Source organism: Macrosteles quadrilineatus, unplaced genomic scaffold (genome assembly GCF_028750875.1).
Source record: "Macrosteles quadrilineatus isolate MER2022 unplaced genomic scaffold, UCM_ALF_1.0 Scaffold_7__1_contigs__length_78375512, whole genome shotgun sequence".
Classification (NCBI taxonomy): Eukaryota; Metazoa; Arthropoda; class Insecta; order Hemiptera; family Cicadellidae; genus Macrosteles; species Macrosteles quadrilineatus.
The window spans coordinates 18,998,914-19,050,076 of NW_026542600.1; the positions used below are offsets into that span (position 1 = coordinate 18,998,914).

At 34.3% G+C, this 51,163-nt stretch overlaps 3 protein-coding genes across 4 annotated transcripts; 2 read left to right on the top strand and 1 right to left on the bottom strand.

Moving 5' to 3' along the window:
- The first annotated feature begins 1,588 nt into the window (after positions 1–1,588).
- Positions 1,589–10,366, top strand: LOC128998293 (SPRY domain-containing protein 3-like). The gene is made up of 6 exons (XM_054424369.1): positions 1,589–1,867; positions 2,930–3,114; positions 6,185–6,334; positions 7,384–7,550; positions 8,209–8,293; positions 9,120–10,366. Exons 2-6 carry the CDS (start codon positions 2,932–2,934, stop codon positions 9,252–9,254), a joined length of 720 nt encoding a protein of 239 aa, XP_054280344.1. The 5' UTR covers positions 1,589–1,867; positions 2,930–2,931; the 3' UTR covers positions 9,255–10,366.
- Positions 10,367–15,370: 5,004 nt separating this feature from the next.
- Positions 15,371–29,028, top strand: LOC128998686 (F-actin-capping protein subunit alpha-like). The gene is made up of 7 exons (XM_054424925.1): positions 15,371–15,494; positions 21,841–21,904; positions 22,466–22,517; positions 24,211–24,382; positions 25,015–25,193; positions 25,798–25,948; positions 27,291–29,028. Exons 1-7 carry the CDS (start codon positions 15,453–15,455, stop codon positions 27,492–27,494), a joined length of 864 nt encoding a protein of 287 aa, XP_054280900.1. The 5' UTR covers positions 15,371–15,452; the 3' UTR covers positions 27,495–29,028.
- A 1,512-nt stretch (positions 29,029–30,540) lies between these two features.
- Positions 30,541–48,146, bottom strand: LOC128998069 (glycine receptor subunit alpha-2-like). 2 transcript variants are annotated; one of them, XM_054424045.1, is made up of 10 exons: positions 48,068–48,146; positions 44,322–44,400; positions 43,348–43,424; positions 40,405–40,591; positions 39,116–39,342; positions 38,106–38,188; positions 36,396–36,530; positions 35,356–35,532; positions 34,206–34,411; positions 30,541–30,872 (listed from the first exon to the last, which is right to left on the bottom strand). In XM_054424045.1, exons 3-10 carry the CDS (start codon positions 43,416–43,418, stop codon positions 30,690–30,692), a joined length of 1,269 nt encoding a protein of 422 aa, XP_054280020.1. In that variant the 5' UTR covers positions 43,419–43,424; positions 44,322–44,400; positions 48,068–48,146; the 3' UTR covers positions 30,541–30,689. The 2 variants fall into 2 exon arrangements, with proteins under 2 accessions (XP_054280020.1, XP_054280021.1); XM_054424046.1 differs by lacking the exon at positions 30,541–30,872 and adding an exon at positions 31,346–31,558.
- Positions 48,147–51,163: the final 3,017 nt, after the last annotated feature.

Genomic DNA, 51,163 nt, shown 5'->3' on the forward strand with positions numbered 1-51,163 from the left:
AAAAAATATTTGTGATGTGGAAAGCGAATAGGGTCCTCTTTCGGGAATTTTCGATTTCGAGCTATGTATATTTCTTATTAAATTCCGAATCACTCTTTGGTGCAAGTCCCAGGCATCTACGTTTTTTTCTTTTTTTGTTATAGTTATAGGACTTTGAAATAAAATATGCATAAAAACAGTATTTTTCGTATTTAAGAAACGATTTTGGTATCAAAAGAAAGCTTTTAATGTCCTCTTTGGAGGTAATACCAATTTTTTTTCTTTCACGGTAGTTTTCATTTAAATAATAGTTTTATTGAAGCATGTCGTAAAAATCACATTCCAGAAAAGGGACTTCTCGTCGGCCCAATGCTATTTCTCCACACGGTAAGAAAAGGTACCTCTTGTCGGGACCGCAAAATTTGTGAGATATTTTGTCCTCCGTTAACTGAACTTTGTTGTAGTTCTCTAAATTACTACTAGAATGCGGGACAATTAATTTTTTGGACCAAAATCTGTTTATAAAGTGAATATTAGAAATAGGACCTCTCGTCGTTATGGCAAAATAACATTGAACGACAAGAGGTACCTTTTCTCAGACCGTGCAGAGGTTAACAAATGATTTATTTTGACCTTTTACATCTCCCACTCGACATTTTAAACGATACTGTCCTGTTCTATGCTAAATGAGGTATAACAATCGATAAAAAAACCGAATTTCGATATTTTTGACCTTAACTTATATCGGGTGAACTGAAAATTTTTCATCGCCGACAAGAGGTCCCTTTTCCAGACATTTTAAACGATACTGTCCTGTTCTATGCTAAATGAGGTATAACAATCGATAAAAACTGAATTTCGATATTTTTGACCTTAATTACTTATATCGGGTGTACTGACAATTTTTCATCGCCGACAAGAGGTCCCTTTTCGCTTTCCACATCACATTTACATAGAAAGTCAATTTTTGTACTTTTAAAGTGTAGTCAATATTTTCATAGCCCACCAACCAAGCATTCGTGTTTTTAAAAAATACACAAATAATCACCATTAGCTGCATCCAAACAAATCAGCTGTTACAACCCTACTTGCAAATATTGCAACTTCGAAGGCCGCGGCCTGGAGTTAAATCACATTAAAGGTGGCTCGGTGGCTGTGATAGTTGTGTGTGTGGATTGCCTTGGATTGAAAACTTGAGCAATTCAGTTTTGTTTGGGGTTGAGATTTAATAAATTGGGAACAAACCACTCAACTACTGCTGCTTTATGTTATTTGCTTCAATAAACGATTTTAATTCTAATTCCAAGGAAATTGAGCCAGACAGAGCTAAAGACGTGTCATCCGCAAAGAGACAGATCATTGATTGATAATTGACTTGTAGTATCTAAAGTCAATGGTGAAGTTTCTTAAAATTGGAAAAACCTTAATCTAAGGTCTATGGACTTTGATATTTTTTTATGACGTGTGAGTTGGCATTAGCCAAACATTGAATTCTTCTTCACGCATAAAGAATTTGTTGGCAGCACTGGTGATGATAATAAACATAAAGTACGAGAGTATTGTCATTATTGTCAATGTTTTTGTTTTATGACATTCTACTGAATACTGAATATAGTGGGTAGTTTTCTTTCTGCTAAGTGCCAACATTTGGAACATTTCACATTTCTGTTCTGTCGTTCTGTGTAGGTCTAGGTCCTATCTCTGGTTGTGATCGACGTTGCAAGTTTACAAAATTTACAATTCTTTGCTCTTATAAATTATTCCAGCTCACCAAGTTCTCTTGAATTGAAGAAAAGTGTGTAATTTTCGTTCAAGTGTAACAACTAACAAAATACATCCCTGTAGTATCCACATACAAGATGAAATTAACATTATAGACCCTTTAAAGGTAAGTGTAAGCTATTATCAATGTCTAAATCCTTTGACGATTCAGTTTATCAATTCAAATTTGTTGATGAAATTTTTGTTTTTAAGCACCGACCTTTAACTAGTATTGAAGACCTTATTTCACCCATGTTTTCGCCAATCAATTTGCATGATTTCTCATAAAATATTAAAATCAATTAAGTTATTAAGTTATAGCCTAATTGAGAAATGCAGTGATGCTAAATAGCTCCTGTAAGCCATATTATTTGTTCTGCCACAGGTAGCCTACCTATATCTCTACAAATCATAGTCTCAAAAGTCAAAAACATTCCCTTGTGCAGTCCTTTTCTGTTAGGCTAAACTAACTTAGCAGGTGTTTTCATTTCTCACAAAAAAATATCTACTCCATTCTGGTTGGATAGGGCCCTAGTAGGGATGAGCATCAATAGGTCTACTATCGATGTACCAATAACATCGTCGCAAAAACATTGATGTTTTCAAGGCTAAATAACATATCGATGACAATCGATGTTTTTTCAGTTTTATTGTCATCTGCAGTTAGAGGTTATACAGTTTAACCTCTTACTAATACAATTCAGTCATAGAAAACATCGATACCGGTATTTCAATACTTAAGGAAAAACATCGGCAATCTACCATCGATAACTTGATAAGTTTGTGTTTTCATTTGCAAATTGCAAACTTCGCTTTCGGTTTTTCAACACCTCATGCTGTTTCTGACAATATTGGCGTTTTTGGATTAAGTGTAGGCTATCTTATGAAATACGGTACTGTAAAAGGAGGAATTTCAATAAAAAACTATAAGGGGCAACCATTACTTAGGCTACTGCCCAAATAACTACCGGTACTTTTGTTCATTATGCTATAGGTACCGTTTTCATTTTAAGATTTGACTTTTATCACTTAGCCTACTACCTCATCGGAATGCTATGCAACAGTACGTGATTCTGTTTAGGCGTACTCATTGAAAAAATGTGTCATCTGTTTGTGTTAAAATAGGCTAATATTGAAACTTTATTTTTGTTGTTAATTTAATAATAAATTTTTAATTTATTATTTTCAGCTATGTTAGGTCAAAAGACCATATTTAGTGTTCCTCTGCTGGACATGAACAGAGAGGATGAACAAAACCAAGTCGAGGTTAGTGAAGACATTGAGTGGGTCACAAGATGGGATGAAACTTTGATGCTTGTGGATTATGGAGAAGATGATTGGTACTGTCTCCACGATATAACACTAAGTGGCCAGGTAAGCAGCTTATTGAGCTCTTTGCGCCTAAGGAATGATTTTTAGCAGAGCTAGCTTCTACAGAGCATTTTTCAATATACAGGTTTTATTTTTAAATGATAGATACAGTTTATGAGCATAGCATTTTCAAAAGTAGGCTATACAGACTGTTTTTACGATAAATAAAACATTTTAATCCATCGATGTTACAGCGTAAACTGTACCGTCAGATGTAATTCACTGCCAGACGTTTTGTCCTTGCTGTAAAATGGCGTCTCATGTAGGCCTACTGTCTATATGCTGTCTCAGCTTTTAAAACTGATTTGACCATTTTAAGAACGGATAGGGTCACGAAATCATCTTTAGTCTAAATTTTTCCCAATCCAGAAGGACTTGAACTACTGTGATATCAGAAGTCGAATGCTTCTGTTTGACATAATCATAAGTCAACAGGCCAGACATTTTTATTTCGAGTTCGGTCAGTTAAAACGACCTTCAGGTCTCTGGTTAAAATGGGGATTCTTTAAAAAATATTGGAATTTAAAATATTAATTTCTTCTACAATCAGTTTATAAAATCTCCTCTGATCGGGGCAATATTCTGAATGTATCGTATAGTGAAAAAAATCATTAATATCTCTCATGATCACAGTGGAATTGTGAACATCTTCTGTGGTTGCAGAGAAATCATCATTGTCTCTGTGATTTTGGCTCCCTGGGAGATACCATTATCATCTCCCGCTGTTTTTGTGACCGCAAGCGCAAGAGACAAACATTGTGTTTTTTTTTATCTTGGGAGGTGATCAAAGTGTTGCTGTGATTGTGAAAGCACCATTTTGGCAATTTATAGTCCTAAAGAAACATTTTTTTATTGACTGCATTCCTTGCTAATCTGAACAGGTTCCATCCCAGTTGGTTCAAATTATTAGGACTCTGGTATAGCTGTTGTCATCTAGACTAAAACGACCTTTTGATAGTAATTCTAAAGACCCACAGTAAAAACCCACTAATCCGGCATCCGATAGTCCTTCATTAAAAAAATCTAGCATCGGTTTAAAGGTCTGATAGTTTGTTGTATGCAGTTTAAAATCATTTTAGCGCGATCGGCAGACGTCGGGAGCGATCGTTCATATGTCAGGAGTGGTCATTTAGACATCAGGAGCGATCGCTCAGACGGATTAGCTAGTGTCTACTGCACCTTTATTTTTAGCTTGTTGGGGTTGTACATTCACATCAAACTTAGGTTTTGTCTTTAATGAGAATGTACTTAAATAAAATAAAAGTTTTCACTGTCTTGAGGTTCATAAAATAACAGCCCTTTTCAGCATTTGTTGTAAGCTGTTAATATATTCCCTATTATCCTCAATGTAAGCATAACTGCTGGAACAGTTGGTGGCAATAGTTCTGAAAAAGCTGTAAACCCTAACTTCTTTTATTGAGAATGGGTGTAAGATGACAACCTCCGCTGTTAATTTATCCAATGGCAGCTTCTTAGGGTTGGAATACTGGGTAGCGGTAAGCTTGTGCCTGCCTAACGCCTAGGATCTAAAGAAAATACTCACCACGAGTCCATTGCATGAGTCGTTTGTGACTGATGAGTCTACTGGGGCTGTCCTGGGACTTTGGTCCTCCTGCCTACTGTGAGCAGCAAAAGAGCTGCTATATGTCAGTGTATATGCGCCGTATAAAGCCGTGAGTGTGTGGGTGCATCGGAACGCCCAGGGGCCCAAACAGAGACAATGTAAACACTGAAAGAATAGAAGCCTACAATCACACTGTGGAGTTAATTATTGTTTACACTATTAGCTCAAATGGTGCTCAGTATTGAGAAAAAACTTATTTTGGAATATCTTCTTAAATAGGTAATTATCAAATAAAGCTGTTTGTTGGAAATATGTATTTATTTTTGAATGGTGAGTCGGTGGCTCAGTTGGCAGCCTAGCAGACTTCAAAGCCACGACAGCGATGTTAAGTGGTTGGATCTTAACAAGAGACTGAAACCCTCTGTTTTTTAAAAGGAAAAAACAAAAGATTTAGTTATTCATGTAGGATATGTATTTGTTTTGTAAATACATGTTTCATTTTACTCAACATTCCTGTACAGCAGTTTAAAAAGTACTTCATGGTAAAACCACTCATGCCTAATATTTGTCTTTGTCATCTTTTTTGCCTGTCGCCAATCACTCCAACCCAAGCGACAGCCCTGTTACCAAAGTTATAATTTAATACATTGTTAAAGCATTTATGTTTTAAAATACAGGGTGTTTTTAAAAAAATGCCGGGATTTTAAATGATAATTGCTTGGGGACAATTCAAGGTAACTAAAAGTTTTATACGTCAAATTGGAGCTTAAATAACTAATTTTTGTTTCCCGTGTACTGTTGTAAGGGAGGAAACTTTGACCTTGGCATGCGCAAAACGCGGTGGTAGGCCACTATTGTGACTCATACGCATGACGCCAGTCGCCAGTACGACGTTTACGGCACAACAGAAGGCACAGAGTGTAATCTGTGATTCGCAGAGTTTAACTCCATTGCTAAATTAAACTAAGTTTAAATCTACTTGATGATAAAGAAACTTGAAGCTGGTTTCATGAGTTTTGTGGCACCATAGTGTTTTGAAAAGACATTCACCTGGCCGGCTAAAAACGCGATGACATAGTCGAAGGAATCCGACAATTCTGCATCAGAAGCCCGAAAAAATCGGTTGCCCGACGAAGTCTTCAGTTGAACAAACCTAAATTGGTCAATTTATGATGTTATCTGTAAAAGATAGTGTCTTTGTGCATAAAAAGATTCAGTTAAGACATCAGATAAGCCCGCCAACCACCCTAAGCGTACAGACCTTGCCAGTTTTACACTCATATAAGATTGATGAAAATCTGAATTTTATTAAATCATTCCAAATTGTATCAAAGAATGAGGAAAAATCTTTGTTCCTTTCCCTTCAATTTGACGTTTAAATAGTTTAATTATCTTAAATAGTCCCCAAGCAACGACTGTTTAAAATCCTGGCATTCTTTTAATAACACCCTGTAGATTCCAATAACAAGTAATTTTGAAACCTAAACTAACGATTCACTATTGCCACAGATACTGGAGTATAGTGGACAAGGAGCAAGCATTCTGGATGTTGGTTTAGCCCAAGCACGACAGCCACTAAACACTACGTCACACTATTTTGAAATTGAAATACTTGATCCAGGGAAAAACTGTTTTATCGCTATTGGATTGACCGAAAAGGTAATTATGCAGTCAACTATTATTTAAAATTGTTTTAGTGAAACAAAATGTAGCCCTTGAGTCATAATCAGATTAATCTTTTGCTCTTGTTTATTTATGTTTACTGGCTTGAATATAATACGTTCAATACAATTAAAACCAACGTTGTGTCACGATCCATTTCAGACCATAATTAATTTTACCGTAATCTGTGTATGATTACTATGGCTCATTTAGCCTGATTTGATGGCTTTTAGCTTTTAAGGGCTTAAGCCACACCGAAACCCGCTGCTATCCTCAAGAGACGGTAGATAACAGACGTTTTACCCAAGCCAAAAGTACCTTGCCGTGCCCTAGTTTAGACGTGGTTACATAATGTCTTTATGCATCATCTCAGCAACCACAGCACTGCAACTTCAAAACTCGGCCACTGCTAGTAGTGAACAAGATGCCTGTTTTCCATGATGTCAAAACTTAAAACTAAACATGACTTTTAGTTTTTTTGTTCTCATTTTCATCTTCTAAAATGGGGGCAGTTTCTTGGGAAAAAAATAAAGGCATGTACCTCATTTAAAGTTTTCTCTAATTCTTACCGTTCTCGATATCCCAATGGTGGCCTCCTTGAGTTGGTAACCCTGTGCACAGTGGCTAGTTAATGTGAGTTACATTTACACTCTAAGTGCCCATTTGTTTCCTTGTTACATTGATCTAAAAATGTATGTATTCATATTTTTAAATTGGATTGCAATTTTATTTGTGTTCTCTTTGTTTAAACAAACATACATAGGCCTAGTATAAACTGAATATGAACTGACTGGGTGACTGGGGAAGGACTTGCTGGGAAAGCATGTCTTCGTCAGTGTGTTATGTGATTGGTTGAGCAGTGTGTTATGTGGTTGGTTGAGGTGGCGTGATGATCGGACCACAGCAACATTCATTACGGTAGGTCAAACTTGCCATCATGATATACACAAATTACATTGATTATGCTTATGAAATAAGTACTGTAATTAATTTAGTACTCAGAGTACTGTATGAAATAACAGCTACCTATGTAAAAATGATTGCAGGGCTACCCAAAGAACAGACTACCAGGCTGGGACAAAGGCTCAATTGCTTACCATGCAGACGACGGAAAAGTCTTTGTTGGTTGTGGAGTAGGTGAAAAATTCGGGCCAAAATGTCATAAAGGAGACACTATGGGATGTGGTATATCCTTCCCTGTACCTTTAAGCCAGTAAGTAGTGAAATTTCTCATTTCATCCATACTAATCCTGCAATTGATTTCATTTTGGAGTTGAGGCTTTAGCTCTTTTAAAGTATTTTTTCCTTTAGCTCGAGACAGTTTTTGGTGTGTTGAAATTAGTTTTGGAATTTCTTTTGTAACATTCCATTATGACTCTTGATATATTTACTGTGGAAATAAATCTGATTTGTATTACCCTATCTTTTTTATTTTGTTAAAGGTGGTGTCTTAAATAATTTCAAAAAGATTATTAAACATAATAATTTACGTGACATGAAATTAAATTCAAGCAATTTTATAATAATATTTTCTTTGTGAGCAATTTCATTATTTTGAAAAGACAATTTTAGATGAATCTGTTAAGGACTTAACAAACCATTTTGATAAAGAAAGATCATGAACAATGAGTTATAAAAATTGGCTTCAATGTATCAAGGAATCCTCTTCTCTGTGCTTTTAGATAGAAAATTTCAAGGTCAAACGAAGTTCAGGGTAGTTAACTTGCACACTTCATCAAAACGATAATTTGGTGCCTTGGGAATAGCCCTTGAAGTTTCCTTACAGTGAACAATGAATCATTATTGATCTAGATAGCTTATACCGGTAACAAATATGATGAAAATCGTTGCATATTTTGCCCTTGTTTCAGAAAGTCTAAATCCTGCAGATTTCCTGCTGATGATTTAAGAAGTAACGATGAAGAAGATGAAACTGGAGGTTCAGGTTTTGTTGAGGTAAAATAAAATATACTGTTTAAGCAATAATATTGTGGATATTGGTGAAGGTGTGTCTGCGATAATTTTACAGAACAGCGAAAACAAGCATTTAGATTAAACATATTACAAAATCATCAGCATAGTCCCTCAAACTCCACGTAATGTGGCCGAAAGGGTGTTGGTTTTTAAAAAGGGCTAACAATTAAAAATGAGACATAACATTATAGTAGGCCTATACCTTACTTCAATTTGTCATAATCTTTTACCTTTTACATTACCGTGACATTGAAATACATGAATTATTATGTTAATAAGATGTTAAATGTTTACAAAACTTGGTTTTTACCCCAAAAAATCAAGGGTATTGTGTTGACTGACTGGTTAAGCAACTTACAAGCACTTCGGCCTTTAAATGTGTGCTAGGCATCCTGGTCTATATGTCTAAAAGTAGTGCTTGGTCCCAATAAAAAAGCAAAGGTATTGTAAATATCAAAGCTTCTAATTTAGGTTATTTTCCACAAGGGTCGCAAATCACATCTGACATAGTTATCTAAAGAACTTACATATACAGTACATGGTTTCCGAGTTTGCTCAGAAAACTGGACTGCCAGTTTATCAGGTACCGAGTATGTGGGACTTTACTGTAATTAATTTAGTTTTGATTGTGGATTCAAGGAATTATGAGAAATGAGTGTCTACTTTCAAACAGTTAACTAATTGTTTTTTAGTGTAGACTTGTAAACAATTTTGTTAGATCCGAACTTCTAGTCTCATTTCCTCATAAAAATTACCCTCCTTTATCATCCTACAGCTTCAGTTATTACCTAAACACTTATTGTTCTAGGTCTTCTTCACTAAAAACGGGACAATGGTTGGAGTAAGAAGAGTCATGCTTCCGTTCGGTGGTTTTCTTCCTTCTGTTGGAATGTTAAGTTTCCACGAAAAAGTGAAAGTAAACTTAAAACCCCTTACAGGTTGATAAGTTACGGTGGTTTTAAAAACTAACTGGTTCTGTGATATTAATACTAGTGCACTACTACAGTATGTGCTTTTAACTATCAATACCTGTGATTTGTTATTGAACAGTCTTGCCAAATTCAAGCCATTCAAGATTGTGCCTTTATCCTTAAAAAATTGTTCAAAGAGTTGGACCAAGGCTGGCTCTTCCACTGGCTAGAACCCACCCTATTATATACTGTAAAGTTGGTTTATTAAAATCAAAATAACAAGCATTCAACTGAACACAAACACACCATACATGCTAGAACCCCCTTACTCAAGTTGCTATGTATGGAGGAGTTTTTACAGACAAGCAGATATGATTTGCACTACCCTTTTGCGCCGTGTGATAGTAAGGGTGTATCTCATGTATAAATTGAATCATTTAGAGAGGCAAGCGAGATGTGCATGGCCGTTAACACTCATCCTCACCACCATCACTTAACTTAAATTGTTATTCTGTATAGTCATCTCAAAAATTTCCGTTAAATCTCACTTAATATATGTATTCAGAGTAGATGAAAATTTATGGAAGAAGTTTTCAGTTTCTCCCACCACCCTGTCTCCATGTCGTCCTAAGTCACGATCAATAAGTATACATTTGTAAATTTATAGGTGAAAACATATTTATGTACATCCAAAGTATTCATACATGGGATCACAAAAATGTGTGTTATGTAGAACTGCATTTTAAAATAAAAAATGTTAGGTTTGCAAACCTTCAAAACATAGCACAGTAGTTTACGGTCACTAAAGTGTTCTGAATAAATGCATTATATTTTAATTAAGAAGTAGATTACAAAGCAACTATGAAAAAAAGTAATATGATCTACAAAGTGTGTTTTTAATTGCACATTACCAAACAACCAGCCAGTGGTCCAGCCTGTTGTAGAATCTGCCTTGGTTGAACAAAACTAAGCAGTCGTGCTCTCAAATGTTTGTGTCTAGTGACTAAGACAGGTATTATTGTAATAAGTTTTAACCATCCAACAGACACATTCAATTATTGACTTGTGATATGTGTAACCTAATACTCAAACACTGTTTACAATCAATGCAATAAACCCATGAAGAGTGTCATAATTTAAGAAATATCTCTTCTTATTTAACCTTTATCCCTCCTTGAGTAAATATAATATGTTACATGCTTTAGTATACACTTACACACAAATTATGCTGGTCTAGTTCCCTTGCACTACTTGGAAGAGTAATGGCTATTTACTTTGCTTAAAGTAAAATGAAACTTGATACTAACTTCCATTGGAAGCTCCACTGCGCCGTGATCGTCAACTTAAGTAACAGGACGCGTCAACTTAAGACTCATTTAATCATCTTTTTATGTAGAATATTTCAGGTAAAAGATAGCTTCATGCCCTGGGAATAACTGGGACTTTGCAGTTTCCTACACCAAACAATAAAAATAACTCCGTGAACAAAATTGATTCTACCAAAGGGTTTGCATTATAGCAACTTTTTTTCATATCTTTAACATTAAGTCCACTCTCTGCTTCAACCAGGCAACCAATCCACACTACAACCATCTGGTTAAAGTAATAACTTATTCTTTCAGTGCCACTGGGAACTGTTTTTTTAAGGATTTCATAGGATAAAGTAATGAATCCCACACACAACATACTGTTAATCTCTGACTATTGATACAACTAGACATCCCATACCCATGGAGCTGTCGCCAGTTTTTTTAAAATTTTAATCCAAATCGTTTTAGTTGATGTTAGCCTCCGACAGATTGTGCTGATCTACATTACTAAATTCTGTCAGATAGGTACACAAACTTTTTCACCAAGTCAAACTAATAGAACTACTTATATGGTATTGTGAGCTATAGCACCTGTTATCAACTGTAATCAACTTGGTCAGAAACAAAATATAATTTCAGATACTAGTCCATTCTGTTACTGGCTCATAGAACTATGTTCTTTTTTTACAATAAAAAAATTGGTACAGATGGTCAATATAGATTGTATGTATGCTTCAGTATACAATAGTCAATGTTGTTAATACAGATTCATTCAGTGGAACAATATTTACCTTAATGGTTGCCTTTTGTTCTTGAGTAACTGTAGGTAACCTGTAGCACAGAAAACATACTACTATAACCCAGAATGCCAACCGCATGGTAAAAAGCATTAAGCGTTTTGAGAGAGCTTTGCCTGTCAATCCGTAGGCAGCGCCACCAGTGTTGCCATGCAATAGCATAGCAACGCTGGTGGCGCTGCCTACCGATTGACAGGCAAAGCTCTCTCAAAACGCTTAATGCTTTTTACCATGCGGTTGGCATTCTGGGTTATAGTAGTACGTTTTCTGTGCCTGTAGGTGGTAACCAATGCACGTTTCAACATGTGGGAATCATAATTTTAAGTGAATGAAGACCGTGAAGATGCTGTACCAAGTGGCAAAGTGTGCACAGGTTTTGACTTACATTGACTCAAGAAAAAAGGAATGTAAATCGAGGTATATATTGATTAATAGGTTTTTTTTAAAAACTGGGAACACAAATATTTTATCAATGACCCACGCCCTTGGAAAGTCTTGGGGATATCCCAGTGGGATATGGGGGATATCCTCTGTAAATCCCTCAAAGTCCTCAGAGTTTCCTGGGATATCCCTATTCCTTATGTCCACCAAAATCCTGATCCCTGGGAAATCCCATCAGGAATCATAAATAAAAAAAATAATACATAAAAACACAAAATAATAAAGAATTAGTCTGAAAAGCACATTTATCAGTTGAGTATTTTGATTAAATAGTGTATAAAAACATATTTAAAAAAAAAAATAGGTCAAAAATTTTTCCCTAGACAGGTCTCGAACCTGATACCCTCAGGTTATGATCCTCTTACCTTACCTCTGAGCTATCTGTGGTTGTTGATATTATAAGTTTTCAAGCTGTTAAAGAGGAGCCAACAGCTGCAATGGTCCCAATACTTTAATATTTTTTATACTATGATTCTGTTTAGGCATAAAGTTGTTGAATTTTTTTCTGGGAGTTGAAGAGTATACTGGTATTTAAACATTGATTAATTAATTACCATTAGTAATGTTATTATAATTGTTATATGATTAATTAATATTTCCCATTAAATTGTTCAACAAATAAAATTTTCTCAAATAAGTTAAAGAATTTTAGTTAAAAAAATATATTTATGCATTATTATTATTATTATAAGCAGGTGTATTATTATTATAAAAAGGTTAATAATTTGAATTGTATAATTATTCTGCGAAGCTCTGCCCCACGGAGAATTCCAACAGATCTCCAAGGGATGTCCTATGGATATGATCAGAAAACTTGATTAATTTTTATAAATCGCATTGGCAATGTTATTGTTAGTTTGAAATAAGATTAAAATCATTTTAATTGTGTTTCTCAAGCACTGGTCACTTGAAAAAATACATCCAATACTATAAAATATGTTTTGAGGTAGCCTACCGACCAAGAATATCCATAGGAAGTCCCAAGGAAATCCCCAAAATATATTTTTTGGTGTGGGATATGCGCAATATCCTACAGTGGTCCTAGGGACATTCTCAAATCCTGGAATCTCTGTGTGGGATATGTGTGAACTGGTCAGGAGATCCTTGGAATATCCTGTGCTGTGTGGGATAGTCCCGGGGATTTCCCAGGCGATCTTCCACGGATCTTCTCAGCGTAAGAACAAATATATTTACCATACTAAGTAATTACGTAATAAACATTATCATTTGAAAAAAAAATATAAACATTACCAGCAGTGTATTTCGTAGCATATCTCGAGAAACTCTTGAATTCTTAGTGGATTTTACAAATTATGATAAAAAGGATATCGTGGATATTTGAGGGATATGCCAAATATATTCCCGTTCATCGATCAAAAACCCTTAAAAAATTTAAATTCATTACTGCAACGGGCATATCCCAGGGATATTCCTATATCCCATGGGATTTTGGGACGTTTTGGGAACCGTGTGGGATATTCTGTGCTGTGTGGGTGAAACACTATAACTTGTCCTCTGATCGGGAATGCGTAGCAAGATAGCAAGAACAAGTCAGAGTGAGTATTGTGTCTGGAGAATATCCAAATTATCATGTTACATGATGAAGCAGGGTGTGATGTCAAATACTCATAAGAAAAAATCTAGATTGATCTACAGCATTGAGGGCTGTAGCATTTTGTTCATGCAAGCAATATCGTTTCCATTGGCGAACTCGTTGGACTTTGAGAATAGACTTGGCGCTGCTTCCGAGCTCCCCCCCCTGCCAGCGGCACTCATGCGGCCCTGACATTTATTTTGGTGTTTCCAGGGCTGCAGTTTAGCAGTTACTGGAAACAGCTTTGTCTGGTTTAGAGGCTTCACAACTGAAGCAAAAACATAAACCATCACTTTTAGTTTGTCAAAGACTAAATGCTCTTAATCGGCCTGCAAAGCTGCTGGGCATTGTACTTGACCCACAGCTGCATTGGACAAATCATATTGAAATAATTTGTTTCAGAGTAATATATACCGGTACCTACTTTAAGTTTAAAAGCTAATATGTCCCAGAAGTTTGTTCGTCTTGTTTGCATGGCTTTCTTCCAAACCCACCTACTCTATGGTACTACTAGCGACTGGGGACTTGCACCTGCTGTCCAAAAGGCAAGTTCTACTTGTGCAAAAAAGGATGTCAGGGTCCTCTGTGGAGCCCAACAGCTTGGGTATTGCAAACCCTGCTGATGGAAAACTGTATAATGTCTGTATATAATCCTGAATGTTTATTGGGGTTGGGGATCACGTAAACACAATTTCTCTGAAGAGTAGTGTTCATAGCCATGCAGCTATAGGATCTCTTCTAAAAGGTACATAGGCATAGGGTTAGGCTAACCAAAACTTTAAATTCTATTCCTGTTGCAGGTATAACATTTTTTTTACACAATACCCACTGCTATTAAAAAGAAGGCCTGCAAAAGATTTGCGAAATGAGTAAAAAATTGTTTGGTGTGGCAAACCCATTTTACTCCTTGCAGGAGTTTTGTATTTCAGATTATCACACAATCAAGAAAAAAATAAAGAAAAGAATTAAACCCTACCTAAAGGTATGAGTGTGGTTTTTTTAAGTTTTCCATTTTGCCTTTTTCCTGTTTTGTTAAATTACATTTTTCCTTCCCCCTTTGCATGTTATATTTTTGTTTTATCTAGTTTTGCAAAATGTGCTCTTTGGAAATTGGACTTTTTGTTTGGACTTTAGTGTGAGTCAGGAGCGCATGCTTCTCTGTTTTGTTAGTTTTTGTGATTTGGCTAATTGTCAATGACCGAAAGTCTCAAAAAAAATTTGAATCCTGATGAGTCTAAATTATACTTAAAATTTTGACAGCTCAATATTTAGCTATGCAGCGCTATCGTTGATTATACCATGGACTAACCAACAAAGTAGACTTCTCATCCCATTGTAAATTTAGAAGATTTTTTTTGTGTCTAGTTCATGTCCGGTAACGCACTTATCGCTAGGGTCGACGACATTTTGATCTATTATTTTAGGGTTAATTTTATGATTTGTACTTTACTGTTTGTTTATATAACAAGATGACGAGTCATTATTTATGATTGGATCACTTTGTTTGGTGAAACGAGGTTTTAAATAACTTAAATAACAAGAAACAAATTGTAAACAAAACATGACCTCTAAAGTGCACTAGACAAAACTAACAATACAATTGGCTTCAGCTATTCCAAATGATGGGGAATCTACTAACTACTATTACTAAGGGACTACGTTTGATCTATGATTATACATCTCCAAATAAAGGCAAGTATCGACCTGAGATGTTTAATCAACGGTAACATTAACACTAATTTAATGAGATAAATTCGTGTAAGCTTCGTATATTTATCCTATGATGTTGGATTGTACTAGTAAATAGATTAAAATTATTTTTAGACCAAGATCCTAGAAGTTAAATAATTTTCTATAAATATGCAATTAAAATGATACATACTTTTATGTCTATGTAAGGTAATCCTAATGATCATTGCTTATACCTTATATTGTACTCTATGTAGATCCCACGTACTCGTTCATTGGTCATTTTCTGGCCTGGCCTGGATAAATGTCTTCTTAATAATAATTGGTTGAATTCCTAGCCCTAGTGCAAGTGCATAGCCTCAGCCTGTTTTAGGTTTTAGTGTTTGTTTTTAGGTAAAAATGGCTGCAGATGGAGATGAATTAATAACAGATCAAGAAAAGGTAAATATTTGTGAATACTCTTTTAACCTTTACTAAAACTACTGTTCATTCGTTTTGTTAAAATGGTTGGTTGTACTTTTGTTTCCTCGCTTTTCAGAGTGAGTCATTTCTGTTTATGTGTCATCGCCCAAACAAGTTCATGTTCTCCGCAAATTATGTATTTCAGTCTTTACCTACTATAATATTAATTAAAATTGATTGCCGTTGCTATTTTTTCAGTTTATTTATCATTAGCATCCTAGTTTATGTTCTAAAGGTCCTTGTTTGTCATGCACCAGATCGGGATAACCTCTCTTTTTGAATTACCCTCAACACAACTTTTTTGGCCTATGTTAATTTTAGAATTTTCTTATTAGGTATAAAACAGTCTAAAAACATACTTTTTTATCAAAATTTCGAGGTAAAGCTACCGAAGCCATATCTGTTTATTACCCTAAAATTGGCATCTGATAGGCCTAGCCTATTTTGGATCAATCTGACCAATTCTTATTAGCTTGTCGCTAGCCTGTGTGCCTAAAACCAGTCACAGGTTTAAGTTTTTACACATAACAAACATATATATTACATAATTTTCCTACTTGCTTAACTTATCTCTAAAGTAACTTATTAAGCAATGGAATTAATCTGTGATTTACAAACTTGGCAAGTTGCCTGTTTTTGCACGTAGGCCCACAAGGCGCATTTACACCAAAGTTGACAACTAAACACAACCTAAAGTTTACAACTAACTTAACTTAAACGTTTCTCTTAACAAATCTGAGCAACTAAGTAGAGCTTGTGCGTTTCTTGGTGAAGCCTGGGAGGTAGGTGGTTAGAGTGGCTCAGAACCGGTTTTGTAGGGGCTTCAACCCTACCCCCAGGCTTCACCAGGAAACGCACGAGCTCTAGCAGAAGGTGTTTGTAGAGCATGGCTGGCCGTGGCATGCTACTGTCTGTTGTCACGGCCGAGGTACTTGGTGGGTGAACAGTCTTCCACTAGTTTTCTACAAGTTGTTTGCGCTAAGCGTATCTTCAACTTTTAGCCGTCAACTTTATTTATTTTTTTTTTATTTAACAGAGGGCCTGGCATACAAGTTACCATGGGATTGCATCGCAGCTGGAGCAGCTTATTTTGCACCCTCTTTCACAGGTTCTCATTCTCCGTCAAATCGCAGGTCCTTGGTGAACCATGAGATCCTTTTGACTATGGTAACTAGTTCTTTCCTTTGATCTCCAATTGATAGGCCAAGGGATATCATACGCAGACCTTGTAGGGTTGGGCACATAAATATCATGTGGCTGTCTCCTCCTCACCATTTCCTATATAAGAGGCTTTCAACTTGAATTCCCATCTTGTGTAGTGGTAGATGTCCGCAGAATACCCAATGGCCGCTGATGAAGCCAACCACCTTCCGCAGGGTCTTCCTATTCAGCCCAAGGGCATATGCCGCTATCGCACCGGTAGGTGACTGCAGCATTCTCTTTGACTGTATGTTGTCTTCTGTTGTTTCCCAGCTCCTTCAATGTTCTATGCCCATCCACTGGCCAACAGCTCTCAGTGCTGTGTTGTAAGCTAAACCACACGTTGGCTCTGGACCCATGAGCATGATGAAAGTTGGCTTTCTGCTCCTTTGTTTGCCCACTTGTCAGCTCCCTCATCACCAGCAATACCTTTGTGTCCTGGAACCCAACTAAGGATACCGTAACCTTGTTGTTCTCTCCCAGGGCTTTCATGGCCTGATGAAAGTCCTCGGGCCAAGAAAGCCAAAAGTTGATCGTTACCGACACTCTGTGGGAAATCAAAATTGATTTAGTGGATTTCATTCCACTATTTTATTGGGGAATAGAAAAAGTTACAGTATTTTGTAGAAAAAGCAACTAAGTTAATTGCCGCATCTAGTGGAAAACATAGTTGCAGACCTTGGTGTATAAACGTCTTAATGTGTGTAGTTATTGAACATAGTGCCAAGCCTATGATGAATAAAAATTCTTGAGTAAGCCTATCTTGAATTTATTGCCATAGCCTAATCTTTATATTTATCACAGCCTATATAGATGGGATGTTATGTTAAAGCATATGGGCATGGCGGCTAACTTTTCTACAGGCTAATTAACTTCTAAGTTAAATATTTTGTAGGTTCTAACTTTCAGTCACATGAAATGGCAAGGAACCAACTTCATTTTAGGCCTAGGCCTAAGTAAATAACCTGTACAGTACTTACTGAAACCATTTACATTTTTTAAGAATTCAATATTTCAAAAGAATAATGGCATAGGCACTAACTTATGTGTTAAATACATTTGCAGCCTGTGATTAGACAGTACCGGTATTTATTTATGATGTCCACGTGATATAAAAACTCTTTAAAACTATATTATATTCTTGAGTGTGGCAGATTGCGTGGAAATATAATAATAATATCTATGGTTCTTACCGTCAACGCAATCAGGAGTAATATTCCACTACGGCCGTTTCGGAGATGACTCCATCGTCAGGTGCGTAGTGGTACACTAAACTATACTCTTGTCACATTTAACACGAGTTTACTTCATTTGCATTGCGTCAGGGGTTGAATAAATAATACATATACAGGACGGACACACGAAAACACGAATACACAAACACTTTAAAACTACCTATATGAAACCCTTTATACTATATGATATTATATGTCGTCTGGAAGTTAAACTTTAACGTTCTGAACGATTTTACTGTGGAAAGACTTAATTTAATTAATAATAAACTGAAACAAATAAGCATACCTTACAACTGACGTTGGAATACAGTAGGAATTGGGGTTTTGGGGGGTAAATTACGAGATAGGTAATTGGCAGGAGAAAAGGCTAACTTAATGGGGTGAAGGGTAATTTGTGAGAATATGGAATAGGCTAATTTGTTTAAATGGGATGGTGTCGATGGTGATAATCACTTTCTCGAAAATTGAAGTTTTCTCTGAAATGGAAAAATTGAGTTAATACCAACTGAACTTCTTATCGGTTAGAAAGGAAAGTGTACAGTAATTAGATTATTGAGAGCGGGATGGATTGGGGTCTTTATGGAAGTGAGGGATATTTTACAAAACAAAACAAATTCCTCAGGACATGTGACTCTAAAGTCACGTTTCTAAAATAGAGCATTGTTATTGGTCTCTGCAATTTCATTGTCTACTTCTTGTTGCTGGGCCACTTCTAGTCAGTTTTCAGTTTGGGACTAGAAATGGTGGACATAGTACAATGGCGGACATAGTACATCATGATTGTAATATTGATTGTCTTGAAATTAGTACTTTTTGGTCAAAGTTAGTTGGTTTGCATTTTCAGGTCCTTTTTTTATCATTTTATTACTTTTGTCTTAGAGTTTGAAATTGTTCATAAAGTATTGGAGGAAGTTTGGTCAGGTAAGGTTATTTTTAACCTAATTAATTTTTTTTGCCTCTTTTATTCTTTTACAGATTAACCTATTTCCCTCTTATAATTCAATATAAGTTAATATATTTTTTATACAATTTCATACTTCAATAATCATAATTTAGGTGACGAGTGTGCTGTAAATTGTTACCGATAAGGCTACCATAAGCCGGTTTTCAAATTATTGTATTATATTTCAATTAGTAGGACTAGGCCTTAAGGAATCATGTAACTTAACTTATAAAAAGGAAAAACGTTGTTTTATTGGAATTGTACAGGCCTGTTCAAGAATACTAGGCTAACATTTTATATTGAAAAAAAATAAATAACAGCCTAATTTATGTTAGATTAAAGTAAACAAAATGTGACGATAGTGTTTGGCCTAGAATGGAATCAAAACAATTGAATAATACTCAAGATTTAGATGTATTAAAAAGTAAAACTCAAAGGATTACTTAGTTTGCCTATATATAGCTCTATATTTTTTCTCAACGTTAGGTTGGTGTATATTTTTGAACTAGGCTATGTTCTCAATATAACTTGTAAAGTCAGAAAATACTAGACTGAAGATGCAATTTAGACTTCTAGCTACCCAAATCACGTTCAAAGTTTAAGTTTCTGGCCCCAGGTCTAGTTTTTTATGACGAAAGCAGTTTTTAAATTAATCGACAGGGTCCTTTAATTAATCTGATTAACTTGGAACCCCAATTAGTCCCATATAATAAGGGAATATGGTAGAAGGTCAGAGAGATATGTAAAGACAGGTTACGTGACAAGAATAGGCTTCTTTTGTTGTTAAATGTACTCTACTAATATTGACCTAGAAACAGCTTTTTCAAAGACATGGTTTTACTGTTTTGTCAGAGGGACGGTGAAGACTCTTAATTGGTGACTTGGCGGGTTTTAGATTGAATTGTGTCATTTTTTAATGGGCTCTCAGCTGGGTGGCTAAAATAATGCAATTAACTGCTTAGGCTAACAACTGTACTATGCCATGATTGATTTTTATATCTAAAGTAAATAAAAATATGCCTAACACTTGAAACATATATTTACACTTAAATACTGTTCACCCACAAGACTATAATGCATATAAAATATAGTAAGTGGATAGATAGCACTGATAAGATAATTTCGGATAAGGTAGTATCGATTTCAATTGGAAACTCCAATCATCATCAGACCCGATAGGTAAATCCCAATCTAGTAACCAGTACCTGCCTATTGGTGGAACCTATTATTAGATTATTTGTATATGTATTTACCGTCTTATGAGTTAACAGTATAAGTGTAAATATATGTTTAGGCCTACTAGATATTTTTTTTTTACTTTCGTAAATTACATGATACGTAAAATGCTGATCCAGAAGTTTTTTAAAAATTTTTATACCACATTCACTTATCACCTGCCCTTAGATATCTGTTTCTAATGTAATGGTAAAGACTATCTAATTAGAGGTAAATTTACCTTGTCAAGTAATCAAAATTGATTTTAGGCGTAAATTTTCCTAGACCTAAATATTTCATTGTCAATACAGCATAGTCACAAAAAGCTTGACATATTTAGTGAACAAATACAACAAAATGAACATACATAAAAACAAAAACATTTCACACAGATAGACTTATTACGTGTCACGTAAAGTTTGGGCGCCGGTAGTAGACTGCAGCATCAGACTCCTTCCTCATTGTTATCCTCGTTATCAGTGAGACAAAGGTCAGGTGACCGGTTACTTGGATTCATTAAAACAGTGAGAATAGAGAGTGACTGGAACTGCAGATTTTCTTGAAAGATATGTCCACTGGTGTTGTTGTTGTGGTACAATTTGTAGATCTTGAATTCCACTAATGTTTTGAATTTACTAGGCCTACCTTTCCTGCATAAATGTAGGACCTCTAGACATCAGTAATTTTAGGCACCTCACATTATAGTCTGGTTTTATCATTTAAGTGTTGGGCAAATGTTTTGTTTAATTGATCTTGGTTGTTATATGTTCTTCATAACAAGTAACAAACCCACGACCTGTTTGTCCCACATACTGGCTCGGACAGTCCTGAGATTAGATTTTGTAAACATCTGTTTTTTCAAGTTGATCTCTGGACCGTTTGGTTTGTTACAAAGTTGTCCGGATATAATTTGTAGTTTTGAATACTAATTCAATTACCTGTATACTAAGCTCTTGGACCTATTATGGTGTTTTGCTATGGGTTTGTATACAAGCTTGCTATTGTAGGCGTTTGATATCACTATGCTTGATGATATTGTATAATTTGTGTGACTTAAAGGGATCTTAAAAGGCCTATTTACAGATTTGAAAGCTGCAATGTTTTGTGAGTAAGGATGATTGAGATTGTATGAATAGTTTGTACTGAAAAAGTAGATTTCCTGTATATTTCATGATTGAATCTATTGCTCATTTTAGTTAACATTAAATGTAAAAAATATTCCGTTGTCTTCTTTAGTTTCTAATGTGAACTTTTGTCTTGTGCTTTTTTCTTGAGATGGATTAGTTAAAGATCTAACTCATTTTTACTGCCATGGGCTCCTCGCTCTCCGGCATTTTTCGACATACGCTACATTTCAACATTGAAAATGAATAATTTTATCAAACAAGAATAGGTAAATATAATGCAAAATTACCTTGCAATAGGTATGTTGATGATACCAGTGTCTTGTTTAAAGACAGTAAAAGACTTTTTAAATCTTCAAATAAATTAAATCATTTGATTCTTCTTTCTTTATACTGTTGAAACTCTTCAATGTACGGTTTCAATAATGCTTAAATGATTGTAGCCCTTGATCATAAGCTATTAGAGTTGTGAGTTTACAGGTTGTAATTTAAATCATGAAAATTGTTTAAAACCATACAGTTTTCCCAATGGGCTAAATTGTGTTTCAGTGTTTTTAAAGGTACCTTTTTGCTTTAAAAATGTTTGTAATTCTATTTATCTATTGCAGGTTCGCATAGTCTCAGATTTTATACTCCATTCACCACCTGGAGAATTCAATGAAGTTTTTAATGGTAGGTCTTAAAATGTATTGTAATTTCTATGGAGTCAGTTAATGGTTGTTTCTTATTACTGTATAAGCAAAGTGACAACTCGAAGAGTAATTTATATGGGATGGTAAAAATACATCTTACACTTTTAAAAACTTACCTAAACAATTCCCAAGTATAATTTACTAAACTAATTTTTTTTAGTGATGTAGAACCATAGTTGTGATGTTGTGGGTTTCTATCTTGGTCTGCCACTACAAATTCATGAACACAGTTCATTCTTACTATACTGGTTTTCCCTAGGTTTTGATTTGTATGTTTGATGCATGGCACGGATATGTTCGGAGCCGAGGTAAAATAAATCAGGCTGTCATCCCTTCTTTCATACATTAATACTTAAAGTAAAGATATTTGGTTTGATTTTTCTATTAGTCTTTAGAACGTCAGCACAGGAGGTAACTAATTTACATTTACACTTAAATACCTATGAAAACCTCACCTTAAACCTATGGAATGTTTGCTAAAATAGTCTTATTGATAGATTAACCCTAGAGTAAATTGTAACCTGTGATTATTATTTTCTAGATGTAAGAGCTCTTCTCAACAATGATGTCCTATTAAAAGAAGGAGCTTCAGGGTAAGTCAATGAATGAAATGCTTGTGTACAAAATATAGACATGTGTTGGGTTTCATAAATTGTGCAATTTTTTATAGAATCTTTAAACAGTACATTTTTAATATATCGTGACAATATTTCATATAACGTTATTGCATCATGTTGGATAAGGCCAAAAGCAACCACTTCCCTTGCAGAGCCTATTTCATGTTCATTTTAAATCATCAGTTTGATGAAACAGGATAAATGTCTATAGTATTGTTGATTATGAAACGTTAGGGTACTTTGATTTTGTTTAGAGTAGTTTTAATTTAATCATCTCTACTCTCACCACTAGTTTTTCACACACACACACACACTTATCATATTATGCCCCTTAACACGTTCAGTGCGAGCTACATCTATTGATACGGTGCGTCACGAGCGCTCCTGTTGGCCTACATCTATAGATGTAGTTGCGCCACTCCCACTACATTAGTTCAGTATGAGCTCAGCCATTGTTGGGGAACGTTATAATCGTTGCCAGCCTGTAGCTTAGAATGTGAAGTTTATTTTGGCATAGGTTGGTACTAAAATTCCCCTTAAAATCCTGTCTAGCAATGCTTTTGTCCCGGTTTTGGGGATTTTCTGTCATTGAGCCACATTACAAAGACACTGACTACAGAGGCAGTGCTGCTACCTTTGGGTGATTCAGCGAACTACATCCACTCTCGGGGTAACGCAGCACAATCACTGCTGCTCTTTTGTTATTCGTCAGACAGAAATATTTGAATGCCAATTGCATTCGCTGATTCGGTGACGCGCCGGGGCTTCGCCCGGGCCTGGTCGCCATTGGCAAGCGCCTGTTTGAATGTATGCCGCACTGAACTTGTTAAAAAATGTTCCTAAACAATCATTAGTATGGCCTAGCCTTGCCTACATAGGTTTTATGTCGGATAAAACCGGAATCTACTGTAAGTAATTTATTCCTGTGCTTAAAAACTGTTGAACCTATTCAAGTCAGACAGAACAACTTATTGGCCACTAAAACTAATTTAATTTCTGTAAAATCACCCAAATTGAGCATCTAAATGAATGTTGAACAATGGCATCACATTTTTCTTCTAATCATAATCATGCATAAACCACCTTAATAGTCACAGAGTTTCGATGAAAATTGAACGTTTTCCAGTATTAAATTGTCAGTTAGTTGTAGCCTATCCCATAATTTTTTTTTACTTAAATGGTTTGAATTGTTGTGCCTAGCAGTCACCTTGTTCATGTAATCAGTACAAAGAACTCTGCCCCCCTATGGTGTTTTGTGGGTTTTTTTCTAATTTCTAATTACAGATAAAATTTGTCCATTTAATGTCAGTATAGGTATCAGCTTAATGTGTGCTAACTGTTATCCAAATTATTGAAACATGCTATGCTGCATGTCCACCATTCATCCGGCATTATCAAAATATGCATTTATTTAGTGAAGGATTTCTTGGGTTAGCTGAACTCGACAACCCAAATAAAGTAGCGCTCCCTTGAATTAGAGAGTTAGATTTGGCTCTACAGTAGAATGTCAATAAGAAAGGAGTGCTTAAGCGCTTTTCCTGTTCAATGTGGACAGTACGGTGTGAAGCAGCAAAGTTTGCTATAGTTGAGTTGAGAGTGTGCTATTTAATTTTTGACACCATAATTTTACTCAGCCATAATAAAGCAAAATCTTCATCTTATTCTACAGGGCATTTTCTCAGTATAACAAGGACCAACTGACACCTGTAAAAATCGAAAATAGTGTTCATCAAGTCCTGATAACAGAATACAATGACCTTGGAGGCTGTCGGTTCTTCGATGCTCGCTCCAAACGGTCTTTCAAATATGATCATCTGAGAAAGGACGCTGGGGACTATGAGGTTAGTATTGTAATACTGTCATGATATTGGAAATTTAAAAATTGTAATAGAAAAGCAATTATTGTGCTAGAAAATTAAAGATTAGAAACTTATGTTCCTTGTGTGTTATCTTAAGATTTAGTTTTTGGCTGAAGTTCCAGAAAGCTTTCCATTTGAAAGCTGATGGTATGAGTATGAGCAAGATTAAGTGTGAGTGCCCTAGGAATGTTTTTCGAGAGTAAAGTTTATGTTATTTCACTCCAAGATAGGATGCCCTCATGACGGGGGTTTGCGTTACTTTCCCTTCAAAGCTAGAATAACCAATAAATATCTCTGTTGTCAACATTTTAGTAGGCTCTTTTAATTAACAAACCATTGATTGTGAATCGGTGGTGCAGTTGGTAGCACAACAAACTCTGAAAACAAGACAATTTTGTCAAGTGTTAGTGTCTAGTAAAAATTTTCAAACCAGTTTGTTGTATGATTAAAAGATGCTACACTTTGATCTTAGCCAACATGCCGAGAAGGGAAGATCCCCTTCGGGAAGAAATGTAAGATTAAAAGAGACTGTCATTAAAATAAGTGTGTTTTATAAATTTATACTACTACTTCACTATTCGTATTCCAAACACAAATGTTTGTTTTGTTTACAGCCTTGGGAACCCGAGCCTGGCACAGAACCTTGGAGATCTCCGTTGGAGGAAGAGTTAGACGAGTACACTAGCAATCACTACAAAAACGGCACCTCTAGCGTCTTTGCCAAGAGACAAGGTTCAGCCATCGTGTTGACTGCTTGTATAGAAGATCACCAATTCCAGCCCAAAAACTACTGGTATGTTTTACTTTTGCAAATTTGTAAACTATAGGTTGTTTCTTAGGAGCATACTGTATGAAACGTTACAGCAAAGTTAATGGGAGAAGTTGTAGAATGGGAAGCGTAGGTACTAAACTCAACATTTCTATATCTATATTTTTTATTTTTGGAGATAAAGTACGACTTTGTTTAATATGAGGTTTATAAAGCAAAAGTTGTTATGTTGCAACCCTCAGTATACCTGTGCTAATTTTTCTTCTATGAATGGGACAAGTAGTTTATGTTTAGATATTCACAGTCTCAAAGTACAGTCAAATGTATGTGAGAATTGGATTTTCAATATTAAATAAATTTATTGATAAAATATGTATCTGTGGATAAAATAACCTAAAATATCCTGGATGTGTTTAATACAGAAAATTGTATAGCCCCATAATGATTTTTAGTTATTTATGAGTTGTTCTCATTTTGACATAAAAATTATACTCGTTTTGACAACTTACTAGGCTATATATTTTATAACCCAGACATAGCTTGGGGTAAAAGCTCCCCAAGGATATATTTGCATTGGTGGGGTTTATAACTGTTCCATTTCTTGACATATTCCAACTGTTATGTTTAGGAATGGGCGATGGAGGTCCCAATGGATCGTCACAATCAACAATGGTTCCGCAGAGGTCAGAGGCATTTTGAAGGTCCAAGTCCACTACTATGAAGATGGAAATGTCCAACTTGTTAGTTCGAAAGACATAAAAGAAGTCCTTGGAGTTTCTGTGAGTATTTGAGTTAACAATATTTCAAAATTTTAGTTGTGTGTTGAAATAGAAATATTGATTTTGTATACCTACAAACTGATGGTGTTGACTAGAAGTGTGCTAAGATTGATTAATACCAATAATTGCTATTTAGGTCAATGCAAAAAGTAAAAACCATGACATAGCTGAATACTTTACCTTTACTTGTAACATACTTGCGATGAAATAAAATTCAGTCATATGACTGGGGGGTTTAAATCCAGGCAAAGAATAATTTATTTGATAGCTAACTTTAATTCATAAGCCTTACCAGGTGGGTTGCTTCATCTTTGCATTCCAGAAGGAGCACGCTGACTTGGATTAAAAAGCTGGATCCAGTTTGTTTAAGATAAAACCCATACAAACTCTGTGTATATTGTTTTGGTTATACAGGTTTTTAAGAGCGGACTTAAGCATTTAAGGGCTTAAGTCAGGGATATTTCAGAGTTTTTTAAAAGGGGATGATAATTGATGTCATGCGCTAAGTATATAATTTCATTAAAACTAGGGATGTGTCGATTCTTGTTACCGAATCTCGATGCCACGGATACTTGGACATTGGTACAGAATCGAGAATTGATTGTCAATTCCAATACCGATACCCAAGATGTCTGCGAAGATCGCGCGGTTAGAAAATTACCGATATTGCCGCGATCACGTAAGACAATGACGTTTCCGTGACCGTAAGACGATGATAATGTTTACATAACTGTAAGATATGTTCATGATATCTCCGCGATCGCGCAAGGCAACGATGACGTTTTTTCTTGACCACAGGAGCCTATGGTGATGTCTACACGGCTGTGGGAGATGATCGGAATGTTTCCGCGATCGGTAAAGACGATGATAAGGTCTATATGTCCACGGGAGACGATGATGATGTCTGCAGGACCGTGGAAGATTATAAGAATTTTGCCCCGATCATGGAATAATTTGATGACCTCTACATGTTTGATCTCTAAATTAAAATATTAGGCTGGCACACCTCTAGTTATAATAACATTTTATTTTTATTTTGTTGTTGTCAGATCTTCATTTACCTTTGATGTGGTGTTTATTTCAGGTGTTTTGAAGGGTTTAAACTTAAATTTGCAAGTTTAAATTTTCATTGCCGCATTAATTTGTTATTTTCTTGAAAAACATCCCATTACCTCAAAAATACTTTATGGAAGATAAAGACAGGGATTGGTACAGTATAACCAATCCATCCAGAAAATTTTATATAAAACTATAAAAAGTGGTTTCGGTATTGAGAATCAGGATTTGATTTTTCTGGTATATTTATCGAGAATCACATTTATCACATCCCTAATCTTTCCAGAGCGAAGAACAAACCGCTAAGGACCTAGTGAAGCTAATAGAAGAGACGGAAAGCAGTTATCAGAAAGCCATTTCTGACAATTACCAGACAATGAGCGACACGACGTTCAAGGCCCTACGACGTCAGTTGCCCGTCACACGGACCAAGATCGATTGGAACAAAATCGTCAGCTACAGCATCGGCAAGGAGCTCAAGAGTCAGTGACCCCCATATTCGGTAACTTCTTCAGTTAATCTCTTCATCTTATGTTAATCTTGTTACGTTCAATAATCTTTTATCTCGTTTATCATTTGGAGTGCGACGCTCATTTATATTCCGCTTTGTTGGACTGCTTGTTATCGTCTGGCGCTGAGTGTACGTTGTTAGACTTTAAAGTGTCTAGTGTTACTGGCTGGTGGAGGTTGTTGTTGAAATTTATTCTGTTAATCGCCGTGGCTGATGGACTCGCCTTTTCGGTCATTTGGCAATTATTTATTTAATATACGATTCTAAAGGATAGAACCGCTGTGTTCACTGGCATCGTTCAACCGTGTCACCGTGTGAACTCGGATCACTCTTCTTGCCTATCTAGTTTTCTCTCATCTTTTTTAATTGTTTCAGAATCTAAGATTTTTGAATTTTAACTAATCGAGTGAACTTTGAAGATGTAATTAACTTTTATTTTTAATTTATTATTAATTCGAGGTATGCAGTCTTACTGATTTTAAGAGAGGTTCTTGATCGATTGTTTCTGTATTTTATATATTTAATTTTTTTATCCAGAGTTTATTGATGGAAATAATTGTTTGTGAAGCTGAATTCTCGTTTTGGTCTTTGCTGCTCAAGCAACTACTGTGCATTTAATTACCGTAAATGTACGTATATAATAACAATCATCAGTTTGTAATTGTAGTTTAGGTACCAATGTTGATTTAGAACAGTACAAGTAGACTTCTGATCCTTTTGTAAAATCTGAAGCTTTGTTTTATGTTTCATGGTTGGGATGTTGAGGGCTAGTATCGACAAAATGTGTTTTCTCTTATTTGAGGATTTGTGCTTTACTGTTTGATTATAAAACCAGCAAAGGATCTTTTGTTTATAATTAGATTGTTTCATTTGGTCAAACTAGTGTTGAAATAAGTGAAATAACAAGAATCAAACAGTAAACAAAAACACATCCTGTACAGGAACCTGACGGAACATAATAATTGTATTCAGCTGACCCATAAAAATAATGAATTTGTAAAGGAATATGTTTAATCCATGGTACCAATTACGAAGTGTAACATGTACTTACATTATATTACTTGAGCAGCAATTCCCAAAGACTGAATCAATTTAATTAATCCTGGTGATTACAACGGATTATATTATTTGCTTTCAATTGCATTATTTATATTATACATTTATATGTTAGTTTTAATAGTATATTTATTAATCAGCTTTTTACTGTCTCAGATCATATAAATATTTATTTTAATCATCCATGATTTAAAATCATCAGAGTGATGTAATATACATGTATTTTAAGTTATAGTTTCTAAAACTTGATTTTAACATTGTCGTTCAGCATGCGGAACCATGTTCCTACAGTTAAAGTCATACTTGCATTTATGTACTGTTGATGATTTTGGGTGTCATAGCGTAACAATAAATGACATATATTATTTTAAATACTGCTCTGTTAGTAACTCAATTTATGATTTATTGAAATAGTATATTGAATACAATCAATTATTAAAGAAATTTTGTTTAAATACACCAATAGTTGTTATTTTACCTGTGTGAAGATCCTAGTATAGTATTTGGAAGAAGGTACTAAAGATCGGTAGAAATTTGTAGTTCACAGAAAATTATAATACTACCTTTATCCCTCTAACATGAAAATCTTTCGTAATTATATTGTTTTTTTTTTTTATTGGTACATAACATGAATTCCTAACACATTGAAGAATCAACATTTTAAATTTATGTTAAGTAAAAATAAAAATTTTGTGGCAGATGTTTCAATACAAAACAAGATCACAAATATAACATTCAACTACATTCATCTTTACTATTCATTATTACTAAATCAAATACTCAAAATCTTTAGTTTAATGTTTCTCCCCTTAAAAACTTAAATTTCAACAAAAGTATACCCGGGTCTTTACTCCAGGCCTGCGTAAATAAATACCCTAAGGTTTGGGTATTTATAAAAAAAAGTATAAACATTAGGAGTGTTTTGCATAGGCCTAGTTCATTGTACAGGGTATTTAAAAAAGACTCATCTGATTTCATAGGTTTATAACGTCAAAACTAATGATCATACGGACATGAGGTTATTTTTATATCAAATTATATCTCGTAAAGTTTTTTTATTTTTTACTTACTATTTAAATGCTTAATATGACCCCCTTTAGATGTTCATCTTATGTCAACGCGATACTCGAATTCGTCCAACACCTTAGCTAGCATGTCTTGAGTGATGAATTCCAACTGCTCTAGTGTGGTTCTTCAGTTTAACCAATGTTGTTAGAAGGATATAGACAGTGTCTTTTACAAACCCCCTCATAAAGAAATTACAAACAGTAAGGTCTGGTGACCTTGGAGGCCATTGACGTAACGCAGAATCGTTTGGTCCAGGCGATCTATCTTTTAGGAAGCCTACTATTCGAAAAATCTCACATGAATATTCCAGTTTAGTGGGGTACCATACCGTACTGTTGGTATATAAAAAAAACTTTATCAGTTATCCTTTAATATAAAATTTACCTCATGTCCATATGAACATTAATTTTGAAATTGTAAACGTATAAATTGGTATTTTTCATGTCAAAATGATTAAAAAAATTATAGTCATTTGTTGGATATAGGGTATAATTATATGTTGAGTTAAAGACCTGAGATACTCGTGAAAAATACCCATATGCTAAAATTGTGGGTATTTATGATTTTTTTAACCATCGGTTTTATAGATTTTCTGTTCTGGAGGACCAATTACCAATATATAACATACATTTTTTATCATGCCTAATTTATTCACACATGATACATTTTTTTGTAGTAAGTGAATTTACTAATATTAAATATTACGAAGTTGGACAATAAATTTAGTCAAATACAAAAATCAATTGATTGGCTCAGGAAACTCCATCATTGCTTTTAAACTGAAATTTGATAGTTGGTTGTCAAATGCTACACCAAGTGATAAAAGAAAACAACTTGGGATCACAGTTAACATTAAGGGGAAACTTATCTGTGTAAAATAAAACTTAAGTCGGTTGTTTAACAAGTTGTTTTATTGACAACATTTACTGATGAACAACTTACACATAACAACAATACTCTAGAAACAGAAAGTCATACAAAATTTTCAAAATTCAAAACTGCACACAAATTACAGCAGACATCGTATAGGCTATTTACAAAAGCACACCCTTACACCTCGAGAAACGATGTCCAGTATACTATGTTCAAAACAAAAAATGAAAACGGGAAAAAAAATCTGGAGAATTGATCGATTGAGAGGGCAATTTCCCTACCATTGCAGAAAGTGGGGTATTGTGGTAGAGATGGGAGAATAGATGCCCGTGGGGGGCCCCTTCCAGATGGATCCAATTCCTGCCAACACAAAAAATGGCTTTTCATTTCGTAAAATGGTAAATTTTGTTCTGTTTTAGCACTAAAAAAAGAGTGTTAACGTCAACTGCAAAAATTTACTATAATAACAAAAATACCTTAATTCTAAAGTTATGGGATTTCCAAACAAATTCTACAAAAACCACACAGGATGTTAAAAAGGTAATATTATCACCGTAAAATGCTATCATGTAAGAAGGATGTAACTACTTAGTTTAAAACAACTTGTTTAAAAAATCTTGTTTCTAAATCTTAACGAACTAACCTAACAAAATGAAAAATGTAACCACTTAGTTGTGTTTGTTTGTATATAATTTATTTTCCATCCTACCATGATACTATATACCATGTAGGGTTCAAGTTCTTAAAAATTGTCTTTGTAAACGTAATATCCCCCACCACAAAACCTCACATTCTTGCAAACACTTTTTGTTTATACGTTAGCTTATCATGTAGATGTAATGTAGGTACGAAATGGAATCTATAAAAATGCATCATAAAAATGATGTCCAATATACAACGTTAAAAACAAAAAAAGAAAATGGAAAGAAGAATTTAGAAAATTTGTCAATGAAAAGTGCGATGTGCCTAGTGTTCCAAATATTGGCATATTGAGGCAGAGGAGGGATTGAGGTCCTGAGAGGACTTCTCATCGAGGGACTCAGCTCCTGCAAACATAGCATCGGGTTAGAGTTGGAGGAATAACACAGACTGGCAATGTGGTGGTGAAGGGGGATGCCCTGCATCCAAGCAAGCCAAGACTCTGAACAAAATCATATTATTTTTACTTTTATATAAAGGTTGTTTTCAAATTGTCTGGACATATTTGTGGATTTGTTCCTTGGGCTAAGAGAAACATAAAATGCTATGGGTCTAAAATGGCTAAATTTCTGTTTGTCAGTCTGTTTGTGATTTTATCTAGGGTATTTTTCAAGATAGAAATTTCAAAATTGGTATAAATGTGTATTTGAAAAGGTAAAAAGAGCGTACAAAGTTTCGTTCCAATATCTCAAGCCGTTTTAATATGGCGCTTATTTAAAATCTTTAACGCCAAATTTCATGAAAACCGTACAAATTAAGAAAACTGTTCTTACGATCAAAAAGATAGAGAATTTAAATTCAAATCAAATGAGACCTTGTTTGTTAAAATCGGATGACAAACAACCGAGGTATCACTTTTTTTCTACATTCGGTTACGCAATTTAATAGGACTACCATACTGTTTATTAGTTATTTTACAGAGCAGTATGGTAGTTGAAGTCTCTTCATACATTATTGGTTTGGTAGAGAAAAAAGGCAGAGAAGGCTATGGTAACTTCTTTCGACCAGCAGGGAGGTGTTTTGACGACTCTTATTGGTTCCTTAGTTTGTTTCTAAACGGCAGGTACCAGAGCACTCACTGTAGCTGTTTCGTAACAACACTGGGTTGATCAGTTGGCCAGTAACGTAAAGATGCGAAATCACTTTGGAACCATAGGCGTATTCACAGGGAGTGCCGTGGCAAAATTTTAATAGCCTGACTTTTTTTCAAATTTAGTTCCAGTATCTGTCTATTTTATTGATTGTTATACCTGTGGTTGATAGAGTTAGTCTTTAGAAAATGTGGTATGATACGGGATCGATGCATGCATTCAATCGAGTACAGCATAAAAATACAATCGTAATACTTAGTACCAGTGAACGAAGGATTTTAAACTTGACCATTGTGAAAAGTAAGCCGAGCTCTACAATGAGTCAGGATCGGCTTGAATATCTAATGATACCATTTGTAGAAGAGTCGCCCCAAGAAAAAACCAATGAAGTTATTTTTTTATATAAATATAAGTGGTTCCGTTTAATAGTATAATGTTTTTATTGCAGTAGTCCACTTGTCTACATGTGGTTTCAAGGCTAAATTATAAGCACTATAATTTAAGTTTCTTTCCTCTTAAAAATGTACCATAAACATAGTTTTCACTGTCTAGAAAGAGTTTGGTTGTTTAAATAAATATTTGTTATTATACTAACTGAAATTATGTGTTGTTTACTATTTGTTTGCTATTTAAATTACTTACCGTTACTGTAAAGAGTAAACCAATTTGAATTTTAGAAAGAGAAATTTGTTATTAATGTTTCTAATTGGTGCTGTTGAAACTAGTTTGTTTATGTCTACAAGGTCAACATTTATTCAAAGCAACTAGACAATTTGTGTAGTTTAACAATCCAAAACGTGCACACAAATAGGAAAACTTATTCTAATAGTAAATTATAACATTTATTGCAAGATAGTAAAGGGTATGGTATGTCTGAATCACAAATAGCAATAAATGTAAAGTTTAATGTTAACAAGATACAAAAAAGCCGCACAAATTGTTAAAACTCGCAAATTTTGCTCCAATTTCCAAGCATTCCCAAGAAGGCCTGGCACTCCCATTTTCAGTGAAAAGATATGTGTTTGCCACAATGCAAAAGAAGAGGTTTATTATTTGGACACATTAAAAACTATTTTATTTACATTGATGGTGCTAAGGATAATGAACAATTAATGTGCTCTTAGTTGTTTGATTTTGATTCTGGTATAAATTTGGTTGTCGGCTGTAAGACTGTAGATGTAGTTAATGATTATCCAAGTTGTTGGTTTTAAACCGATGAACTTAGTGTTCAATGAAACGTCTCAGGAAAAAACGATCAGCTCTTAATTTACTTTCCCTTGCTCTCAATCAGTTCTCCGCAATGCACGCTAGAGTTTGTTTAAAATTTATTGATATTATTGAAATCATCTGTTTTTACTGTTAGACAATACAGGATGTGAACAGAAATGGACTTGTTTTTAGCTTCTATCGCCTGTTTACTGCACAGCAAAACTTAAACTTCTAATTTTTACGTTGTTATTTAGGTTTGCTATAACCTTTTTGTTTTTATCTTTAGGGAATTTCCCCGTAGGGAAGTACGTATTAAAGTAGGTGGCACAGAAATACCTAAACGCGGGACTGATTTACTTTTCGTACAGAGGCTATGTTCTTTTATAGTCATTCCATACTTAAGACTTCTTGTAAAGAGACTAATACGTTTTTAGACTTATAAAGTGTTTATATATTTTGTTCACTATGTAGGGGCAAATTGTGCATTGAAAGTTTTAGGGTTTTCAAAGGGGGAAAACCTGAGAAACTTAAAATACTGTATGACAAATCAGTAATTTGTTAAATTGTGATTCATTATAGCATTCGCATCACACACATTTTTCTCGAAATAATTCAGTATTTTGGATTATAATGGAGTGGTTTTTCAAACTACAGAACTACAGCTGTTGTTAGGGTTTATATTTTTGTTATTGACCTTGAGATCGTCTAAACCTCCTCTAACGTCTTCTTCAGAATATCCTTTCATCGCCTTTGTTGCGATGGGGCCCATGTAGTTGTTGACTACAGCAAACTCCATCAGAGATAGGAACACAAACACAGAACACGATGACATCCAAATGTCAATGGCCTTCACGTAAGACACTGGTGGTAGGGATTGTTGTGATTGTGTGTTTTGTGTTGCTAAAACATAATAAACACTACATGAAAAACATAGTTTTTATTTGAGCTAAAAGTGTATTGAAAAGTGCCATAAAAAGTTTATATTTTACTTTCTTACACATACCTTACAACTACTGAATATAAACTAAATAATGAAAAACATAATTTTATTCCTTTTTTTGTGCTAAATAAAAAAATGTTTTTACACACCCCAGATGATCACCTATGACACGTAAGCACCACCGTGTTAAGCTACGTAGACAAAAAATCAAAATCGTGTCTTGATATGTAACTCTGTACAGAATACAGATGTTATTGCCGTATTCCTTTTTTGTTTAGTTTTAAACTTTGTTTACTAAATCCACACATACTATCACTATGAGGTTTTGAAACATATTCTCCAATTTGTACAGTGAAACTCTGATTAACCAAATTAAAGGATGTAAAGCTGTTTTGGATAAACTATTTTTTTTCAGTCAATGGTTTGAATTTAACGACCATTTCATTTCATAAGATCTACAGCAGTAATTTTTTATGTTATTTTTATTACTAATATCTTAAAATCTACGACTAAATACACAAAACCTATTACTGTACTTAAAATAATTGAGAGTTGTTTTCTGAGCTTTATATCACAGTTTGAGATCCTTGTCATAGTCTGCTCTATTAACCTTTGTCTGTGTCGGACCAACTACTCATGTCACGGAGAACAGTCCCCGTTACCTATTTCATTTTCCAATTGAATTGAATTTGTATCATGGTATCAGTAAATCGGGGTTGCAGTTGCAGTTTTAGGGGGGGTTTTACTGTATTGACTTATGAGTTTTGAACAAGGGTTTGGTCCCTGGGCGATGAACGACGGAGGGGTAACTGTAGTTGATGCAAAAAGTCCCAAGGCATCATATAAAGATTATGTAAGTCAATGTTTGTACTTTCATATATCAGTAACATAATAATATACAAACCTAATGTCAGCAATGAAGTTACTCCCAAAGTGACCCTAGCTGGAATTGCCTCAGGTTTGATCCAAAATGATATCCAAGACATGACAACGATTAAAGCTGAAGGAATGTATGTGTGAAACAGGTGATAGCCCAGTCGTCTTCTTAAGTTGAACACTACTGCTAAGCATGTAAAGTTTCCTGAAAGAAGATCAAATAAGAATCGTAAATATAGAGGGTATCTGAAAAAGCATGCCGGGATTTTAAACGGTCATTGCTGGGGGACTATTCAGAATAACTAAACGATTTCAAAGTCAAATTGTATTTTGAAAAGACATTCACCTGGCTGGCCAAAAACAAGTGATGTCAAAGACGAAGAATTTGGCAATTCTGCATGAGAAGACCGAAAAAATCGATTGTCCGACGAAGTCTCCATTCGAACATGCCTAAATCCACACTCAACAATGTTATTCGTAAAAGATTGAGACTTCAGCTCAACGCCGATTGCCCTAAGCGTACAGACTTTGCTAGTTTTATGATCATATGATTTTGATTTTATCAAAGTATGAACAAAAGTTGTTCTTTTCCCTTAAATTTGACATTTGAATTGATTAATTACCTTTGAATAGTCCCCAAGCAACTGCCATTCAAAATCCTGGCATTCTTTTTCGAAACCCTGTACAGTGTCGAAGTTTAATAGACGAACCATCTACTTCATCCATCATATACCATCATCTTCATCCATCTACTCACCTACTTGAGAACGATTATAAGTTTGGATGCTTGGCTTCCAAGAAGGATAATGAGGATTGTATAGTTAATGGAGTAGATTAAAGTCTTATAACACTTCTGAAAATGAAAACATTAAGTTTGAAGAACAATGGTTTATTATACAAACTTGTTTGTGTTAAGTGATTGTATGGATTATACAGGCCAACCAACAATTGTGATTTTGTCTCATGATCCTTTTTAAAACATCCAGTATCAAACCAGCAATGTTCAGCTGATCAACCCGTGATCAGACTAACTGCATCACAACTAAAGTACGTAAATGATGAACATACCAGTTGAGTATTCAATGGTACAATCAGCTGTGTAGTTGTTAGATATGTCCAGTTGAGGCAGTTCTATTTCTGGATTGACGACTAATGGGTCCGTCATGTTCCATATGAACACCAAATCATGTGTTGTATGAGATACTGAAACATGTAAAAGATAAGCCCAAATCTACCAAGTGATTCCAGATGAGTATAAACATTAAAATATTAAATGAAAAAGTCTCAGAAAGACTATACAATTCCTATAAACAAGGGTTTTTTGGAAACATTACTATGATTAAGCGTGTTCCACTTGAAATTGTCACTTTTATTTTCTACGCCTGTGGCCTTTTAAATTTTGTTGACAAACTTATATAAAATGGAAATGGAACACAGCTGGTCTGATGTTAAAGCACAGGACTTGTGTGCCAGAAGCCTTGGTTCAAATCTCCCCAATCACCAATGACTATACTTTGTGATAGTGTTGAAACTAGGTGATTGGAAGCCCATCCAAAGCTTATGATCCACATATCAAGAAAAAAAGTGGAGAGGTCTATGCAATGATAGTACACAAAATAATGTTTGGAGCAATTACAAGATTCAACAACAAAAGTATTTTATTATTACAGTGGAACGTAATTTCCTCTGCTTTTATTTTTACAATGACTTGTTTTGGCATAATTCAGTAGTTTTAGGTTATGGGGACTAACATTTTTTTTCCTGACTGCAAAACCATTGCATCATGAAGAATGTTTAGTAAAATCTGACAAAGTCATAAAACAGTTTAAGTCTTCCAAAGATCCATTGAAGAAAATGCACCTCAGTAGCATGCATAAATTCCCTTATAAAACTTTACTACAAGACTGATCAACTGCACTAACTCCTGACTTATTAGTTTTTCAGTGGAAAGTGAAACCCAGAAAGCAACGTTGGAAAAACGAGTGTAACTGAAAGCGGAGTTTAAGTAATGCTATCAGTAACAGCAATCCAATATATGGGCTCAAGAAGGCATGATTAAGAGGCAGATGTTGGGTCAATCAATACAGCCTAGCCATCAGAAGCCATAGAAAATCCCAGGTCGGTTGCGTTTGATTAACACATCTTCTCCGTCACATGTAGTCATTATTGACGTCCATGAAATCACAGTCAGGAGTATCAGTATCACACCTTGCTGTATTCTGTTTCATTTATATTCTTTACCATTGACTTTGGATTAAAGGTAGACCTGTTTGTTACATTTCCATTAACTAATTACTGCTTTGAAGTTTATTTTATGTTTTTCTCCTATTGTAAGGGGAATTTTACAATTTGAGACTAACTTCTTGGTTGTAGAACTATGGGACAAAAAGTAGTTTACAAATATTTAATTTTAATTGGTACAAATAATTTGTAAAGCAACGAAATAAAAATTTATAATTATAAAACATTAAGTCACTCAAGAGTTACAAACACAAAGAGTTAAAAATGCTTTGAAATTGTCTTCAGCTGATCCATTAGGAGAGTAAATTTATTAGGGAGTTATGTCTAATCTATCTCTTTATTTTGGTTTGGTTTTTATTTTTGAAAGAGTGAAATGGGAGGGTACTTATTTTTTAATAGGGCGCATAGCTTACCTTCCTATTTATTAATTTGATACAGATATTTAGCTTAATGTTCAAGACTTCTTAGTTTGTATATACAATATTTTTTTATGGTTTTCAAATGACTAATAAATATAAATTGTATAACAATACTTACAACTTTCAATCATCATTGAGCAGATTTGGGTATCATGAGGATAGGACTCAAATTTCATAGCACATGACAGTACAAGTGTAAGCCTGAAAGACATGAAATTTTTAAAGTTTTGTCACTTATTGGACGATAAATCCAGTTTATCAATAATAGTTAGGTCAAAATACTCATCCGAGTTTTGAAAATGATATTGTTTTGCGTTCATTAACATAGTTTGCTTTGTAAAAATCTTTCATGAAGCCTTAGTTCCTTACAAGACTTATGTTCACTTTTATTTCTAGAAAACTACATCCTTAAGCTCAGAACGCACTGGGTCATGACAGCACAGACGGACAGTAGGAACGGGATTTTTAATAAATATTTAGCATTGATAAACCTATCTGTGCGCCCACTAGGCCGCCACGGTGTGCGTTCTATTAAAAAAGTGAGGAACATCCATATCAGCTGTACATCCCAGTGCGCACTTAGCTAAAGTTTTATTTCTAGCCTTATGTATTGAAAAACCTATGTCAGATGGAAAATAATGAGAGATTTCATTCAAACTTTGATTAAGAGATTAAACCATTACTCAAAAGTATAACATGCATTATCATGAAATAGCTTGGTACAAATACTTTGGATGCTTGAGTGGACATCTAATCTTTATGGACTAGGTGTAGCCAGTATTTTTATTCAGGGTAACGTAAGTAAATGAATGAATCCCTTGAAGAGTGTGCTAGTGTTTACTATTGGTTCTAATTGCTTGTTAGTTTTTCTCTGTATGATTTCTAATGAGGACGTGAAATATGCCGTAGTTTACTATGAGTGGACCTTTTTAGTTTGTCATGATTATTTTCATCAGCATACATTGGTGGATTAATTTAACTAAGTTTTTGTATAACCCTGACTATAACTTGGAAATTAAATTCCTACTTAATCGCTTTAATCTTCATATTGCTCATACATTGATGATAGGTATCTTTTCAACAAGAAACTACTGTAGTGGTGAAATATATTTTTAAATACCGACTCACTTTGACATGTAAAGAAGTGTTTTGTCGTGGTAGAGCCATAGATAATGGTTGGGAATACTCATTTCGTGAAAAGTTACTTTTTTGGCATTTTTGAAAAAACAGTCCGGTCTCCAGATATCATGCAGCCATTCGACGTCTAGTATCCTGTACTCCTCACTCATATTCTCTGGCAAGCGAAGTCTCGGGTCCCTCCAACTTTGTGCTAAGAAAATGTCTGCGACATAGGTCTATGGGAAGAAAATTAGGGTCAAATATAATATGTATTCCTATTGTCAATATCAAGAATATAAGCTACAGTTGATGTATGAAAGTAAAAGTGCCTTCTATGAATTTAACTAATTTTCATCGCAAAAAATATTAACACTTGTTTATTTTGTACAATTGCTTTTGATCCCGTTTTTAGAAATGGTATTACCATAATTTTGACCTGCAAATGTTTAAAATATAACCAAATAAACATGTGAACTCCTGGTGTATAGCAAAAACTCAAGTTAAAAATTGATCATATGTAACAATACAATTTTTATATTCAAAAATATTTTTTAACTACCAAAATAAGTCTTCGGAGACACGATATGTGAAGTTTAAAAGAATAACTTACTCCAGTATTTGATGTGAAATCCAAATGATTGTGACGATAAAAGCAAGGATAAATTTATTTGATAAGTTGAATGGTGTTACCGTACCATTTAAAATCAAAGCTAAGCCGTATGTTGGGTACAATTTCCTAGAAAATTAATTGATGAGTTTAAATTTTAACGTTACAAGTTTTTAGTACAAAAATCTCAATGATCATAATAAACAGATCTTAGTTTTCAAAAACCTTAAGTAACATGAAAGTAAGACAAATTATACTTTTTGTTGTACTTGTTGTAGTGACCATTACAATATTCCTTTCTTTGTCATTGACAAAGTGGTTGGTGACAATACAATAATATACCTATATTAATTTTGTGTGTGTACCTTTATAAATATTTTTACTATTGAGAAGACTCACCCACTGTACCGGTTTTTCTGTCAAATACAACATAAAACCTATATTGCCCTCTACCAAAAATATGTATAAAAAATTATATTTGTTTTATGATTGTGATATTTAAAACTAAAAACTAAACATTTGGTCTGATTCCCTTGATAATTAAAGGATGTTGAGGCATTACCTTCAAATTTTCTGAATTTTCAAACAATAAAATATTTAGAATTAACACATCTCAGTTTTCAAAAACTGCTCAGAGTGTAAGATAAAACGATGGCAGGCCCTAGTTGATCGTAATACAAGAGATACTAACCATTGATTCCTCATTGATTGAGTCCAGTGAGAGAACAGTGACATGGAAATAAACAATAGTTGCCTGTCCTTGGAACTTAGGTGCTCGGTTTTTGTCATAATGTTTTGGGTTGATGGGTAGAATGTCTCTTAGTGAGAGACTGGACTCTGTTACCATCCCAGGCTCTATCACGTCTCCCCCAGTCCTCCTGTAACAGAGCAAAACATTCGATGGCTCGCTTTGTCACTGCCAACCATCACACATGTCTTTGTACAAAGACTGATGACAAGGATCACTTACTCGGTCGAAACTACTTTAAGTACTTTTCAATATTAAGGTTTGTAAGTCTGATTGATTCTGTATTCATGGTATCACATCATTGTATATTTTGACTAGGTTTTCTGATGGATAGGAAAACCACATTAGTTAGAGATTTACACATGTGCATGATAGGAAAGTTGAATTGAGCAGGGTAACAAATACTATGTAAAAATTCAAGACCTGTATTTACAGCAATTTTTTTAAATTTTAAATCAAACCTGTCTTGGTGGATTTGGAACAAGAACAAGAATTATTCCCCTAACTGCTTGTACTTTCATGAACTTACAATTCATCTACATCAGTAATCGTATGATGCAGTTCGAAGTAGCGATTGAGCCTCCTATCTCGAACACAGAGCTGGGAAGTAAGTTCTTCGATTTGTTTGTGCGTCGACAACGTAAGGTTGGGATTGAGAGGGGCAGGGGTGGTGATGGGAAGCCATCTGGGATCGTAAATGTCCAAAAGAGTGGATGATATTTCTCCGGGAGGTGTCCATTTGTGGATCTCAGTTAGGACGGGGAATAAAGTCTGAAGTCGGAAACACCGATCGCCCATTCCTCGACAGTAATGGAGGATCGAGTTTGCCGAGTGGTGACCTCCTACAAATACAGACACGTTGCCTAAACGGCCCGCCATCAGGTCTAGAACTTGGGGGTCAGGTGTCCAGTCTCTGGTCACTTGGACCAATATGACGACTTCAGGCTCGCTGAGGGAGAGGGCCGAGTATAGCCTAGAAATGCCATCGATGTGTTGACTGATGCTGCAATGGCGCAATCGCTCTCGGTTGTTGGTTCCTCCCAACAATAAGAGGTGTCGGTGTTGTGGTTCGATGCAGGGCCCGTGGCACAACTTGTCTGTCCGAGGCCGATATCTGAACCCTGCAGGCTCCCTCGGTCTGCGGCCGTGGCGTGGTCGGTGACATCGCCTGAAACACCCCCACCACCGCGCTACAAGCTATACGCCATACATCTCTGTGTGACGTATTGAACTAACGTAAACATGTTAGGTTACAGTGGTCACAAACACATGAAATAACATAGTAAAAATCAATATTTATATTGCTGTGAAGTGTGAATGTGAGGTGAGATATTTAAAAAAATTGAAACTTTTATGCATTTTATATCAACACATATATGTTCAACTTGACATGTCATATGCTGTACAGATCATTGAAATTTTATTTTAAAAGGAATGCGTAGGTTTTGAAAAACTTTCCAGCTTGCCATTACAATTGTTCTAACACCTTACTCTTTTTACTGATGTAAGAGAACAACCAAAACGATCCTGTTAATAGGCCTACTGGTACATTTGTTGTAAAGTAAATCGTTTTTATTTATCGTTTAATCTTTAGATTAATTTAACCGATAATTGCTAAAGAAACATTAAAGGTTAATTGATAGGTCATGCATAAAACAAAATTACTAGAGATAGAGTGAGGTTTATAGGAATATGAGGAAGGATGAGTACCGGTAGGCCTAATTATTTTGATTACACCAAAAGTACGCAGACTAATATATTGTTGTATTTGCACTGCTTGTTTTAAAAGGTTGTGCAAAATGTGTAGTCAGAACTTTTGATTATGAGAAAGGTTTAACCGCTACCAAATAGATTTTAATGGGCTTCTAAATTTAGCTTACAGGCTACCTTTGGGAGAGTTTCATCAAATTTTCAAAAACAGTATCTTCTTTAGCAATTAAGTGTAATATCGGATCACTAATAGATTTTTGATCAGATATCAAATCAAATCAAAAAGTCTTTATTTCATATTGTACATCAAATGGCGTTGAAGCTACGCATCTATCAAAATATAGTGTGAAATATTCTGTGAAACTAATTGCTATGGAAGATGCAATGATGCATGATGATGATGACATTTTGCTTTCAAATTTTTTTTGAAAGCTGACAATTGTGTTTTATCATTTCTTTGAACCACTATTAGACATTTTGTTGTTTATGTCATTATGTGATCTAGTATATAATAAGTCATTTGGTGAATGTGATGTTAAGCAAGAATGTGATGGCAAAGATAAAAATAGTGTGTCAACTTGGAATGTGTTTCTAACTCAGATTGTTAAGTGTGGAAAAAGATGATCAAGATAAATTTTATTTTTTAGCTTGGTAACCTTGCGCACAACAGATATAAATTTATTTTGATACAGCTGTAATGCTCCCCATGCATACAACTGTTCCAATTTTTTTTTCTTTTTTTTCAGGGAAGCTTTGTATAGGTTTTAGGGAAGGGGAGAACCAATTGGAGGGACGTTTATCTCAAAGAAACTGATTGGTTGTGCAGTTAGTTTTTCATAGGTTTTTCTAATAGTTTGTGTTAAAGTAAGCCATCTTTTTCACAATCCTATCACTATAATCAAATTTACTTTCTCTGCCAGTAGTGTAGGAATGTTGGATATTATTCTCTTATTGGTACGGTAGCATAATAAAATTTTTTTTAATTGAAAAAACATTGATAAAATTACTGTCATCATGTTGTGGTGAATATATGTAGTGAATATACTATGTACACTAATAATGTGTGAACTCTTTTAAATGTCACACTTAATGAATTAACTAGTGAGTATTTATAGAATAGATTTTTAATTCTAATTCAAATGGTAGGCCTACATCTAGAAAGTGCAATATACTCACTCATTGCTGTTAGTGACGTGCCATAATGTAAATGCCGTCAACATAACCAGTAGGATGGATCTCGTCCACATTACAATCTGAAAAATTGATGAAATATTAACTAACAAGACAAGAATAATAACAAAAATATAAATATTCAGAGTGTTCCGTAAGTAAACAGCCACACTATGGGAAATGGTTCTATGGGTCAAAAAAAGAGAAAATCAAAGATAAGTTTTTTATTCTGACAACATTTTGTTAACCACATATTTGCTATTTTGTATTGTTAAAATATAAATGTGTATTATTGCATTTTTTCAACCTATCTTTTTCAAACTTATGTATTTGAAAGTGGAATAGACCTTAATTCATTTAGTGAAAAATTTGACTATCAAACTATGACATCCTTCAAAAAACATAATAATTATTAATGAAAATCCATGATGTGGCTTGTTTTAGAAACAAGCAGAAAACAAAAAAATATAATTTTCTTACTATCGTTAAACATTAACATTTTGAACGCTAATTAGAGAGGTAGGTTTTTTTGCGATAGTGTTTAAAATTATAAAAACTAGCTATATATGAAACATGAATGTTCTTTAAAATAGCAAAAGAATGAAAACATATACTTTTAAAAATATGATTTCAACATCTTAGTAGCTTAGGTGATTCTAAAAGTTTCAGTTTTTACTCAGATGGATGTAATAACAATATTTTTAATAATTATTTGGTTTCAACACATTTTCTACTATCTTGACAACAAGACTTTATATTTACAAAAATGTTAATTTGTTCTTCAAAAGAGGCTCATCATGTTTTTTGCTAAATCTGGTTAAAAAAAAACTCCAAAAAATCCACTAATTCCATTGGCATTAAGTAGAGTTTTATGGTAATTTAATTTGAAAGCCCTTATCGTTACCTTATCGTTTATAAATATTAAATTAACTATTATTCAAGGTTGAGGTTGAGAATAACTAAGTAATCCTGAAACACACCTCAAGTATACCATTTGAGCTATCTATGACTTAGGTCAGTTCGGGACGGCCGGATCAGGCTTTGGAATGGCATCATGACCTGGAACAAGAAGTATTTGCTGTAAAAATGCCATATGGTGCAAGCAATTCTTCATGCAAAATAAATAGAAAGTCCTTACAATTAACTGCCTAAACCCAAGGTTTAATGTAATTACATAGATGCAATATTTGATTCAACCAATTCTTCATTATTGCAATGTAAGTAGATATGAGTGTTGAACAATAAAAGACGTAGTCGATAATTGCCCTTTAGTTGCTTTTCTTAGTGGGTTGTCCACTCTGCAAAATATGAGCTCTTCATTCTATGGACAATGTTGAATACCACTTGGATTTAGCTTTGTTAAGGAGAGATGTTCAAGGGATATTCAAGATAATTTAATTTTTCTGAAGTTCTTCGTCTTAAATTATCTTTGGGGATGGCTGAAGAAACCCAAGTATATATATGTGTTTGAATTCCAATACTTTTATGGTGAGTAAGTCAAATGGATTAGTAAAATTTATAAGTCAGCTAGTTTAATTTTAGATACAAGGATATGTTTAGTCATTGCTCGATTTGTGGGGGAACGCTGTTCAACGACTAGAACGTCGACTGAACCTCTCTTTCAGAAACATAAAAATATTGGCATAAATATAGGTACTAATCACATTAAACAGGTTACAGTGCCGGCACCTCATTTTTTTACAAACTGAGCACTGTGTTTAGTAATTAGTAAGAAAATAATTTATAGCTTTCAATATATTTGAAACAAAAATGGATGGTAAATTCTCTTTGAATTGTCTCTTGAATCTCAGAATATCTGCAGTTTGTGAGTTCTGGATCTGGTCAATGAGAGCTTGACATTGTTTCCTGCATTCACCCGATTCCAGAGTATTTTGGAATGTTTAAATTAGCAGATCATCTATTACTTAATTTACTTCCCTTTGTGTTACTAGAAAGCTTATTCTTAGAAGTATATTTTGAGTGAAGCCTTTCAAGCTTTTTGTAACAATGAAATTAAATTTGAATGACCCACAGTCTAAAATTCCACATCGCCCAAAAAACTTATAAAACTGACAATATTGCATATTTGTACCTTTGATAATTTTGATAAAATGTATTTTTAAATTATATGGTAATGAAAAACTTTAAAAGACTTATGCCAGAATTCAGTTTTCTTTCCATTATAAGAGCACATTTACAATGTTTGCTCCCATTTAACTAATAGTTTTATTTTAATGTATAAACAACCCTTGTGAAAATCCTATCCAATTTTGAAAAAGACGATTTCCCTGGTCAAGTGAGTTATCATACTGTTAATGTGAGATAGTTTTGCAAAAAATCAACTCTTGCACAAATCACCTTTTTGTGAATGTGCTGAAAAATCGGCTCATATGGAATCCCTTCTGCCCTTCTGGAATTTTATGATTTTTTTGAGGCCACGAGGCTAGGCTCAGCCACGGCCACATTTAACTCCAGGCCACGGCCCTGTAGAATTGGCAACGTCCAAGGAGTGTTGTTTAGAGTCAGACGTCCCATAAGATAACATGGCAGACAGGTGACATCAGCTAATTAATTCGCACTTTATTGATTTAAATGTATGAACATAAATTTATTAAAATATTGAAAATCAAACTTACAGAATTGAAAACCAAAAACAATATGATTTAAAATCTATATCTATACATTTTAAGCGGAGTCAATATTTTCATAGTCCAGTAACCATTGTATTGAGTTGATTCCAGACCACATTGGAGTTGATTCTTTGAGATGTTCAGAGGTATGTAAATGTATATACTTCGTGTAATTTAACTTGGCTTGTAAAAATTGTTAAGTACTGTAGTGTTATTTTTTTTCTTCAGTATCTAATTCTAGTAAGTTGATTAATGGGCCATTTCAATTAATTTTTAAATAGCTTTGAGAGAGCTTTGATGTAGTTTTACCATATGATATAATTATTTTAACTTATTGTGACATTATTAATGTATGTATATACAAGATTAATAAAGAAATTTGACTATGACTATGACCAAGCTTTCGTAAATAGACAAATACCATTAGCTGCTTAAAAAAACAGCTGTTACAACCCTACTTGCGACGTTTCCACTTCGAAGGCCGCGGCCTGGAGTTAAAGGCGGCCGTGGCTCAGCACACTAGGTTAGCATGTGCCTGCTAAAGAAAGTATGTTGTGTTTACAGATATATGTATTGCATTTGCTGTGTGATCAAGAATGTAGTTCAGGATCAATTTAGTTTGCAGGCACTAGCATTCTGTCTGGGCCTATTTATATTCACATTTTATCCGTATCCGTTTGTTTGAACGATTCTATGGTTTTCATGTTTAGTTCCAATGCTGTCTTGATTTTACTTTTTATGTTTTCTATTTTAGGTTAAGTTCTAGAGACGAAATATTTTTACATACATGTTGGTTTTAATAGACAGTTTAAGAAGTAGTTTTCGAAATTAAAATTCGTTAACTAATTGATTCTTAATCGTCTCAGTTTTGTCTCGGGTTTGGCCAAAGATGGGTTGGTCGCAATGAAGTCTTACAATGTTGAATCAGGCATTAGCAGAAAACCGACACCGTTCCGTGTTGTAGAACTACGGATCGATTCGATACACTGGTTGAATATTGTACTATGGTGAAATCATCGATGTATATAGTCTAGTTATACTATATACATCATACATCGATGGGTGGAGCATGCCCATCTGAACAACAACTCAGTAAGATAGTTGCTTTGGGAAGAGTTAAGAATTTTAGCGTAATTTCGTAATTATTCTCAATTGTTTTGAATGTATTTGTACTGCTTCATTTAATATTTTCACTGACTGGTAGTACGCTGAAAATCTACTAAAATGCAGCCATTTTAGACGTATCTCACTACGTCTAAAATACTCCTTCAAAATTAATTCAATGTCTACCTCATTATTCAGCACCATATGCATACACGTATATAAATATTCAATAGGCAAGATCAAGTTTAATTACAACCTATTGATTGGGATCGGCCAATATAAATAAATGTGCTTCTGTATGATATATGATAAAGTATTTAATCACTATCGTAGATTAAGATCATACAAATTATGCTGACAGACGTTTCAATTGTATTAATTTTAAATCTTCACGAAATTAAATTTGTACAGTTATATTTTATCAATGTATTAGTAATTACCGTTTTTAGGTAGGCTACATAATGTAATATTTTTATGTTTCTATTAAATTCTTCAGAAATTCCTTTACTCATTAAATAAAATCAAGTACATTCAAGTACATTAAATCTTCTACAGTAGTTGTAAATTCGATAATTAATTGTGGTGTGGCTACCTTAAATGAAATAAGTACTCTAAGCACGCTATAGATGTGTTATAGTTTATAGTTAACGTCATAAAAACAGTATACATTTCCTTCTCCAGTTGGGCATAACGCACAGTGACGTCAACACAACCCATAGAAACTGCAAACAAATTGGTATCTCTTTTAGGTTAGAAACACGGGCCAAGAAATCGCGAATACGTTTCAAATTAGAATTTGAGTAAGGTCTTAGTTAAAATAAAATACAGTATGATTATCACAATTCTTCAAACATTCAAATCACTTGTCTATTTTGTTTCTAACAATAGCTGAGAACCACCGGGACAAACCATAATGCCGTGTGTTGAGTCAGTATGCTACGTCACAAATCACAATCTAACACACGATTCTACAATGTAATAATTACAAGCACCTGATTGTGTAAATGGGAGATAAATGTCCATGTGCCGTCAATGCATGATGTTCTCGGTAGTTGGTAGACAACGCGGAGCCTACAGCCTAACTGTACTGCTAATGGAATCATGAACGCCTAACAGGATTGCTAGTAATCCTCCACTTCGATACCCCCCACTTCTGTCTAAAGTTGGGTAACTCTTCCCCGCCCCGCCGAATTGCTTGATTGTTATGTTTTCATTACATATAAAATCGACGATGCGGTGTTAACATTCTAGGCTGAAACTCAAATTGGGTCACTCAAAGTACAACGAGTGGGGTTCGAGCCCGAGCCGGGGGCGTTTGACTTCTGACCCCTTTAGAGCCATCGATACCTTGATGTGATTCTTCCCTTCGCTGTTTCGTCACCCCAATCAATCTGTTCTAGAAAACAGATCTACCTCGCATGTCTAAATGTTCTTTTGAGAGGATTAATAATTCAAATTTTACAGAGTTTATTTACGGTTATACATTACATTCACTCACGAAATATCAACTTTTACAAAATTTAAATTTACTAAAGTTGATATTGTATACTTTGTATTAAAGATACACGCACAATTAAAGATGCTTCAATATTTAGGCCTATCTATATAAAATGTAAGGTCAGCTCAAAAAATATTGTGACAACTAATTCAGATAAAAAAACTTTATGAAAATGATGTAAATCTTAAATTGGCACTCCTCTTCACAGTCGGAGAATCCATAAATTTCATGGAGATTGTCATTTGATTGTCTTTGTCTTGTTTTTTTTTTCAGAGGTATTTTCTTGAGGACAGTACTGAACAGTTTACAACAATTTGTTGATTTAGGGAATAGTATTACTTAAATTTAAAAAGTGTCTCCTTGATATATTCACAGAATCTGTAATCACTCTTGTCAAATATTCTCATGTACCTGAAATGTGTCTCAGCTGCAATAAGGTCATCAAAATAATAAGGATTTTAGATTATTTTTCTTGGGTCTTAAAATAGTTCAGATCTTGCCCTCTTTGACAGTAATTTATTTGGTTGTATCATGAAGGATTCACTGTGCTTTAAATCTTACTCCTTCTATTGTTTTCCTTGTTAAAGAATGTGTCTTTTTAGGATCAGAATGTTCCAAGGCCAACAAGAGATAATGAACCCTTTCTTGCTAGTTGTTGTCTATTTCTGCCTAACTTGATATCAAAGTAGAGCACATTCTTCCCACCTACATAGGTACTTACACTTAATTTGCTGTTCAACACCTTTTTGGGGCTGACTGAAGACTAGCTCAGCGCTCTAATTGTAGCTTGGCTGTCAGGAAGGATAGCAAGTTTCTTGTAGTCCAAAAGGATGTCGAGTGTTAGTATTGTTATTTCATTCCAAAGCTCTGTATAAAGGGCATATTTAGTATTCTAGGAATCCTAATTATCATTAGATTTTGATAGTGGTAATCAACCAAATTGTCAATGTTATTTTAGAAATTTCCCTGAAAGGAAGTAGTTATTACTATAGTCTTCACGGTAAACCTAGCTCTGGGGACCATTTCATGTCATATCCTTAGGAAAGATGAAACTAAAAACACCATTAAACTGTTCAAATTGTTATATGTTGTATGCATTTTAATCATGACAACTCTTGTAAAAATTCTATACTTTTTATGAATTATGCATTAAACGTATAAAATGTTATATCTATTTGGTTGAGTTTCCATTTAGAAATCTTATCCAAAAATAGGAAGAGGGGCTTTGTATCTTGGCCATTGAGATTATTTTATAATTTTGTTAACATTTAAAAATATTTATCACAATGTATCACAATCTCTTCAAAGACAAACCATTTTTGTACAGTGTCAGTATAATTCATAATTCCTATTTGTTAGCCTTAGGCTACCGGCTACCTTGATATACAGGGTGACAATTAAGTCTTAGGACGACTTTATAACTCTCAAGCTATAAGAAATATCACACCAAATTAGGCATATCATTACTGGTAATTGTAAGCTACTTTTTTGTGTATATTGTGATAGGATGTTACCTATGGGGGATGGTCCATAAGGAGTAAGTTGAAAATATTAAAGGTAAGTATAGGTTGATATGCACATCAAAGTAAAAGTCTTGTTGAACTAAAAACAATGCCACAAACCGGACCTCAAATGGACAATAGAGTAAAAAATGACAGCTGTTCAAATATTCATTGAATTTTTTACAATGCTATTATACGCTAGAAGAAGGAAGAAAATCATAAACGTAACCATAGGTCGATATGCACATCTAGTTAAAGGCCTTTATTATTAGAATACAATGCCATAAATTTGAGCTCAAAAGAACATCTGAGTAAAAAATGGCAGCAGTTTACAGATTCAAAATGGCAGATTCAAGAAATTTTTGAATGGTTGCCATTTTTGACTCGGTTGTCCATTTGAGGTACGGTTACGACATCGTTTTTAGGTTAACAAGACCTTTAACTCAATGTGCATATCAACCTATGCTTATAACTTTTAAGATTTTCAACTTACTCACTATGGACCTTCCCCCATAGGTGACATCCTATCACCATGTACACAAATAAGTAGCTTACTAATACCAGTATAATATGAAAAAATTGGTTGTGATATATCTTTTCGTTTTAAAGTTGTAAAGTCGTCCTAAGACTTAATTGTCACTCTGTATTAAAAATGCTAGTGCCATGTCGCACAAATAAAATAAGAATAAGAATCCATTTATTGTCATTTGTCAAAATTAAATTGCTATAGACAACGTCAAAGAACAGAAATACAGTAATGTTATTCAAAAACTTCAATACAATGTTATTCTTCTGAGGTATGAACGATTTTAATCTAGATATATATTTTTTCTCACGTTTCGTAGAATTTTTCATTAGTTTTAGTGTTAAACAAAAACAAAATTTGAGAATAATGTTGTTTGTATAAAGTATGTGTTTGAATTTTAATCTTGTGTTATTTTTTACTGGAAATATGCTTAGTTTGTAGATTTGGTGCCACAGGTTTATATTATATCATAAACGCACATTTATCTTTGATCACTAGTCTATCTTTGATAACTGTGTTTTAGTCACTAGTCAGTAATCCACTACAATATATCATACAAAAA

What these genes read in the sequence shown, in the direction of transcription:
- LOC128998293 (XM_054424369.1), top strand. Translation starts at nt 2,932, where the DNA reads ATGTTAGGTCAAAAGACCATATTTAGTGTTCCTCTGCTGGACATGAAC. An exon ending in CTATTGGATTGACCGAAAAG is followed by an intron (nt 6,335 to 7,383) that starts GTAATTATGCAG and finishes AAATGATTGCAG; the next exon opens with GGCTACCCAAAGAACAGACT. An exon ending in GAGGTTCAGGTTTTGTTGAG is followed by an intron (nt 8,294 to 9,119) that starts GTAAAATAAAAT and finishes TTATTGTTCTAG; the next exon opens with GTCTTCTTCACTAAAAACGG.
- LOC128998686 (XM_054424925.1), top strand. Translation starts at nt 15,453, where the DNA reads ATGGCTGCAGATGGAGATGAATTAATAACAGATCAAGAAAAG. An exon ending in TAATAACAGATCAAGAAAAG is followed by an intron (nt 15,495 to 21,840) that starts GTAAATATTTGT and finishes TATCTATTGCAG; the next exon opens with GTTCGCATAGTCTCAGATTT. An exon ending in TTCCAGCCCAAAAACTACTG is followed by an intron (nt 25,194 to 25,797) that starts GTATGTTTTACT and finishes TGTTATGTTTAG; the next exon opens with GAATGGGCGATGGAGGTCCC.
- LOC128998069 (XM_054424045.1), bottom strand. Translation starts at nt 43,418, where the DNA reads ATGTGGACGAGATCCATCCTACTGGTTATGTTGACGGCATTTACATTA. An exon ending in CAATCAATGAGGAATCAATG is followed by an intron (nt 39,343 to 40,404) that starts GTTAGTATCTCT and finishes TTCTTCCCATAG; the next exon opens with ACCTATGTCGCAGACATTTT. An exon ending in AACTTCATTGCTGACATTAG is followed by an intron (nt 34,412 to 35,355) that starts GTTTGTATATTA and finishes ATTATGTTTTAG; the next exon opens with CAACACAAAACACACAATCA.